Here is a 60,948-nt window from a genome sequence, read left to right on the forward strand (position 1 = left end):
TGTTTTTGTTTTTTTTTTGAGACAGAGTCTCTCGCTCTGTCGCCCAGGCTGGAGTGCAGTGGCGCGATCTCGGCTCACTGCAAGCTCCACCTCCCGGGTTCATGCCATTCTCCTGCCTCAGCCTCCCGAGTAGCTGGGATTACAGGCGCATGCCACCACGCCTGGCTAATTTTTTTTTTTTTTGTATTTTTGGTAGAGATGGGGTTTCACCATGCTGGCCAGGATGGTCTCAATCTTCTGACTTTGTGATCTGCCCGCCTCAGCCTCCCAAAGTGCTGGTATTACAGGCATGAGCCACCGTGCCCAGCTACTGGCCTGTTAATGTCTTTTTCAGATTAGTAATTGTTAGTATATTGAAATGGAGTTGATTTTTATGTTCATTTATCCTACAAGTTTGCTGAATTCATTTCTTAATCCAAATAGTGTGTGTTTGTAATCATTAGCATTTTCTACATGTAAGACCATGTCACAAGATCATATCAGCTGCAAATTAAGATAAATTTATTTCTTCCTTGCCAATTTGGATGCTTGTATTTCTTCTAGCCTAATTGCTCTGACTAGGTCTTCCAATACAATGTTGAATGGAGGTGGTGAAAAGCCCCCTGACAGGCCCCAGTGTGTGTTTTTTTTTTCCCTCCCTATGTCCATGTGTTCTCATTTTTCAGTTCCCGCTTATAAGTGAGAACATGTGGTGTTTGGTTTTCTGTTCCTGTGATAGTTTGCTGAGGATAATGGCTTCCAGATCCATCTATGTCCCTGCAAAGAACATGGTCTTCTTCCTTGTTATGGCTGCATAGTATTCCATGGTGTATATGTACCACATTTTCTTTATCCAGTCTATCATTGATAGGCATTTGTGTTGGTTCCATGTTCTTGCTATTGTGAATAGTGCTGCAGTGAACATATGTGTGCATATATCTCTATAATAGAATGATTTAGATTCCTTTGGGTATATACCCAGTAATGGGATTGCTGGGTCAAATGGTCAAATTGCATTTCTCTAATGATCAATGATGTTGAGCTTTTTTTCATATGTTTGTTGGGTACATAAATGTCTTGTTTTGAGAAGTGTCTGTTCATGTCCTTTGTCCACTTTTTGATGGAATTGTTTCTTTTTTTCTTGTAAATTTAAGTTCCTTGTAGATTCTGGATATTAGAGCTTTGTCTGATGGATAGATTGCAAAATTTTTCTCCCATTCTGTAGGTTTTCTGTTCACTCTGAAGATAGTTTCTTTTGCTGTGCAGAAGCTCTTTAGTTTAATGAGATCCCATTTGTCAGTCTTTCCTTTTTTGCAATTGCTTTTGACGTTTTTATCATGAAATCTTTGCCTGTGTCTATGTCCTGAATGGTATTGCCTAGATTTTCTTCTATGGTTTTTATTGTTTTGGGTTTTACATTTAAGTCTTTAATCCATCTTGAGTTAATTTTTGTATAAGGTGTAAGGAAGAGGTCTAGTTTCAATTTTCTGCATATGGCTAGTCAGTTCTCCTGGCATCATTTATTAAATAGGGAATCTTTTCCCCATTACTTGTTTTTGTCAGGTTTGTCAAAGATCAGATGGTTGTAGGTGTGTAGTGTTATATTGGAGTTCTTTATTCTGTTTCATTGGTCTATGTGTCTGTTTCTGTATCAGTACTTTGCTGTTTTGGTTACTGTAGCCTTGTAGTATAGTTAGAGGTCAAGTAGTGTGATGCTCCAGTTTTGTTCTTTTTGCTTAGAATTGTCTTGGCTATTCGGGCTCTTTTTTGCTTCCATATGAATTTTAAAATAGTTTTTTTTCTAATTCTATGAAGAATGTCAGTGGTAGTTTCATGGAAAAAGAATTTAATCTATAAATTACTTTGGGCACTATGGACATTTTCATAATATTGATTCATCCTATCCATGAGCATGGACTGTTTTTCCATTTGTTTGTGTCCTCTCTGATTTCTTTGAGCAGTAGTTTGTAGTTCTCCTTGAAGAGGTTCATCACTTCTCTTGTTAGTGTATTCCTAGATATTGTATGCTCTTTGTAGCAATTTTGAACAGGAGTTCATTCATAATTTGGCTCTCTGCTTGCCTGTTGTTGGTGTGTAGGAATGCTAGCGATTTTTGCACATTGATTTTGTATCCTGAGACTTTGCTGAAGTTGCTTATCAGCTTAAGAGGCTTTTGGGCTGAGATGACAGGGTTTTCTAGATATAGAATCATGTCATCTACAAACAAAAATAATTTGACTTCCTCCCTTCCTATTTGAATACACTTCATTTCTTTCTCTTGCCTGATTGCCTTGGCCAGAACATTCAATACTATGTTGAATAAGAGTAGTGAGACAGGGCATTCTTGTCTTCTGCTGGTTTTCAAGGGGAATGCTTCCAGCTTTTGCTCATTCAGTATGATATTGGCCGCAGGTTTGTCATATATGGCTCTTATTATATTGAGGTATGTTCTTTCAATACCTAGTTTATTAAGAGTTTTTAACAAAAAGTGATGTTGAATTTTATTGAAGGCTTTTTCTGCATTTATTCAATCATGTGCTTTTTGTCTTTGGTTTTGTTTATGTCATAAATTATATTTATTGATTTGCATGTGTTGAACCAACCTTGCATCCTGGGGATGAAGCCAACTTGATTGTTGTGGATAATCTTTTTGATGTGCTGCTGGATTCAGTTTGCCAGTATTTTATTGAGGATTTTTGCATTGATGTTCATCAGGGATATTGGCCTGAAATTTTCTTTTTTTGTTGTATCTCTGCCAGTTTTTGGTATCAGGATGATACTGGCTTCATAGAATGAATTAGGGAGAGTCCCTCCTTTTCAACTAGAATAGTTTCAGCAAAAATGGTAGCAGCTTCTCTTTGTACCTCTGGTAGAATTCAGCCATAAATCTGTCTGGTCCTGGACCTTTTTGGTTGGTAGGCTATTTATTTCTGCCTCAATTTCAGACTTGTTATTGGTCTATTAAGGGATTCAATTTCTTACTGGTTCAGTCTTGGAAGGATGTATGTGGCCAGGAATTTATCCGTTTCCTCTACATTACCTAGTTTATGTGCATAGAGGTGTTTATAATATTCTTTGATGGTTGTTTGTATTCCTGTGGGGTTAATGGTGATATCTCCTTTATCATTTCTGATTGTGTCTATCTGGTTCTCTTCTCTTCTTTATTAGTCTAGCTAGCAGTCTATCTATTTTATTAATTTTTTCAAAAAACCAGCTCCTGGATACATTGATTTTTTGAAGAGTTTCTCATGTCTCTATTTCCTTCAATTCCACTCTGATCTTGGTTATTTCCTGTCTTTTGCTAGCTTTGAGGTTTGTTTGCTCTTGGTTCTCTAGTTCTTTTAGTTTTGATGTTAGGTTGTTGATTTGAGATCTTTCTAGCTTTCTGATATGGGCATTTAGTGCTATAAATTTCCCTCTTAACACTGCTTTAGTTGCATCCCAGAGATTCTGGTACATTGTCTCTTTGTTCCTATTAGTTTCAAGAACTTCTTAATTTCTGCCTTAATTTCATTATTTACCCCAGAGTCGTTCAGTAGGTTGTTCAATTTCTATGTAGTTGTGTGGTTTTGAGTGAGTTTCTTAACCTTGAGTTCTAATTTGATTGTGCTGTGGTCTGAGAGACTGCTTGTTCTGATTTCAGTTATTTTGCATTTGCTGAGGAGTGTTTTAGTTATGATTATGTGATCAATTTTAGAGTAAGTGCCATGCCTGGTGATGAGAAGAATGTATATTCTGTTGTTTTTGAGTGAAGAGTTCTGTAGATATTAATCAGGGCCACTTGATTCAGAGCTAAGTTCAAGTCCGAATATCTTTGTTAATTTTCTGTCTCAATAATCTGTCTAATATTATCAGTGGGGTGTTAAAGTCTCCCACTATTATTATGTGGGAGTCTAAGTCTCTTTGAAGGTCTCTAAGAACTTGTTTTATGAATCTGGGTTCTCCTGTATTGGGTGCATATATATTTAGGATAGTTGGCTCTTGTTGAACTTTACCATTATGTAATGCCCTTCTTTTTCGATGTTTGTTGGTTTAAAGCCTGTTTTGTCAGAAACTAAGATTGTGAGCCCTGCTTTTTTCTGCTTTCAATTTGTTTCATAAATTTTCCTCCATCCCTTTATTTTGAGTCTATGTTTGTCTTTGCATGTGAGATTGACTCTTGAAGACAGTATACCAATGTGGCTTGATTCTTTATCCAGCTTGCCATTCTGTGTCTTTTAACTGGGGTACTTAGCCCATTTACATTTAAGGTTAATATTCTTATTTGTGAAATTGATCCTGTCGTCATGATGCTAACTGGTTATTTTGCAGACTTTTTTGTGTGGTTGTGTCATAGTTTCACTGGTCTGTGTACTTCAGTGTGCTTTTATAGTCGCTGGTACTGGTTTTTCCTTTCCATATTTAATGCTTCTTTCAGGAGCTCTTGCAAGGGAGGCCTGGTGGTGTATTCCCTCAGCATTAGCTTGCCTGAAAAGCATCTTATTTCTCCTTCATTTATGAAGCTTGATTTGGCTAGATATGAAATTCTGGGTTGGAAACTCCTTACAAATGTTTAATATTGGCCCCCAGTCTCTTCTGGCTTGTAGGGCTTCTGCTGAGAGCTCTGTTGTTAGTCTGATGGGCTTTGCTTTGTACATGACCTGGCCTTTCTCTCTGGCTGCCCTTAATATTTTTTCTTTCATTTCAACTTTGAATAATCTGATAATTATGTGTCTTGGGGTTGATCTTCGAATGGAGTATCTTACTGGGGTCCTCTGGATTTCCTGAATTTGAATAGTGGCCAGTCCTGCTAGGTCGGGAAAGTTCTCCTGGATGATATCCTGAAGTATGTTTTCCAACTTGTTTTTGTTCTCCCCATCTCTTTCGGGTACCCCATTCAGTTATAGATTTGGTCTTTTACATAATCCCATCTTTCTTGGAGGTTTTGTTTGTCCCTTTACATTTTTTCTCTATTCTTGACTGCCTGTCTTATTTCAGAAAGATAGTCTTCAAGTTCTGAGATTCTTTCCTCCACTTGCTCTATTCTGTTATTGATACTTGTGATTGCATTGTGAAGTTCTTGTGTTGTTTTTCAGCTCCATCGGTTTGGTTGTGTTCCTCTCTAAACTGGCTATTCTGGTTATCAGCTCCTGTAATGTTTTATCATGATTCTTAGCTTTTTTGTACTGGGTAAGAACACATTCCTTTAGCTTAGCAAAGTTTGTTATTACCCTCCTTCTGAAGCCTACTTCTGTTAATTCAGCCATCTCAGCCTTAGCCCAATTCTGTGCCCTTGCTGGAGAGGTGTTGTGGTCATTTGGAGGAGAAGAGGCACTCTGGCTTTTTGAGTTTTCAGCATTTTTATGTTGGTTCTTTCTCATCTTTGTGGACTAATCCACCTTTGATCTTTGAGGTTGCTGACCTGTGAATGGGGTTTTGTGGGGTCTTTTTTGTTGATGTTATTGTTGTTATTGCTTTCTGTTTGTTTGTTTGTTTGTTTGTAACAAGTGAAGACACTCAGGGCTGCTGAGGTTTGCAGGGGGTCCACTCCAGACCCTAGTTGCCTCGGTCCCTCCTGCACCTGGAGGTATCACCAGTGAAGGTGTCTCCCTTGGCTAGGGTTGGGGGCTCCCCTGGCTCTGTACTGCTCCTGGGTAGGCTGTTGCCCCATCCTGCTTTTCCTTACTCTCTGTGGGTTGAGCCAACTGCCTAGACAGTCCCACTGTGAGAACCTGGATACCTCAGTTGAAGGTGGAGAATTCACTCGCTGTTTCACGAGATCCATGGACCACAGCTGCTTCTAACGAGCCATCTTGCCCATTTCCCAGCCAACAAATTAAATTTAATAGAGTTTATTTGAGCAAAACGTGATTCAGGAATTAGTCAATACTCAGAACCAACAGGTTCAGAGAGCTCAGAAGTAAAGTTTGAAAATAACTGGATTGATTACAGTAAGGTGTGTGCCTCATTTAGACATGCTCTGATCTGCTGGCTGCCTGGAATTGGCTGAAGCTCAGTGCTTGTGACTGGCTGAGACCCAGCTATCTACATCAAAAAATACACTGCTAAATTGGGTTTTCGTTTATTTGCATACTAAGTTAGGTTGTAGTTTATTACACAGGAACTAAAAGTAGAAAGACAACATCGGGACAATGGTCTTCCACTTATTTCATTTAACAATTTCTCCCTTGTGGTCAGTCTCTCAATTTTGAGAGACTGACAAAAACTTTGGTATTGCAACCACTCTGTGACCATCATAATAGGCTTGTTTAGTCTCAGTATGGGATTCACAAGTCACAATGATAGATTCGTCATATGATCCCTGACATTCTTGCTGTTTTAATCACAGTGACACCATTTAACAAACAATGGATGGCTGCAAAACAACATTTAAGACACTTGAGAGGATACAGTACACAAGAAAGACTATTATGATGACTGTCAGGATGATAATACCAATAGACTGAAGTGTACTCCTTAATAGAAGCCCTACAAATGAAACTGATTAAAATTTACAAAAGAATCAAGTTCATGCAATTCAGGCAATTCATCAGTATTTGAGTTCAATTGGTCATATTCTTTGTTCAAGGTGTAATGGTGATTAAGGACCATAGTTCACTGTAGCATGGTCTGATTTAACGAGGATTCCATCTTTATCTTTAGCCTGGTAACACAAGTCATAGAAGGCTGGAGACCCACTCACTAGAAAAAAACATAAATATTAAAAAAAAAACGTTTAAAGTTAAGCTTGTCATCCACCATTTAGGATGCCCACAAGCAAACTATTAGCTTTTCCTATAAACACATCCTGTTTTCCTTTTTTTAGTGTATTTATTATCAGTGTCTTAAGAAACAGGGATATCAGCCACCTTTTAAATTTCTGTAGTAGCAAAATCAGGGGAAGAAAAATACAACATTCAGTTTTGTTTAGCACCATGTACAAGTGTGCAACAGAGTCAAAGAGGAGATGTAAAATTGTACCATGTCTCATTAAGTGCTTCTGTTGAACACATGCTATCATTCACCTTTTGGAGGGTAGCATCAACCTGTCTGAAGCCCTGGGATGTCTGGTTGACCACACAATTTAAGAATTTCACGAACATATAAATTAGTTTCAAATTCCATACAACTGGTAACCCGCAGCCAACAGGAATGAGCCGCTAGGTTCACCTCCACTGAAGAATCTTTCTTCAGTAAAAAGTAGCTCATCTTCATCTATTTAAAGGTAGCTAGGATATGGCTCACACCTGTAATCCCAGCACTTGGGGAGGCTGAGGTGGATGGATTCCTTGAGGTCAAGAGTTCAAGACCAGCCTGGCCAACATGGTGAAACCCCATCTCTGCCAAAAAATACATATATATACACACATATATATACATATACATATATATGTATATATGTATATATATGTGTATATATATATGTGTATATATACACATATATATATTAGCTGGGCATGTATATATGTATATTAGCTGGGCATGGTGTCACACACTGGCAATCCCAGCTACTCAGGAGGCTGAGGCAGAAGAATCACTTGAACTTGGGAGACAAAGGTTGCAGTGAGCCGAGATCATGCCACTGCACTCCAGCCTGGGTAACAGAGCGAGACTCTGTCTGAAAAAACAAACGAACAAACAAAAACAAAAACACAACAAAAATTAAGATAGCTTCTCTTTATCCATTTCAGTTGTTGACCAATTTAACCTCAGGATCAACTGTCCAACAATGGACATTCTCTCTTAAAATGCTCTGGCTTTCCACACTTGTAACATCCACTCATAGTCTTAGGAGATTTTCCCTGCATTTCCCTTCTTCCTTGGTGTTGAAGTCTATTATTGCTTTGTCTCCTCTGAGGGGGATCTTGATCTAATCTTTTTCTGACTACCTCTTCCGCAGTGGAAACCATGCTTTTTGCTTTCTATTTCTGCTTCTCTTCCTGTCTCCTTACAAAAACCTTCTGAGCTTCCCTCAGTAATTCCTCAATTGGTTTCTCATTCCATCCATCAATCTTTTGTAATTTTTTGTAATGTCAGGCCAGCTCTTAGTTACAAAGTTAATCTTCAAAAGGCCTTGCCCTGCTAGATAATCCAGATCTAGCCCGGAGTATTTTCTCATTTCTGAGCCACTGCAGGAGTGCAGAGGGAGTTTTCTCTTTTTCTTGTTAAATCTCAAATGCTTTTGAGACATTTTATGTCCTAGGAGTGGATTCTTTGATCCCCTGAATTATTATTTCCCTGAGGTGTTACATTTGGGCCCGGTCCCTGGGATCATTATTATCCCATTGGGATTGACATTTGGAAATTTTTGTTCAGCTGGCAACACTCCCTGCCCAGGAGGGTGTTGCCTCTCCCTGATGGTCATGGCTGCTCTCCTAATCATTCCCCTTTCTTCTCCCGTGAACAGGATATTCATGATAGACATCATTTCAGCCCAAGTGTAAAAGCTGGGTCCTAGGAATTGGTCCAGCTGGTCTGCTAAACCAAGGGGCTCTTCTAGGAGTGGCTTCATTTCCTTCTTGAAATTCCTAACTTCAGTACTTGCAAGAGGAGCGTTTACAAAGCCAATCTCTCCCTGTCCCATGGGAACTTCCCTAAGAGGGAACATGCTAGATGCCTGCTGTGTGGAAGGGATAGGGAAGTTCTCAATATCCCTCTTACACTCTTCTAATTCTTTTCTTAAATTTGGATAAGGATTTAAAGGAGCAGTTGGCTTGGCTCCCCCATGGTCTCTGGGTCTTTCTTCCTCTAACCCTCCTGCTGCCCCTTGATCTTCCTGTCCCCTTTTTTGTGAGACGTATGAAGGAGCAAGCATGATGGGGGGGTTTTCACTGGGTGAGGGCTCTTCACCAGGCTCTTTTTCTTCTTTTTTGAGGGAGATCATGGGAGCTAATTCCTTGATTCAGCAGAGAGTAACCTATCTCTTCTAGTGAGGATGAAATTTTATTATTCACACAGAGAATTAAAGCTTAGAACACCCAATCCTCATCTGAGCCAAACTTAGGCCAAAAGACAGAAGGCTTACGAATGGGGTCTTTGGGCCAGACAAAACAGCAATACTTTAACGTCTTTTCCTTTTTCTTGTCCCTGGTTTGAGGCTTGTTCCACCAAACCTGCAACAATCTCCCCAAAGGACTATCCAGGGGATGTCAGAGGGAGTCTCTTTGGCTCCCTCTTTCCTTTGGCTCCCAGGCCTAGAATTCCTGTCTCCCATTTTCTGCCAGTCTCTGGGTCTGAGTTTTCCCCTGTGTACTCAACCCCCCTTCCTGGAGGTTTCTTGCACACCCCGAGACCTCCAAAAATGCCCCATGACCAAGGCAGTACTTACAGTCCAATTTTCCTACCTTGGCTGGTGCATGAGTTTGCCTGGTTCCCACAGTGCCTGCTTTTCTCCCTGTGTTGCTTCTGCTGCCTCCTGAATAACAGTCTCTGGTTTGTCTACGGCTTCTGCAGGCAGCTGGGAGGCCCGGACAGAGCAGGCCACCTAAATCAGGTGGGACACATCTCCCCTCTCGGCCAAAGTCCCACTTCACACAGGCACATGGATCCCAGATGGGCCCCCAGGCTTGTGAGAAACATGCTCACCCGTCCAAACCCAAAGAATGGACTTAGAGGCCTGAAGAACAGCCAAAGGGAGACTTTTAATAACAGTCTTGCAAGATCAGGTGTCTGGTTGGCAGGCACAACCAGGGCAGTCACAACAGGTAATTTATCTCCTAGCACACAAGTCCCTCCCCTAGTTCCTCATTGGTTGAGTACTGTGGGGTTACAATCTTCCCAGACATTGCCTAAGTTTTATCATCCCCCTTATAAGATTATACCCCTGTCCCCTTCCCTGCTTAAGTTTCGATTTCCCAATAATGAAACTTTCTTCCCTTTTATGGGCTAACCCGTCCTCTACATTCTGTTCACTTCTCCTGACCTTCTAGGTGCATAAGCCATGTGGTCTGTTACATTTGCAGGCTGGCTGCCAGTGCTTAGATTTATCATGCTGAAAATGGACCATTTAAAATGTTTTCTCACAAGTCTTGCATGTACAAACATGGAAGGCAACATTCACATTCAGAAGCACAAAAAGCAAACAAACTGAAATCAACAATGCTTCATAGATTCAGTAGAGAATTGAGTTTACAGGGCAAATCACTGCCCGAAACTGGAAAGACAGAGAGGCACTTTCAGAGAATCATAACTTACTTGATCAGAAAACTATAATAAACCTCTGTGGGAAACAGTACAAGTGAAAGAAAATCTAAACTCTAATTAGTGAGTTGCTTAAGTTTGAGAGTTAAAATCTCCAGAGTACCCATTCTCAGGGGTCCTCACAAATGGATGAGTTCTTCTCCAGAAACACTCTCAACCCTGTCCTCATGAAGAGCACAGCATTGTCTCCTGCTTCTAGCAGGAGAAGAAAAGTAGCAATTTTCAAATATGTCCAGATAATTCTGTTCTTAAATGTCCAGCCTTCAAAAAAACAAACAAACAAAAAAAACCAACCACCTATTTCTCAAAAGCCAAACTAACTGAGATTTTACCAGAGCCAAACCTCTTGAGGCCGGGAGTGATGGCTCACGCCTGTAATCCCAGCACTTTGGGAGGCTGAGGCGGGTGGATCACCTGAGGTGAGGAGTTCGAGACCAGCCTGGCCAACATGGTGAAACCCCATCTCTACTAAAAATACAAAATTAGCCAGGCGTGGTGGCTCATGCCTGTACTCTCAGCTACTTGGGAGGCTGAGAAAGGAGAATTGCTTGAACCCGGGAGGTGGAGGTTGCAGCGAGCCAAGATCACGCCATTGCACTCCAGCCTGGGCAACAAGAACGAAACTCCGTCTCAAAAAAAAAAATCACAGGGATATTCTTAGAAACACTCATAATTTAAAACCTGACAGCAACTAAGATGAAAATGTGTTTACCAACACTGGAGTTACAAAATTAAGATACAAAAATCAATTCCACTTTTATACACTTGAAAAGAAATATCTAAAAATGAAATTAATTTTAAAAAGTCATTTATAACAGCATCCAAAGAATAAATACATAGGAGTACATTTAACAGAAGAAGTACAAAACATAGACTTGGAAAACTACATACCTTGTTGAAAGAAGCTAAAGCTGTAAGTTAATGGAAAACAATCCCATATTTATAGATCAGTAGGCTTAATATTATTAAGATGGCAATAACTCTTCAAAATAGCTACAGATTCAATACAATCCCTATCAGAATTCCAGGTGACTACCTTGTGAAATTTTAAAATTGATGCTGAAATTTACGTATGAAATTACAAAAAACTCAGAATATCCCAACAATCTTGAAAAAGAGCAAAGCAGAGGGACTCAAACTTCAATTTCAAAATGTGCATCAAATCAACAAAAAACAAGATAATGTAGTTAGTAAAGGCACAAGGAAAGTCATTTAGATAAATGACATACAATAGAAAGTCCAGAGAGAGTGACATCAGCAAAATGGCAGCGTGAGCTACTCCAAACACCTGTCACTGCACAGAAACATAAAAAAAACAAGCACAACTATCAACAACAACTTTGTCAATACTCTTGAAAACCATCAAAGGTTTACAGTGATCATGTGAATGCAGAATCAAGGAAAACAAAGAAAAATAGGAGAAAAGTAGCGTTTTTACTTGTCTTTGCCCAAACCCCTCCCTTTCTCAGGGCCAGTCTTAGGCAGCAGCTTGGGTTCCCTGTGCAAGAGTCTGGTTTCAGAGGGAGCAAAACAGATCTTATTTGCAAATTATTGCATTTGTATGTTACAATTTTTCTGTGTGCTGAAGAATTGAGAAAGCCCCTTGCCTGCCCAAGAAAAAACACATGTTCAGAAAAGACTAGAGAAGACTCTCATTTTCAGCACTGGTTGATCTCTAGGCTTAGTTCAGTGGGAAGGGAAGGCTGAAGCAGAGTTTTAAACAGCTGAAGTGTTAAAGAAATACCCACCACAGAACCATTTACACAAACCAGAAGGGGTAAGGCTTTTCTTTATTTCTTCTTCTTTTTTCTCATTCAAGGAGATATGTGTCAAAACACTACTGAACACAAGCAAAAAAAGGATCAGACTTTAGTGACTATATGCAAGTAATGCAGTCCCTGCAAAAATATTTTGGAAAAGTCACTTTAAAAAGTAGACAACTACATTCTTCAGCAAACAAGAATAGCAAATACTAGAGCAGAGGGAATAATTTCCTGAGTTATCCCATTAAAATATTTACATGTTCACTCTTCAACTACTAAAATTACAAAGCACATGAAGAAACAAGAAAATATGGCTGAGGAATGAAAAAAACTATTTGAGCTAAACCATCTCTGAAAAACCCCAGACAGAGTTACTAGACAAACACTTTAAGTCAATGTATTAAATCTTTAATATGTATATGCCTAAAATAGATCAAAATATATGAGGCAAAAACTTTTAAAACTTTTAAAAAATTAAATATTTACAATGATAGTGGCAGACACCAACACACCTCTATCAGTAATTGACAGATCAAGGAGGCAGAAAATTAGTAATAATATAGTTTAACTCCACAGCATCAATCAACTGGATTTAATTAGTGTTTACAGAATATTTTAACCAACAACAGCCAAGTACACATTCTCGTAGAAAATCAAAGAATATTCGCCAAAATAGACCACACTCTGAGCCATAAAACGTATCTTAACAAATGTAAAAGACTAGTTAACATATAAAGTATGCCCAAAAAACATATTAAAATTAAACTAGAAAGCAATAACAGAAACAGTTGTAAAGCCTTCAAATAACTATAGACAAAACAACAAAGTTCTAAATAACATAACAGTCAAAGAAAAATCTCTAGAGAAATTTAAATATTTTGAAGGAAATAAAAGTATATCATATGAAAATTTGTGGAATGCAGCACAAGCAGTGCATAGGGGGAAATTTAGTGCACTGAATGCATGTGCTTGAAAGGACGAAAGATCTAAAATCTAAAATCTAACCTCCTACGTTAGGAAACTAGAGAAAGAAAGTAAATCTAAATCAAGCACAGAAAATAACAATGGGAGAAGACATCAATGAAAATGCAAACAGGAAATCAATGGAGAAAATCAACATACAAAATGCTGGTTTTTCATAAACATTGATAAAATTAATAAGCCTATAGTGAGGCTAGAAAAATAGAAAAGCATAGAAATGACTAATTAGAAATAAAAGAGGGGCCATCACTACTAATCTCATGGACATCCAAAGGCCAGTTTCATAACCAGAAAGTTGATAACTTCGTTGAAAAAAACCAGTTCTTTGAAAGATGCAATCTCCCAAAAGCCACACGTGGAGAGATAAACAATATGACTAGGTCTATATGTATTAAAGAAATCGAATCAATAACTACTAATTGCTTACATAAGAAAAAGGTCCAGATGGTCTCACTGGTGAATTGTGCCAAACAGTAAAAAGAAAAACTGACACCAATAAGCCACAATCTCTTCCAAAAAATGGGAGTAGGGTAAATACTTTCTAAATTCACTCTATAAGGTCAACGTTACCCTACTACCAAACTACATGGGTACATTACAAAAAAAGAAAACTATAGACAAAGAAGTCTCATGATCATAGATGCAAAAATTCTCAACAAATACAAGCAAAGTGAATCTAAAGATGTATTAAAAAATTATACACCACAACCCACATGGGAATTATCACAGGTGGAAAAGGCTGATTCAAAATTTGAAAGTCAAGTAATATAAACCATCACATCAGAAAACCAAACAACAAAAATTATTATATTAATAGTTGTAGAAAAACCATCAGGCAAAACAGGGGAAACATATTGAAATTAAGGAAAAAGAAATTAAACTGTCCTTGCTTTCAGATGATATGATTGTCTATGTAGACGATTCCAAATAATGAAGAAAGAACTGCTGGAATTAGTAGAAGATGATAGAAAGGTTGTAGAATAAGAGGTTAATATGCAAAAGTCAACCATTTTCTGTATATTAATAAAGAACAATTGGATTTGAAATTACAAACACAACACCATTTTTATAGCACCAAGAAAAACAGAGAGAGAGAAATATATATATATATGATGAAGACCTTCATGACAAAAACTACAAGTTTCTAATGAAAAAAAATCAAAGAAGATTTATATAAATGGAGAGATGTTCCATGTCATGGAAAAGAAGCCTCAATATTAAGATACTGGTTTGCCCCAATTTGAATTATAGATTCAAAACAATCCCAATGAAACTCTTTAAAAGTTATGTAGTCAATAATGACAAATTGACCCTAAAAATTATATGGAAAGGCAAATGACCCAGAATGGTTAACAGAACAATGAAGAGTAAATTTCCAGTACTCACACTACATGATTTTAAGATTCATTATAAAGTTATAGTAATCAAGACAGTGTGGTATTTGGAAAAGAATAGACAAATTGGTCAATAGAACAGAATAGAAAACTCAGAAATAAACCCACAAAATACAGTCAACTGTTCTTTGACAAAGGAGTAAAGGAAATTTAATGAAAATGGTTTTTGTCAAGAAATATTGCTTGACACCTACACATCTATATGCAAAGAAATAAATGAGACAAAGACCTTGCAATTTTCACAAAGTTAGTTCAAAATGAATCAAAAACTTAAATGTGAAATGTAAAATTTGCAACTTCCAGGAGATAAGACAACAGAAACTAGGACACCTTGGGTTTGACAATAAGGTTTCAGATGCAACACCAAAAGCATGATTCATGAATGACAAAATTGATGAATTGGACTTTAATCTTGTTTTGCAAAAGATACTGTTAAGACAATGAAAAGACAAGCTGCTGAATGAAACGAAATAATTGCAAAAGACATAGTTGATAAAGAACTGTTAGTGAAAATATGTAAAGAAGTCTGAACAACCCAGATGCCAGTCACAAGCCCTGTGGGACCATCTACACTTCTGAGCTACTGCCTATAAATTGGCCCTGTTAAAAATCTAAGGAAAACTTTAAGACATACTCAGATGCTTTGCTAAATTGCAGCTGGAGAAAATGTCTTATCAGCAGACCTATCTTTATGTTACTTGCTTTCAGAATAAGAGGCTATTTCAGGCACAGCAGTTTTAGTCTGTGTTAAAATCATAAGCGGCCTAAAAATACCCAAAAATGATGAAAAGAATTTGCAGATATATGGGATACATTATATGTTTTCAAAGTCTCCTATGATGAAAAATAAATAATGTGTTGTTTGGCTTTGATTTCCTAAACTCATTCCTCAGCTATTTTCCTAAATATTCCATATCCTTCCAACATGCTTCTGCACTTTCTTGAGGGGTTATGCCAATGATAAGCAGTACCATATGGGCACAAATATCAAAAGAATTCTGCTTCTACAGCAGAAGTATAACTCTCCAGAACCTTGAAGACCCAGGGCAGTTGCACGAGTAGTATGGTCTACGGAGGTACACAGGCTTTGGAGTTACAGTTGATTCTGTATCCCAACCCAGCTGCTTAGCAGCTGTGGGGTTTTGGAAGTTTCTTGACTAGGAACACTTACATAAACCTCATCTGCAAGAAAAGGCATAATGATACTGATTGCAAAAATTCTTCATTCCTCCCTGTATACACGTCCTTTGCAAAGTGCTTTTATAGCTGCTCCCTTCAAGAGGCAAAATCTGTATTTCAAAATGTTTAGAGTCTTATTTGCTCTGGTCAACAGAAAACTGAACATATAACAGTGTGCTAGTTTGGGACCTAGGCTCAAAACTTGAGTGCTTTTGTTTTTCTTTCAGAATCCTGTTATCTCTATGATAATAAGCACACAACTTGCTGGGGGATGAGATACCACATGGAAAAGAACGAAGGTGCCCCAGTTGACAGGCAACTCACCCCTAGAAACAGCTGCAATCAGCATCTGACCACACATGTCTGAAGGATCCCAGCTGAGACCAAAAGAATTGGCCAGCTGAGTTTAGCTTAAATTGCTGACCAGCCGAATCATGAGCTAGTAAGTTTTGGTGGTTTGTTATGCATCACTAACTAACACACACACACACCCATTACAGACAGGATGTCAGAATTCAATGAGAGATTGATTACTAGTTACCTGTAAACAGTAGGCACCCTATAGGTATTGATTTTCTTTTCCCTTTATTTAAATTTGGATCTCTTGTTAGACGGTGGTGAGTTATGTAGAGATACATGTAGACATATGTACATGTGATTGGTGCATAAACTCACCCAGTCTCCCACACCATAGGAGGAAAAAGACAACCAATAGCCTGTTCATTAGGGCCAAGGCCAAATACCAATATCAGAAGTTTGTTTAATCTATTTTCTGTGTATCTAAACTTTGGAATTCAAAGCTGTGGAAGACCGGAAGACTTGGGGTTAGGTCCTCCTGGGGGCTCCATTGTTCTTTTTTTCACTGTCTGATTTTTGGAAGGAAGATGGACAGCAGGCAGGGCAGCAGTGGTCTACCTGTGGACATTCTCTTTTTGCAGCCCTTGCTCTCTCTAGGGCCCTGTCCCTTCAGCTTTTGGCCTGGGGAGAGATGTTGATAAGGAGGCACCGATCTTTCACTTCTGGAAGGAAATGAGGGTTCAGACCCTTCACCTCCCTCAGAGCTGCACGTCAGTGTGACAGCCACTGGCCATGTGTGCGTACTGAGGGCTTGGAATGTGGCTGAACCGAGACTTGCTGGGAAGGTGAAATACAGAGTGAGTTTCACAGATTGACTACCGAAAATTATATAGTTCATTAATATATTGATGAATATTAAGATATTAATCATACATTTAAATGATAATATTTTGAATATATTGGGTTAAATAAATTATTACAATCAGTTTCACCTGTTACTTTTAATGTTTAAAAGGTGGCTACTAGGAAATTTAAAATTCACACGTGGCTTACATTTTATTTCTTAAAAGATTGCCTCCTTTTTGAAATTTCAGGCTGGCTGATCAAACTACCAGAGGCCAGAAAGGTCATAAAATCTGAAATGTTAAAATCATTGCCATTATATTGTTTTCATTTGTGAATAACATATATATTATTTATAAATGGATATAACCTTACACAAAAGGTTAAATGAAAATACCCCCTGGGCTGGGCCAGGCCCAGCGCAAGCAGGAAGCCCTGCATGAAAAGGCTGCAGCCAAGAACCTGTCACTTTGTCGCCCTCAGCCCAGCGTCGGATCACATCCTCCGTCACTCAGGGACTGAGGGGGCGGGGCCTGGAGCCCTATCAGGGGCGCTGGCGTAAGAACCGTCCAATCAGGCGTGCAGCGGGACAGAAGGGCGCGGCTTCCGGGATCTGGCGGGGCCTTCGTCTCTCCTTCCAGCCTTAGCTGGGTCGTCTTCTGTGCTCGGCGTGCTCTGCTCGGGGAAGCTCAGGTGGCCGCCACGGCTTCTTGCCCTGTGACGTGCAGGTATCAGGAGATCCATAGCTAAGAAGCCTGGACACCCGGGAAGCTGGGAAATGGTGAGTATGTGGGCGGGGTCCCGAGGTGGGCAGGGGGCTGATGGAAACGGGCTGGAACTGGCTGTGGCGGCCCCAGGCCTCCCCACAGCTCCCTCCGGAGTCTGCAGACACGAGACCCCGCTGGACCCGCCCGGCCCTCAGCTTCCCTTGGCCTCAGGATGTGGGCTGGGCCGCCAGCCTCAGCCGGCGTCCGGTCCGCTTCTGTGCTCGACTTCCGCCCGGCCGGCCCCTCGCTGGCAGCTGTGCGGTGGCGACGGCAGGCGCCTGGGGGAGAGCCCCGACCCAGGAGGAGCCACTGCGTGCGAGGAGCTGTGGGCTGTGGGGTCCCAAGCCCTCCTTTCTCCTGGTAAAAATGAAAATGGAGTCAAGGTTTAAACGTTAAAGAGATTATTTGAGCAAAGAGCTGTTCATCAATGCAGAGTGCCCATTCATGGTTTGTGGGTGCTTGGAGCAAAGGCTTTTGTAAGGGGCATGAGGAAGCGAACCAAAATCAGAACTTGGTTACAGTTACAGTTGTGGAGTCGCCTCATTTGGACTGTCCAGGTGGAAATCTGGTTATGTAATGAGAGGTTAATTGGAGATTTGTGGTTGGTTCAGCCTGAATATCGTTTCCTCCTAAAGTAGTAATTTACAAAACATGTATTTGAGTTAGATTTTTTTCCTTAGGAACCGATGGTACTAGTGCTACTTCAGTCTAATTGACTGCTAGTTAATTATTTTAAACACTCCAGAGGGGGACTGGTTTTCCACTGCGTTTCCAAATGTGTAGCAAGCAGGGTCTCACATCCACCATCCTGTCCCCCCGGCCTATGTGTCCTTTATTGCTTTATTGTACATTTCACACACAGTATTTTCATCATTTTTTCACAGAGCATTGGATGGCACTTTTTTTAGACATCTGTTTTCTGTTTGTAAACGTTTTATGTGAGCAGAGAAGAATCCCCTGACACACTGCTTTAAAAAAAATTTTGTGTCTCTTTTATCTTCCCCAGGCACAGACACCTTATCGGAATGTCTTTGGTTTGAGGTTCTGCTTTGGAAATTTTACAAGGTCATGTGTCCTCAGCCACGCTCCAGTCTTTTTCTGTGCCTGGGTTTCATAATTGTCTGGGGGGTGACCCATCTCAAGGCATGTTTAGTGAACATTAGCACCTTGTTCCTTTCCTCTCAGAGGACAGCCTCAGTGATGGAGGTGGAGCCTCTTAAGGGAGCAGATGGATGCCCTGGGGCTGAGAGGAAGCTGGTTTTACCCTTCCTCTCAGCATTTACAAAGCTAACACCTTAGGACTTGATGATTGGCTTCACCCAACTCCAGCTTCTGTTCTTTGGAGACACATTGCTGGTCAGCCAGTTGGATGCTGATACTGAGAAGAAAAGACAGAAATGATTTCTGACATCTGGATTCTCTCAGACTTGTGAAGGGGAAAAAACTGTTCCAAAGGACAAGGAAAACCCACTCCAGTGAGGGGATGCAAGAATCTGCACAGTCATACCACTTGGGGCACCCAGTGGGGCACAGTGTGGTGGCTCCTGGGCAAGGGGGGAAGGTGGTCAGTGAGCAGGATGGAAACAGAGGAATGTCCCAAGTGATAGGATGGCCTGACTTGGCACTTGAGTCAGATTTGTCTGTGTTACAATCAGCGTTGCCACTTCCTGGGTTTTACACCTTGAAAAATTTTTTTCACTTATTTCAACCTTAGTTTTTTATTAACTGTCAATTGCATTTTAACAGTAGAGTTTCAAAGGTAAGAAAATGTTTAAGAGGTGGATTTCCGAAAAGACATTACATATGTAGTCAAATATTCATTTGTTAAAAATTCTGATTTACCTTTTTCTTCACTAGAGTGTAGTAAGTTTGTCAGGCCTGTTCTTTTTTAGGGGGTGATTTTAAACAGAATCCCAGGGCTTAGCTGTGGGAATGCTACCAGGGAAAGTAATAGGGAAAATCCTCTTCCAGTATGGCTATAGGAAATGAATACATTTCCACAAAAAAAGTAGTAGATTAATTGGTGAATTACATTGATTCATCAAAATATTAGTTCCTCTTTTTTGCAGGGTGGAGGACTTGTGGAGTTGATATCTCTGTTATCTAGATGTCTGAGTTTAATACTGAATTTTAGAAGATGGGACTTGGCATCTCCCAGATATGTTCATATGTGATTGTTTACTGAATGATTTGAATTACGGAAATAATGTGACATGTTTATTGTCTGAAACTGAGAGTTTTGCTTTTTCTATTGAGGTATACAATGTAAGTGACTTATAATTTTATTCTCTTAAATAAACACTGTGTTTGAGTGATTTTGCTGGATTCTTCAAACACTGAGCGTTTTCTCATTTACAACTAAGTGAATAACCCTGACTGGGAAATAGAAGGCGGAGCCCAGTGACTCTAAGCTAAGGCCGATCTTGAGCCTGTAAAAGAAGGTCATTGAAGGCCCAGTTAGTTCTTCCTGGAGAGCCTCCCCTGCAGGTGTCCCAGCCTGCACACCCCAGCATGAAAGGAGCACTTTATACTGAGAGGAGCTATAGAGCCCTGGAGAGCTGGGATCCACAGGCAGATGCCGTTGGGGTCAGAATGGAAGGAGTCTGGAGGCTCTTTCTGAGGATGGAATTGTTATTGTTCTGGGGCTGTTTCTAGACTTTGTCTAATAAAACAAATTCACATTTAGGTAAGAAGTTACTTACTTTTAAAGGAGTATTACAACAGAGGGAAAGCACCAACTGTGATATCTTCCAGGATCTCGAAGGTTAGGCAGACAAGGGCTTTCTTTCATTGGGAGGAACAAACCGGAGTAGAAAGGTGAGAGTGAGAGGACAAGATGCAGGGCTGGAAATCAGATCCTAGATTAGAGAAAGTTTGACTCCCATATCAGCCTGTTCTTAGGAGGGGCATAAATAGGAGTTGTGTGTTAGCTCGAGCAGAGGGTGGTACAAATTCATGAGCCTAGGAGAAGGAGAGAATCTTAAGCAGTTTGGTTAATAAGTATTTTGTTCTAACAACTGAAGACAAAATTGTTCAGCTGACTGTTTATAGAGGGAAAAAATGGGAATTTGAAAGTCTGTGCCTGGCTTTGTGATAGGTATAAGAAGGAGCTTCATCTAAGTTAGAGGGGTGTTGCTTTTTATTAAGCTGTTCTTGGAGAACACAGAGGTGAAGGATTTCATTAATCACAGCTATTTACCCGCTCCATCTTCCCCCACCACTTTCCATTGCCATATTCAGTTCTTCCATTTGACTGTTCCTGAGTTGTATCTTTTACAATAAACTGGTAAACATAAGTACAGTGCTTTGCTGAGTTCTGTGAATAGCTCTGTCAAATGATTGTACTTGAGGAGTGGGTGAGGGGAGTTTCTGATACATAGGCAGTAGCCCAGAAGTATTGTTGGGCCCCCGGGGACGTGTGACTGGCCCCTGCCGTGGGGACAGTGTTGTGGGACGGAGTCTTGAACCTGTGGGTCCTGTGCCAACTTTGGGTGGTGTCAGAATTGAGTTGTTGTACACCCTGTTGGTGATGGAGAATTGGTTGGTGTTCAGCGAACTCCACACATTTGGTGTCAGAAAAAAAAGACATCACAGCCTGTAATCCCAGCACTTTGGGAGGCCCAGGCGGGCAGATCATGAAGTCAGGAGATTGAGACCGTCCTGGCTAACACAGTGAAACCCGGTCTCTACTAAAAATACAAAAAACTAGCTGGGCATGGTGGCAGGTGCCTGTAGTCCCAGTTACTTGGGAGGCTGAGGCAGGAGAATGGTGTGAACCTGGGAGGTGGAGCTTGCAGTGAGCCCAGATCACGCCACTGCACTCCAGCCTGGGCGACAGAACAAGACTCCGTCTCAAAACAAACAAACAAACAAACAAAACACAAGAGATCACAGCAGCCTGGGCTGGAGGCATCTCAGGGTGTCCCAGCATTGGGAGGCTCTGTTCTCCTGCACACACACTGCACATTCTCCTGGGATTCCAGCTCTCCTCTCAGGATCAGACAGGACTGAGGACTTAGAAGCAAAGAGTTCTGAGGACAGACCCCCTCTTTACTCTGCTGCCACTACATGATTTTCACCCACTTGTAAACGTACCCACTAGGCACTGATGTGGCCATGTCCCTCCCAGAACAAGGCTTCACCCTCAGGAATCCCGTCACAGCACCTTTGCTTCTAGAGTTTCCCATAGAAAACCCACACAGGTGCCTGGAAGACTCCCGGCCTATCCCCACCCCCAGCAACCTGGTCCCTCCACGGTATGACCGTCATCTCATCTGCCTGCATGGATACAGGAATGAGCCGGAGCACAGCCCCACTTGGGCCAGTATCTGTAGGCACAAACCACTTCTTCACTAACCCTGCACTGAGTACTTAACGTGGGTACTTGATAGCACTTTTCTGTTTTTTCTTTCCCACAAACCCTCTTTGATACTCACAGTTTGTCCCAGGCCTCAAGTGCCTGAATCCAGACCTACTGGAATTCAGATATCCGTGAGTCCAAGATGATGGCCCTTGACTTGGCTGTGGAAGGTCATTGAAGGCCCGATTACTTCTTCCTGGGGAGCCTGGGCTGTGGCAGGTCATGGGGAGCCTGGTTAGTTCTTCCTGGGGAGCACCCCCGTGCAGGTGTCCTTACACCCCAAGCATGAAAGGAGCTCTTTATACTGAGAGCAACTAGAAATAAGAGGCTTAACTCCCTCACCAGAAAATAGGAGAATAAAGTTTGCTCTTCTCCCCTTTTTTAAAGCTTTTAATTACTTTATTTTATTTTTTGAGACACGGTTTCACTCTTTTCACTCAGGCTGGAGTGCAGTGGCACATTCATAGCTTACTACAGCCTCAAACTCCTAGGCTCAAGTGATCCTCCTTCCTCAACAGCGAGAAGTAAAGGAACACACCACACCACATTGCAGATTTTATTTTTTATCCTGTGTAGAGGTGAGATCTCACTTATGTTGCCCTGGATGGTCTCAAACTCCTGGCTTCGTGCTGTCCTCTTGCCTTGGCCTCCCAAGTGCTGGGATTACAGGCATGAGCCGCTGTGCCTGGCCAACATAGACATCTTAAGGCCCCAGTTTCAGAGTGGCACCCTTTGAGTTTTCCAAGTCCAGTGATCTGTTACAGTTGTGTGAGAAGCTCCTGGTATAAAAAGAGCCTGGTGGCCAAGGCGGGCAGATCACCTGAGATCGGGAGTTCAAGACCAGCCTGACCAACATGGAGAAACCGCATCTCTACTAAAAATACAAAATTAGCTGGGTGGTAGTGCATGCCTGTAATCCCAGCTACTCGGGAGGCTAAGGCAGGAGAATCGCTTGAACCCGGAAGGCAGAGGTTGTGGTGAGCCGAGATCGTGCCATTGCACTCCAGCCTGGACAACAAGAGTGAAACTCTGTCTCAAAAAAAAAAAAGAGCCTGGTGACAGAATCTGTAAATGTAAACAAGAACCTCAGCAGGGCGAGGTTAGGGCCACAAAATAGGCAGAGCCGGTCACAGTCACACCCACCTGTGAAGTGTGATATGGAAGCACTGTTGTCCTTTCTCTTACTCAAGATTTAGCTAACTAGGGACAGGTAATATCTCCTCTGGATTAAGAATCTGCCACTCCACCATGGCAGGTTTTTTTTTTTTTTTTTGAGACGGAATCTTACTTTGTCACCCAGGCTGGAGTGCAGTGGGGCGATCTCAGCTCATTGCAACCTCTGCCTCCTGAGTTAAAGCAATTCTGCTACCTCAGCCTCCCAAGTAACTGGGATTACAGGTGCCCGCCACCACGCCCAGCTAATTTTTTTGTATTTTAGTAGAGATGGGGTTTCACCATGTTGGCCAGGCTGGTCTCAAACTCCTGACCTCAGGTGACCTGCCCGCCTCAGCTTCCCAAAGTCCTGGGATTACAGGTATGGGCCACCGTGCCGGCCTGTTTTCTATTTTTGCCCCAAGAATCAGCCGGAATCTCTCTTGCCTAGATCACCATGGAGACATAAGCCCAGGGTCACTGAGGACCCTGTCGCAGGTACCTGGGAGTCTTTAAACATTAGTGCAGACTAAGGTCAGGCTGACAAGGTCTAAATCTGCTTCCAGTCTACGGCCATACCACTCTGAACATGCCCTATCTCATCTCATCTTGGAAGCTAAGCAGGGTCAGGCCTGGGAATACTGGATGCTGTAGGCTTTTTTCCTGTTTTTTTCCTTTAAAAATAAACAAACAAAGCTGCTTCCATCTCAGAGGAAGAGAAATGAGTCATGCATGTTTCTTCTTTCCCCCTCACAAAAGGAATCTCTTTGATTGATATCCAGATGGGACTGGCTCCCGTTTCCTGGTATTGGGTAAAAAAACAAGGAGGAGATCTCGAGACTCAAACTGATAAACCAGTTGCTTCCATTTCATATGGCCGTTACAAAAACAGATGACGCAGTCTTGGGTCCTTACCAACCAGGAACTTTCAGTCTAGAGCCAGTGGATAAATGGTTGAATTCGGCATCCTGTGGTCAGTAAAAGAAGGGAGGTATACAGGGGATTGTGGCTTCATTGGGGCCACTTCTCTTTTCTTGTTCTTTTGTGAGTTATGGTGTTGCCACCTGAAGGGCTATTTATGGACAAAAGAGTTGTTATTATCTTTAGTTCTAGTGCATTTTCCTTGCCAAGAATAAATATTTAGTTTCTAACATATTTGTCCTAGAAAGTTCTAAGGGTTTTGGTTAAATTGCTCGTTGCTGTATCTTATAAAATAGACAAGGAAGTGGCTAAAATTGGTTAAAATTACACAAACTCTGGGAGTCAAGTGTCTGTTGGACAGGCTTAGGAAAAACAGAACTGGTAGTACCCAGAGGCATAAAGATGAGAAGCTGGGGGTCTGCTTCTTGGCCCAGCTCTGCCAGATCAACCTGCTTCCCAGGCCTTATCCCACCCTGAAATCTCCCTCACAGAATTCATTAGAGGACATCAGAGTTGTTGCGTGGTGGTTCCTGTGATGTCTCCAGAGCAGGTGCTCACAATTTTCCCAAACCCAAAAGCAGATAAATGAGAACAAAGAACTGTGTAATTGTGGCCCTTTGTTTTTCACTGAAACCAGTGCTGCTAGAGACATCCCACCCAGCAACCTGTTGTTCATTCCTGCAGATCCAGTTGTTCTTCATTCCTGCAGATCCAGTAGTTCCTCCATGAGACAACGAAAAATCCCTCTCAACTACATTTAACCCCTTCTTTCTGTATCTCTCCCATCAGTCTGTATTTAGCTTTTATTCTATATATTTTCTTTCTAAAACTCAGTGATGGAGAAACAGAAAAAGAAAAGCTGCACCCTTCATGTAAACCCTGGGGATTATGGAACACTTAGTACCCACCTCTCGGAGTGTTAGAAGAATTACCTCACCTACTACTAGGTTTTCAGCGCTATCCTCTGTAACACACTTCTGAGCACATAGTATGTGTTCCGTAAACATTCATTAATGCCCGTGTCCATGCTGTTCTCCCAGTACAGACTTACTCAGACATTGCTGCCTTCTCTAGACTTCAGTAAACTTTAAAGGCTCAGCAGAGAATGCCATTTTTCAGGATGGCGATTGGTGGTCTTCACTTGCAATCAGAAGCATTTCTGGTTTTTGTTTGTTTTTTTGTTTTTGGAGACTGAGTTCCCTCTTGTTGCCCAGGATAGAGTGCAATGGTACAATCTCAGCTCACTGCAACCTCTGCCTCCCAGGTTCAAGCGATTCTCCTGCCTCAGCCTTCCCCAGTAGCTGGAATTACAGACATGCGCCACCACGCCCGGCTAATTTTGTATTTTTAGTAGAGACGGGGTTTCTCCCTGTTGGTCAGGCTGGTCTTGAACTCCCGACCTCAGATGATCCGCCCGCCTCGGCCTCCCAAAGTGCTGGGATTACAGGCGTGAGCCACCGCGCCCGGCCAAAGCATTTCTGTTGTGATACCGGTGTTGTGTATAGGTTTCTAAAATTTGGCATTTCAGAAATGCCAAAGCATTTCTGTTGTGATACCGGTGTTGGGTACAAGGGACTCTGTGCTGTATTTGCCTTCTCTAGCTGAGTGCTGCTAATAAGGAGTCCAGGGGGAACAGTATCAGAAGACTTGTTATAGAAGCCAATTTGCAGACCCCTTTCACACCTGCGGAAACACATTACTTAGAACGGGGCCTGGAATACCAAATCAGAATACCAAATTATTTATATGTACATTGAAGCCAGAGGGACAGTACTCAGCTATGTGGTTCACAGCCCAGGCTTGCAATTAGAATCAAATAGCCGGTTTGGAGAGCTGCCATCACACGTGCCCTCTCCAAAGATGCTGTCTGTCGTCTGGATGGAAGCACAATTGTTGTTTTAAGTAAGTGCCCCCAGCGATTCTAAGCTGAGATCAGAGTCAACCTTGAGGGCTCCCAGATACAGTCATGAGACTTGGGTTCCAAAAGGAGGTCAGAGGGCCTGCTCTTGGGTTTGATAGGGATAGGTCACCAAGGTCCATATTGCCTTTGCTGTACCACAAATTGCTGGAGTTCATGGCAGCGGTGATCACCCGAAGGCAGGACATTTTTGGTCTTTATGTGGTAGCTCATTTTTCCTGTCTCCTGTGACAAAAAATAGGGGAGTATTCCCTTTTCTGCACTGCAGGGCCTTCTGCCTGTAGGTGTGTGGTTGCAGGTGAAAGGGTTGTGCTGACACCTTTAAAGACATATTCTCAAATGCAGGTGTGATTTGTCCAGATAATCTCACCTGAGAAGGAATCCCAGAGAAGAAGGAAGAAGAGGAAGAAATGGCTGGTTCTCAGGTGAATGTGTCTGGGTTCAGGGGATGTGTCCTCTTTTCTTCTGGGATGTTATGTGTTTGGAACTTGCAAACCTTTATTTCTGTACTTCTGATGTACCTGCCTAATGTGTTTCTTCCCAACTACCTTCCCCCCTTCCCCTGCCCTTTTTCTTATGATTGATAAGGAGCTCTGTAAAATCCTTCCTCCTGTATACCAGAACCTTCTCTCCATTCTCTCCTTCCAGGCTTCTTATATGTCAGGACCAAATCTTACCATTAACATATGATGGGCAGTATTGAGATGGTCTGTGACCTATCAACATGGGAAAGTGTGGATCCCCAGGATTACCCTTGGGGATGGGGCTGAGTCTTGGGGTGTCAGTGAAGAAGGGGATCATGTACCGTTTAGATTTCATCCACATGCTCCATCATCTCTATGCAGAACAGAATTAAGAAAAGAGACATTTAAAGAGGATGGCATTTGTTGCCTGGAATAACTTAAAGTTCTGAAAAGAGAATAATTAGAAGACATTTGCTGTCTAGGATGCTAAAGAAACACTACTGAAATACCCTATTACAGATTAAAGAACCAGGGAAACAGCTATAGCTTGAACTTTGCATAAAACTGATGTTTCTGGCCAGGCACTGTGGCTCACACCTGTAATCCCAGCACTTTGGGAGGCTGAGGCGGGCGGATCACTTGAGGTCAGGAGTTCAAGACCAGCCTGGCTAACATGGTGAAACCCCATCTCTACTAAAAATACAAAAATTAACTGGGTGTGGTGGTGCACGCCTGTAATCCCAGCTATTTGGGAGGCTGAGGTGGGAGAATCACTCGAACCTGGGAAGCAGAGGCTGCAGTGAGCTGAGATTGCACCATTGCACTCCAGCCTGAGCGACAGAGCAAGACTGTCTCAAAAAAACAAAACAAAAAAGCATGTTTCTACATGATTAGATTCAGATTGTAATTTACTATTTTTGTGGCCAATAATATCAGAGCAGTGATACTGTGTCCTTGATGTCATGTGATCCTTGACATCCGTGATGTCAATTTATCCTGTTATAGTTGATCTTAATTTTATTTACTTGGTTAAGGTGCTCTCTGCCAGATTTTTGCACTATAGAGGTATTTTTTTCATTATTATTTAGTACCTTGGGGAGATTTACTGACTGATACATATAAGCCATCACATTTAATTAGGAAGTTCTTCTTTCTTTGTAGATTCTCCTTGCTTATAGCTTGCTTTGGAAAATGAAGGCTCTCATGTTTGTTTATTGGTTAGATAAACTGAAATAAACACAGGCTCTGCCACTTCCTGCATGTCTGAAAAAATATTTTCCTTGGCCCAGACACAGTGGCATCACTGTATGGCTCACTTAGAAATCCAGAAACTCAGGCTTCACCCTAGGCCTTCTGAATTAGAACCTGCATTTTAAGAAGATCTCTAGTTTATTGTGTACACATTAAAATTTGAGGGGTACCTTCTGATGAATCATGACTTCTACATTTACATGTACCAGCTTATCCTGTGTAATGTAAATAGAGCAGGAAAAAATGTATATGCCTGTGTTGATGCCCTTAATTTTATACTGTATTATTCACAAGAGTAGACTGTCTACCCTGGTTATGTGGAGCTTATGCCATCCTCTTTCTTCAGAATTAAAGAATATGTTAGAGAATATTTCTGTGTTTACAATTATTTGATCATTTCAGTCTCTTCTATAAGTAAGAACCAGTTCTCTCTGTCTCTCTTTGTGCCTGGAATCAAATTAAGAACTCTGCCCATGGCCACTTGATAAGTATGTGTTTTTTCTTTGCCAGGGACTGTTGATATTCAGGGATGTGGCCATAGAATTCTCTCCGGAGGAGTGGAGCTATCTGGACCCTGCTCAGCAGAATCTGTATAGGGACGTGATGTTAGAAAACTACAGAAACCTGGTCTCCCTGGGTGAGGATCGCTTCAATGCATAATTTGTATTTTACACTAAGGATTTTATTTCCTTCACTGTAGAATATTTTTGGGAATTTCTGCTTTGCATGAATGAGTTTCAGATTTCTGCTTTCAAGGAAAACTTGGGGATTTGTTAGTGTAGAACAAAATAATCTTGAAGGTATTTTATCTTGACATTAACCTTCCTTTCTTGAGGTGATGTGTGTACTCAGATTAGTGGTGGCAATTCCAGAAATTTAGTAGCATGAAACAGTGTTGCCCACACCCTGAAAAATCCAGTTACCACCACCAATTTTTGATTCAGTAGTATTAGGTAGTGAAGCTAGGGACTCACAAATTTAAAATACTTTCCAAATATTCTAAAGGTTCTGTCAGGAAACAGTATTTTGGGATTAATTTACTAGAGTCTTCTATTTCCTTATTTCTCTACTGAGCACAGTACTAGGTTGGTAATTAGAGAATCCAAGCAAGAGTCATGCTACTTCTTAAAAAATAAAACAGGTCCTTTTAATTTTTTTTTTTTAAATAGGTATTGCTGTCTCTAAGCCAGACCTGATCACCTGTCTAGAGCAAAGGAATGAGCCCTGGGATGTGAAGAAACATGAGACAGTAGCCAGACACCCAGGTAGGTGGAAGTAAACGAAGTGGATGATGCAGATGAGAGGTGCAAAGACAAGGCGGAAGCCAGACCTTAAAATGTGGTTTGAGAAGCTCTGCTCTAATGGAAATGGTTTCTGAGAAGCCTGAGTTTCTTTCCCTTGCTGTCACATAGGAACACCTTCTGTCCCATGCTCTGAATTTCTTTTAGGGCTCTACTTTCCCTTCAGTGATCTTTCTTCAAGATGACAGTGACAACCAAAGTCGTCTTCATAGCTTGGAACAGACCGTATTATCTGATTGTTATTCCATTGCTTTGGGGACACAGGAATATCTGTGTATTTTTGAGAAACTGTTTGTTAAGCTGTTTTTTAAGTTCCCTTTTTGCATTATGTCTAAGGTGTGTGAGAGCAGTGGGATTTGGCTCAGAATCCCAGGAACACCAGAACAGATGTTACATGTTTTCTGCTTTGTGATTTCCCATTCTATAGAGGTTTTAAATGTCATTCTATAGAAACTTATACTCAGTAATTTTATAAGAACACTAGACATCTCCCTAAATGTAAGAAACTGTTATTTTTTATTAAACATTTATTGTTTTAGTATAAACTGAGATTGGTAATTTAAACTCTGCCCCAAATTCTCAGCTGTAGTGTGGTTTAGTGTATCTATTCACTTCTGTATTAGTCGGTTTTCACACTGCTAACAAAGACGTACCTGAGACTGGGAAGAAAAAGAGGTTTAACTGGACTTAACTATTTCCGCATGGCTGGGGAGGCCTCAGAATCATGGCAGGAGGCTAAATACGTGGCAGCAGCAAGAGAAAATGAGGAAGAAGCAAAAGTAGAAACCCCTGAGAAAGCCATCAGATCCCATGAGACTTATTTACTATCATGAGAATAGCACAGGAAAGACCGGCCCCCATGATTCAATTACCTCCCCTGGGTCCCTCCCACAGCACGTGGGAATTCTGGGAGATATAATTTAAGTTGAGATTCGGGTGGGGGCGCAGCCAAACCATATCAGCTTCCTAGATTTCTTAAATATGCTGTGTATTTGGGTAGCTTAGAGCAGTGCTAAGCGTATATTTACCTTCCACTTGCTACCTTAGTTTATAATAACTATAATTTTATAATTTTGTTTGGTATGACTGGAACTGTTATTCATATATATGTTGGTGTGTATACATTTGTGTATATATGTACATGTGTGTAACGTGGATTTTTTTCACAGATAAAAATTGTGTAAGTATTGTGTACAATGTGATGACTTGATACAACCATCTTAGCAAATTTTAAGCATACAGAATGCTATTATGAACTACAGTCATAATGCTATATACTAGATCCCCAAAACGTATTTATCTTATAATGGAAAGTTGTACTCTTTGAACAACAGCTCCCAATTTTCCCTGCCTGCAGCCTCTGGCAATCATCTTTGTACTCTCTGCTTCTATGAGTTCAACCCTTTTTGATTCCCCTTATAAGAGAGATTATGCAGTATTTTTCTTTTTGTGCCTGGCTTATTTCACTTAGCATGTTCATCCATGTTGTTGAAATGGCAGGATTTTTTTCTTTTTTTTTCTTTTTTTTTTTTTTTGAGACGGAGTCTGGCTCTGTCACTCAGGCTGGAGTGCAGTGGCGCGATCTCGGCTCACTGCAAGCTCCACCTCCCAGGTTCACGCCATTCTCCTGCCTCAGCCTCCCAAGTAGCTGGGACTACAGGCGCCTGCCACTATGCCCAGCTAATTTTTTTTGTATTTTTAGTAGAGACGGAGTTTCACCATGTTAGCCAGGATGGTCTTGATCTCCTGACCTCATGATCCGCCCGCCTAGGCCTCCCAAAGTGCTGGGATTACAGGCGTGAGCCACCGCGCCTGGCCAGGATTTTATTATTTTTAATGGCTGAATAATATTCTAGAGTGTGTGTATGTGTGTGTACTTTCATTTTTAGTGTCTGCAAACGTTTAGGTTGTTTTCATATCTTGGCAATTGTGAAAAAATGCTGCGATGAACATGAGGGTACAGTTTTTTTTCTTTTGAGATAATTATTTTATTTCCTTTGGTTATTTATGCAGAAGTGGGATTGATGAATTATATGGTAGTTTTACTTTTTCATTTTTTAATTAAGAACCTCCATACTGGTTTTGCTAATGGCTCTATGAATTTACAACACAGCAACGATATATGGAATTTATTTTTCTTCACACCTTTGTCAATACTTGTACTGGCTTATTTCAGTTAACATAATATTCTCAAGCTTTATCCTTATCATACAATGTGACAATATCTCCTCCTTTAAGGCTGATAATATCAATTTTATGTATATGCCACATTATCTCGTTTGTAGTTTTTTTATTTGTATGAATTTAGGTTATAAATTAATTTTTTAAGTGGAGAGATTATGCAGTAGTGAAGTCAGGGCTTTTGTCCATCCCTTGAATAATACACATCTCTCTTCTTTTTGATATTCGCCATCCAAACAGGTGTGAAGTGATGTCTGATTGTGGTTTCGAGTTGCAGTTGTTTGATGACTGGTGATGTTGAGCACCTTTAAGGATACATTTTTAGGAACGTTACATGTATTCACACTGTTATGCAAAAGACTGCTAGAAATTTTACATCTTGCAAAACCAAAACTCAGTACTCCTTAAGTAAGAACTGCCCATTTTATTCTCTCTCCAGCCTTTGACAAACACCCTTCTACTTTCTATATGATCTTGGCTACTTAAGATATTATGTAGAAATAGAATCATACACTGTCACTGGTACTGGCTTATTTCGGTTAACATAATATTCTCAAGCTTTACCCTTATCATACAATGTAACAATATTTCCTTCTTTAAGGCTAAATAATATCAATTTATGTATATGCCACATTTATTTTTATCTATTGATCAGTTGGGGGACATCAGGGTTGATTCTGCATTTTGGCTTTTGTGAATAATATTGCAATATATCTTCTAGGTTCTGAGTTTGAGTATATACTCAGAAATGGGATTGCTGGATTATATGAAATTCCATTTTTAGTTTTTTGAGGAATCTCTATACTGTTTTTTAATAGTGGCTGTGTCATATTTTTTCATCAACAGTGCACACAGGTTTCCATTTCGCCACATTCTTGACAGATTAGTTTCTGTTGGTCTTTTTTTTTTTTTTCAGACAAGGTCTTGCTCTGTCACCCAGGTAGGAATGCAGTGGCACAATCTCGGCTCACTGCAACCTCTGCTTCCTGGGTTCAAGTGATTCTTGTGCCTCAGCCTCCCAAGTAGTTAGGATTACAGGCATGCACCACCATGCCTGGTTAATTTTTGTATTTTTAGTAGAGATGGGGTTTCACCATATTGGCCAGACTAGTCTCGAACTCCTGGCCTCATGTGATTCACCTGCCTCAGCCTCCCAAAGTGCTGAGATTACAGGCATGAGCCACTGTGCCCAGCCTCCATTCATTTTTAATAGTGGCCATTTTGATGGATGTGAGGTGATATCTCATTGTGATTTTGCTTTGCAGTTCTCTACAAATAGTGATTTTCAGCATTCTTTCAAGTGCCTGTTGGCCATTTGAGTATTATCTTTTAAAGAAAAGTCAGTTCAATCCTTTGTCTGTTTTTAAGTCAAATTATTATTTTTGGGGGGCTGAGTTTTAGGAGAGATACATTCTGTACAGTAACTCCTATCAAATATCTAATAGGTAAGTATTTTCACCCATTTCTAAGGTGGCATTTTCACTCCACTAATTGTTTCCTTTAATGTTCAGAAATTCTCAAGTTTGATGTAGTTCAGTTTTTTTGTTCTTTGTTGCTTATGCATTTGACATCATATCCAAGAAAACAGTGCAAAGACCAATGTCATGATCTTTTCCTCTATATTTTCTCCTGAGAGTTTTGTTATATTTTTATGTTTAAGCATTGAATCCTTTTAAAATATTGTTTGCATATAATGCAAAGGAAGGGTCCAACTTAATTTTTTTCATGTAGATACTCGGTTTTTAACATGATTTGTTGAAGAGACTCTCCTTTCCCTATTGTGTGGTCATAGCCACCTTGCAGAAGATCATTTGATTGTATACAAAAGGGTTTATATCTAGGTTCTCTCTTCTGTTTCATTATCTGATTATTAATATTTATCTTTTTATAGCATTGTGTAATATGTTTGAAACCAGGAAGTGTAAAGCCTCTTCTTATTCTTTTTATTTTATAGTTTTTGTTGTTGTTTTTTTGTTTGTTTGTTTTAATAATAGAGACAGGGTCCAATCTGGCTTCAAACTCCTGGCCTCAAGTGATCCTCTCATGTTTACCTCCCAAAGTGCTAGAATTACAAGCATAAGCCACCACACCCATCCTTTTCTTCTTTTGAAAGGGTGTTTGGCTAGTCATAGTTTCTAAACAAATTTTAGGATTTGGAAAATATTTCTGCAAAAAAAGTACCATTGGGATTTTGATAGAGATTACGTTGAATTTGTACATCACTGTTAGTACTGATATCTTTTTTTTTTTTTTTTTTTTTCTGAGACGGAGTCTTGCTCCGTCACCCAGGCTGGAGTGCAGTGGTGCGATCTCGGCTCACTGCAAGCTCTGCCTCCTGGGTTCATGCCATTCTCCTGCCTCAGTCTCCCGAGTAGCTGGGACTACAGGTGCCTGCTACCACACCCGGCTAATTTTTTTGTATTTTTAGTAGAGACGGGGTTTCACCATGTTAGCCAGGATGGTCTCGATCTCCTGACCTTGTGATCCGCCCACCTCAGCCTCCCAAAGTGCTGGTATTACAGGCATGAGCCACCGTGCCTGGCTGGTACTGATATCGTAACAAAAAAATCATCTGACCTTTGAGCAAGAATATGTTCCACAGTGTGTTTAATTTCTACATATTTTGGATTTGGTTAGAAAAAAATACATTGTTTGATTTCAGTCTTCTTAAATCTGGTAAGTTGTTATGTGTCCTAACAGAATGAATATGCAATTGAGAATATTGTGTATTCTGCTTTTTTTCCTGGCGAATTCTGTACATGTCTGTTAGGTCTAATTAGTCTATAATCCTTAAATTTTCTGTTTTTTTATTGATCTTCTATGTGATTTTTCTATTCATTATTGAAAGTGGAATCTTGAAGTCTACAATTGTGTTGCTGTGTATTTCTTAGCTCATTTCTGTCAATATTTGCTTCATATATGTGGCAGTAAATATTGCTCCATATACACACACACACACATATATACACACATACTATATATACATATATATGTATGTGTGTGTGTGGAGTGTGTGTATATAAAACTGTTAAAGATTTTTGGTAAATGGGCCTGTTTTACCATTATATCAATCTTTGTCTTGTGTGACAGTTTTTAATTTAAAATGTATCTTGTATAATATAATTGTGGCCACACCACCCGATTGTGGTTACTATTTTCATGGAATATATTTTTTTCATTCTTTACTTTCAGCCTATTTGACTCCTTTAGAGCTACAGTTGAGTCTGTTGTATAAAGCATATTTTAGAATCTTGTTTGTTCTTAATCCATTCAGGCATTTTCTTTTCATTAAGGAATTTAATCCATTTATATTTAAAGTAATTCCTAAAGGAAATGGCAGTACTATTACCGTCTTGTTTGTAATTGTTTTCTGTTCCTTGTAGATATGTCGTCCCTCATTTCCTTTCTCACCTCTCTCACTGCCTTCCTTTTTGTTTTGTTGACTGTGTAGTGACATGCTCTGATTCTTTGCTCATTTTCTTTTGCATTACTTCTATAAGTACTTTCTTTGTGATCACCTTGAGAGACAGTTCATAAAACTTCTTAAAGTTCCAATAATCTATCTCATAGCTTCCCTACAATTGAGTATAAGAAGTATTTTTCTTTATATCCCCCAATTTGATATTAATGTCAAAAATCATATCATTTTATATTGTGCATTTATTAATAGATTTATGGAGATTTATGTTGTTTTTCACATTCTACAGAGTTTTTGGTTTTATGTAACATTAGACAAGTCTATATCTGTGTATATATTTACCTTTAACAGCTTTATATTTTCATATGAATTTATGATGTTGTCCAGCATCATTTTATTGTTCAACATAATGGACTGCTTTTATCATTTCTTGTAGGACCGTACTAGCAGCAGCAAACATTCTCAGCTTTTATCTTGGAAGTCTATTTTTCACTTATTTTTGAAAGTAAATTTTTTTTAGATCAAGTATCCTTAGTAATATTTTGGTTTTATCTCATCGAAAGTTTAGAAGTTCTCAGCCCTCCCCCCTTTTTTTAAAAATAACTTACCACTTTTCACCTATATCTTCTAAGTCTCTTTTTATGAATATGTTGGTCTACTGAATGGTTTCCATCAAGTCCAATATTCCATCTTCATGTTTTTCCATTTTTTAAATTTTGCTTCCACAACTCAATATCTATAAATGATATGTCTTCAATTTGCTGATGTTTTTTCTGCCTCATTAAGTCTGCTGTTTTCGCTCTTTAGTTAATTTTTCAACACAGTGTATTTTCCAGCTCAACAATTTTAGTTGGGTTTTTTTTTTTTTCTGAGGCAGAGTCTTGCTCTGTTGCCCAGGCTGGAGTGCAGTGGAGTGATCTTGGCTCACTGCAACCTCCACATCCCAGGTTCAAGCAATTCTCCTGCTTCAGCCTCCCAAGTAGCTGAGATTACAGGTGCCCGCCATTACGCCCGGCTAATTTTTTGTATTTTTAGTAGAGACGGGGTGTCACCATGTTGGCCAGGCTGGTGGTCTCGATCTCCTGACCTTGTGATTCACCTGCCTCAGCCTCCCAAAGTGCTTGGATTACAGGCGTGAGCCACCACACCAAGCTTAGTTGGGTTCTTTTTTATAGGTTTTTTCTTTTTTTAAATCTCTTTGTTGATGTATTATTTTCCTCATGCATGGTTTTCTGTTTTGTTTTTTTTTTTTATAAACAGGGTTTCACTCTGTCATCCAGGCTGGTGGTGTGTAGCAGTATGATCATAGCTCACTGTAGCTTCAAACTCCTGAGCTCAAGTGATCCTTCCACCTCAGCCTTCTAAGTGGCTGAGACTATAGGCATATACCACCATGCCTGGCTAATTTAAAAAAAAAAAAAATTGTAGAGACAGTCTCACCGTGTTACTCAAGCTGGTCTTGAACTCGGTCTCAAGCAGTTCTCCCACCTTAGCCTTCCAAAATGCTGGAATTCCAGGTGTGAGCCTCTGTACATAGCCAGGATTTATTTTTAAATGAACAATAAGGAGAGTATTTTACTTTATGTAAACCATATTGCTCTTGTCACCATGCCCAACCTGATTTTGTACAGTTACCTATATGTGTTCTGCTTTTGGTCATTGGACATGTTTAACATGATTACTTTAAATTCTTTGTCCAAAAAATGCAAAAACCTCCCTTTTTTAAGGGTCAGTTTCTAGAGATTTGTTTCTTCAAGTAGGGCAGGTTTCCTGTTTTCTCTGTGTGGCCTGTGATCACATACACAAAAATAAAATTCTATAGTACTAGAATGATGGTATATGAAACAGCTGTGCTCTGGTAATCTCATAGAAGCATGCTTATAGATGACACATTGCTTTTCCCTTTCTGTTTTTGAGATTCTCATTTGTAATTTTTTGAAACTGCTTATAATGTATCTTGTTATGGGTCTGTTTGTGTTTATCTTATTTTATTTTATTTTATTTTTATTTATTTACTTATTATTATTATTATTATACTTTAGGTTTTATGGTACATGTGCGCAATGTGCAGATTAGTTACATATGTATACATGTGCCATGCTGGTGCGCTGCACCCACCAACTCGTCATCTAGCATTAGGTATATCTCCCAATGCTATCCCTCCCCCTTCCCCCCACCCTACAACAGTCCCCAAAGTGTGATGTTCCCCTTCCGGTGTCCATGTGTTCTCATTGTTCAATTCCCACCTATGAGTGAGAATCTGTGGTGTTTGGTTTTTTGTTCTTGCGATAGTTTACTGAGAATGATGATTTCCAATTTCATCCATGTCCCTACAAAGGACATGAACTCATCATTTTTTATGGCTGCATAGTATTCCATGGTGTATATGTGCCACATTTTCTTAATCCAGTCTATCATTGTTGGACATTTGGGTTGGTTCCAAGTCTTTGCTATTGTGAATAATGCCGCAATAAACATACGTGTGCATGTGTCTTTATAGCAGCATGATTTATAGTCCTTTGGGTATATACCCAGTAATGGGATGGCTGGGTTGAATGGAATTTCTAGTTCTAGATCCCTGAGGAATCGCCACACTGACTTCCACAAGGGTTGAACTAGTTTACAGTCCCACCAACAGTGTAAAAGTGTTCCTGTTTCTCCACATCCTCTCCAGCACCTGTTGTTTCCTGACTTTTTAATGATTGCCATTCTAACTGGTGTGAGATGGTACCTCATTGTGGTTTTGATTTGCATTTCTCTGATGGCCAGTGATGGTGAGCATTTTTTCATGTGTTTTTTGGCTGCATCAATGTCTTCTTTTGAGAAGTGTCTGTTCATTTCCTTCGCCCACTTTTTGATGGGGTGGTTTGTTTTTTTCTTGTAAATTTGTTGGAGTTCATTGTAGATTCTGGATATTAGCCCTTTGTCAGATGAGTAGGTTGCAAAAATTTTCTCCCATTTTGTAAGTTGCCTGTTCACTCTGATGGTAGTTTCCTTTGCTGTGCAGAAGCTCTTTAGTTTAATTAGATCCCATTTGTCAATTTTGGCTTTTGTTGCCATTGCTTTTGGTGTTTTAGACATGAAGTCCTTGCCCATGCCTATGTCCTGAATGGTAGTGCCTAGGTTTTCTTCTAGGGTTTTTATGGTTTTAGGTCTAACGTTTAAGTCTTTAATTCATCTTGAATTGATTTTTGTATAAGGTGTAAGGAAGGGATCCAGTTTCAGCTTTCTACATATGGCTAGCCAGTTTTCCCAGCACCATTTATTAAATAGGGAATCCTTTCCCCATTTCTTGTTTTTCTCAGGTTTGTCAAAGATCAGATAGTTGTAGATATGTGGCATTATTTCTGACGGCTCTGTTCTGTTCCATTGATCTATATCTCTGTTTTGGTACCAGTACCATGCTGTTTTGGTTACTGTAGCCTTGTAGTATAGTTTGAAGTCAGGTAGTGTGATGCCTCCAGCTTTGTTCTTTTGGCTTAGGATTGACTTGGTGATGCAGGCTCTTTTTTGGTTCCATATGAACTTTAAAGTAGTTTTTTCCAATTCTGTGAAGAAAGTCATTGGTAGCTTGATGGGGATGGCATTGAATCTGTAAATTACCTTGGACAAGTATGGCCATTTTCACGATATTGATTCTTCCTGCCCATGAGCATGGAATGTTCTTCCATTTGTTTGTATCCTCTTTTATTTCCTTGAGCAGTGGTTTGCAGTTCTCCTTGAAGAGGTCCTTCACATCCCTTGTAAGTTGGATTCCTAGGTATTTTATTCTCTTTGAAGCAATTGTGAATGGGAGTTCACTCATGATTTGGCTCTCTGTTTGTCTGTTATTGATGTATAAGAATGCTTGTGATTTTTGTACATTGATTTTGTATCCTGAGACTTTGCTGAAGTTGCTTATCAGCTTAAGGAGATTTTGGGCTGAGACAATGGGGTTTTCTAGATATACAATCATGTCATCTGCAAACAGGGACAATTTGACTTCCTCTTTTCCTAATTGAATACCCTTTATTTCCTTCTCCTGCCTAATTGCCCTGGCCAGAACTTCCAACACTATGTTGAACAGAAGTGGTGAGAGAGGGCATCCCTGTCTTGTGCCAGTTTTCAAAGGGAATGCTTCCAGTTTTTGCCCATTCAGTATGATATTGGCTGTGGGTTTGTTATAGATAGCTCTGATTATTTAAGATACATCCTATCAATACCTAATTTATTGAGAGTTTTTATCATGAAGGATTGTTGAATTTTGTCAAAGGCCTTTTCTGCATCTATTGAGATAATCATGTGGTTTTTGTCTTTGGTTCTGTTTATATGCTGGATTACATTTATTGATTTGTGTATATTGAACCAGCCTTGCATCCCAGGGATGAAGCCCACTTGATCATGGTGGATAAGGTTTTTGATGTGCTGCTGGATTCTGTTTGCCAGTATTTTATTGAGGATTTTTCCATCAATGTTCATCAAGGATATTGGTCTAAAATTCTCTTTTTTTTGTTGTGTCTCTGCCGGGCTTTGGTATCAGGATGATGCTGGCCTCATAAAATGAGTTAGGGAGGATTCCTTCTTTTTCTATTGATTGGAATAGTTTCAGAAGGAATGGTATCAGCTCCTCCTTGTACCTCTGGTAGAATTCGGCTGTGAACCCATCTGGTCCTGGACTTTTTTTGGTTGGTAAGCTATTGATTATTGCCACAATTTCAGCTCCTGTTATTGGTCTATTCAGGGATTCAACTTCTTCCTGGTTTAGTCTTGGGAGGGTGTATGTGTTGAGGAATTTATCCATTTCTTCTAGATTTTCTAGTTTATTTGCATAGAGGTGTTTGTAATATTCTCTGATGGTAGTTTGTATTTCTGTGGGATCAGTGGTGATATCCCCTTTATCATTTTTTATTGCATCTATTTGATTCTTCTCTCTTTTTTTCTTTATTAATCTTGCTAGCAGTCTATCAATTTTGTTGATCCTTTCAAAAAACCAGCTCCTGGATTCATTAATTTTTTGAAGGGTTTTTTGTGTCTCTATTTCCTTCAGTTCTGCTTTGATTTTAGTTATTTCTTGCCTTCTGCTAGCTTTTGAATGTGTTTGCTCTTGCTTTTCTAGTTCTTTTAATTGTGATGTTAGGGTGTCAGTTTTGGATCTTTCCTGCTTTCTCTTGTGGGCATTTAGTGCTATAAATTTCCCTCTGCACACTGCTTTGAATGCATCCCAGAGATTCTGGTATGTTGTGTCTTGGTTCTCGTTGGTTTCAAAGAACATCTTTATTTCTGCCTTCATTTCGTTATGTACCCAGTAGTCATTCAGGAGCAGGTTGTTCAGTTTCCATGTAGTTGAGCGGTTTTGAGTGAGATTCTTAATCCTGAGTTCTAGCTTGATTGCACTGTGATCTGAGAGATAGTTTGTTATAATTTCTGTTCTTTTATATTTATTGAGGAGAGCTTTACTTCCAAGTATGTGGTCAATTTTGGAATAGGTGTGGTGTGGTGCTGAAAAAAATGTATATTCTGTTGATTTGGGGTGGAGAGTTCTGTAGATGTCTATTAGGTCCGCTTGGTGCAGAGCTGAGTTCAATTCCTGGGTATCCTTGTTGACTTTCTGTCTCGTTGATCTGTCTAATGTTGACAATGGGGTGTTAAAGTCTCCCATTATTAATGTGTGGGAGTCTAAGTCTCTTTGTAGGTCACTCAGGACTTGCTTTATGAATCTGGGTGCTCCTGTATTGGGTGCATATATATTTAGGACAGTTAGCTCTTCTTGTTGAATTAATCCCTTTACCATTATGTAATGGCCTTCTTTGTCTCTTTTGATCTTTGTTGGTTTAAAGTCTGTTTCATCAGAGACTAGGATTGCAACCCCTGCCTTTTTTTGTTTTCCATTTGCTTGGTAGATCTTCCTCCATCCTTTTATTTTGAGCCTATGTGTGTCTGCACGTGAGATGGGTTTCCTGAATACAGCACACTGATGGGTCTTGAGTCTTTATCCAATTTGCCAGTCTGTGTCTTTTAATTGGAGCATTTAGTCCATTTACATTTAAAGTTAATATTGTTATGTGTGAATTTGATCCTGTCATTATGATGTTAGCTGGTTATTTTGCTCGTTAGTTGATGCAGTCTCTTCCTAGTCTCGATGGTCTTTACATTTTGGCATGATTTTGCAGCGGCTGGTACCAGTTGTGCCTTTCCATGTTTAGCGCTTCCTTCAGGAGCTCTTTTAGGGCAGGCCTGGTGGTGACAAAATCTCTCAGCATTTGCTTGTCTGTAAAGTATTTTATTTCTCCTTCACTTATGAAGCTTAGTCTGGCTGGATATGAAATTCTGGGTTGAAAATTCTTTTCTTTAAGAATGTTGAATATTGGCCCCCACTCTCTTCTGGCTTGTAGGGTTTCTGCTGAGAGATCCGCTGTTATTCTGATGGGCTTCCCTTTGATGGTAACCCGACCTTTCTCTCTGGCTGCCCTTAACATTTTTTCCTTCATGTCAACTTTGGTGAATCTGACAATTATGTGTCTTGGAGTTGCTCTTCTCGAGGAGTATCTTTGTGGCGTTCTCTGTATTTCCTGAATCTGAATGTTGGCCTGCCTTGCTAGATTGGGGAAGTTCTCCTGGATAATATCCTGCAGAGTGTTTTCCAACATGTTTCCATTCTCCCCGTCACTTTCAGGTACACCAATCAGACGTAGATTTGGTCTTTTCACATAGTCCCACATTTCTTGGAGGCTTTGCTCGTTTCTTTTTATTCTTTTTTCTCTAAACTTCCCTTCTCGCTTCATTTCATTCATTTCATCTTCCAGGGCTGACACCCTTTCTTCCATTTGATCGCATCGGCTCCTGAGGCTTCTGCATTCTTCACGTAGTTCTCGAGCCTTGGTTTTCAGCTCCATCAGCTCCTTTAAGCACTTCTCTGTATTGGTTATTCTAGTTATACATTCTTCTAAATTTTTTTCAAAGTTTTCAACCTCTTTGCCTTTGGTTTGAATATCCTCCCGTAGCTCAGAGTAATTTGATCGTCTGAAGCCTTCTTCTCTCAGCTCGTCAAAGTCATTCTCTGTCCAGCTTTGTTCTGTTGCTGGTGAGGAACTGCATTCCTTTGGAGGAGGAGAGGTACTCTGCTTTTTAGAGTTTCCAGTTTTTCTGCTCTGTTTTTTTCCCATCTTTGTGGTTTTATCTACTTTTGGTCTTTGATGATGGTGATGTACAGATGGGTTTTTGGTGTGGATGTCCTTTCTGTTTGTTAGTTTTCCTTCTAACAGACAGGACCTTCAGCTGCAGGTCTGTTGGAGTACCTGGCCGGCCGTGTGAGGTGTCAGTCTGCCCCTGCTGGGGGGTGCCTCCCAGTTAGGCTGCTCGGGGGTCAGGGGTTGGGGACCCACTTGAGGAGGCAGTCTCCCCGTTCTCAGATCTCCAGTTGCGTGCTGGGAGAACCACTGCTCTCCTCAAAGCTGTCAGACAGGGACATTTAAGTCTGCAGAGGTTACTGCTGTCTTTTTGTTTGTCTGTGCCCTGCCCCCAGAGGTGGAGCCTACAGAGGCAGGCAGGCCTCCTTGAGCTGTGGTGGGTTCCACCCAGTTCAAGCTTCCCGCTGCTTTGTTTACCTAAGCGAGCCTGGGCAATGGCGGGCGCCCCTCTCCCAGCCTCGCTGCCGACTTGCTGTTTGATCTCAGACTGCTGTGCTAGCAATCAGCGAGACTCCGTGGGCGTAGGACCCTCTGAGCCAGGTGCGGGCTATAATCTCCTGGGGCACCGTTTCCTAAGCCCGTCGGAAAAGCACAGTATTTGGGTGGGAGTGGCCCGATTTTCCAGGTGCCGTCTGTCACCCCTGGAAAGGGAACTCCCTGACCCCTTGCGCTTCCCGAGTGAGGCAATGCCTCGCCCCTGCTTCGGCTGGTGCACGGTGCTCTCACCCACTGACCTGCGCCCACTGTCTGGCACTCCCTAGTGAGATGAACCTGGTACCTCAGATGGAAATGCAGAAATCACCCATGTTCTGCGTCGCTCACGCTGGGAGCTGTAGACCGGAGCTGTTCCTATTCGGCCATCTTGGCTCCTCCCCCCGTTTATCTTATTTTAAATGTGTTGAGCTTCTTAATTTTTTTTTACATTTGAGAATTTGTCAGGGTTTTTGTTTTATTCTTCAGCCCAACAATTTCTATTTCTTTTTATACTTTTCTCATTTTCTTAATTTCATGTGTGTTTTCCTGTTTTACTATTGGGCATTATTCAAATGATTATCTCAAATTTTTCAGGTAACTTTTACATCTCTATTTCTTTAGGGTTGATTTCTGGGTATTTATTTTTTTATTTATTTATTTTTTGATTGAGCCGTGTTACCCTAATGTATATGTTGCAATCTTTGGTTGAGATTTGGGCACTAAAAGCCACCTGTCAAAATCTTTATAAAATGGCCTTGTCCTGGGTGGTCTGACACCAAGTGACTTGGGCTAGGGTTTCCATGAGCCTCTCAAACCTATTCTCAGGATGTATGTTCTCTGGAATTTTGTGTTTAATTTCCAGTTAAAGAGGTTTACTCTTGTTTCTTCTCTCTTTCTTCTCTAATCAATTATTTGCTAAATCTGTTGCCTGTCTGTGGTACTGCAGCCTCTCTGCTGCTATAACAATTATTTACCTTTGGTCTGAGCAGAACCAACCTTTAATTCGAAGGGAGACAGAAACTAGTCTTTGGAAATTATGTGCCACTACTATCTCTATTGAAGGAGAAGCTAGGAGTTGGGAGTTTATTCCTGAAGTCATTATGCTGTACTGAGGAGAAGAAAGAGTTGTGGTGGGTAAATGTAACAAGCTTTTCTTCCCCTTGTCTATGGCTTTTAATATGGTTTCTAGAGTTCTCACAAAGGCATTTTGTTCAGTATATTTTTGTTATATTATATTCATCAAAAAATCGGGGCCTGTAGTATTTTATTATGCTATCTCGCTAGTGTGTTGGGTATAATTTCATATATTAGCTTTTTAAATTATATTCACCTAAGTCCAGTAAGTTGGATAATACGTTATTTTAATTTTTTTCAGCTGTTTCTTCTCATTTCACCCAAGACTTCTTGCCAGAGCATGGTATAAAAGATTCATTTCAAAAAGTGATACTGAGAAGATATGGAAACTGTGGCATTGAGAATTTACACTTAAAGAAAGATTGGGAAAGTGTGGGTGAATCTAAGGTGCAGAAAGAATGTTATAATGGACTTAACCAACCTTTATCAACTACCCATACCAAAATATTTCACTTTAATAAATGTGTGAAAGTCTTTAGTAAATCATCAAATCTAAATAGACATAAGATAAGACATACTGGAGAGATATCTTCCAACTGTAAAGAATGTGACAATTCCTTTTACATATCCTCAATTCTAACTCCACTTCAGAGAATCCACACTGCAGAGAAATCCTACAAGTGTAAACAATGTGGGAAAGCCTTTAAGCACTGCTCATGCTTTCTTGAACATAAGACAATTCATAATGAAGAGAAACATTACAAATGTAAAGAATGTGGAAAAGTCTTTAAATCCTTCACAAGCCTTTCTAATCACATTATAATTCATACTGGAGAGAAACTCTATAAATGTGAAGAATGTGGCAAAGCTTTTAACCACAGTTCAAACCATGCCAAACATAAGAAAATTCACACTGGACAGAAACCCCATAAATGTGAAGAATGTGGCAAAGCCTTTAACTGGTTCTCATACCTAACTCTACATAAAAGAATTCATACTGGAGAGAAACCCTACAAATGTGATGAATGTGGCAAAGCCTTTAACCAGTGTTCAAACCTCACTAAACATAAGAGAATTCATACTGGAGAGAAACCCTACAAATGTGAAGAATGTGGCAAAGCTTTTAACCGGTGCTCACACCTTACTGAACATAAAAGAATTCATACTGGAGAGAAGCCCTATAAATGTGAAGAATGTGGTAAAGTCTTTATATCTTGTTCAAGCCTTTCAAACCATAAGAGAATTCATACAAGAGAGAAATGCTACAAATCTGAAGAATGTGGCAAAACCTTTAACCACTGCTCAGACCTTAATGTACCTGAGAAAATTCATACCTGAGAAAAATCCTACAAATGTAAAAAATGTGGCAAAGCCTTTAATACCTGCTCATGTCTTACTCAGGACCAGAGTTCATATTGAACTAAAGAATTACAAATATAATGACTGTCAAAACACCTTTCACAGAAAAAAATAATTTTACCACAGATTAATTTGTTCATTAATGGAACTTTAATTCTGTTTTTTTTTTTTTTTTTGGTCTACATAAATCTGTCCTTATGCCAGTACTATATTGTTTAATTACTGTAACATTGTAGTAAGAATTTATGTCAGGAGTGTAAGTTACTGAATTTTGTTATTATTTTTCAGAATTCTTGTGTGTTTGATTTTCTTTACATGTTTATATGGATTTTAGGAAGAGCTTGTCAATTTATATTAAAGAAAAGCAACATTGGAATTTGCATTGAATCTGTAGATAAATCTGTTGGGTATTTTGATCTTGATATTCAGTATTGTTATATTTGAATATTGAGTATATCTCAGTTTATTCAGCTCTTTGATTTCCTTCAGCATTTTAAATAATTTTCAGTGTATAGTATGTGCAGTTATTTTGTTAAGTTCGTTTCTAATTTTTTTTTCTAGGATACTATTAATGAAATTTTAATTTAATTCTTATTTTGTTTATTCCTATAATATAAAAGTACTGTCTAACCTTGTATGTTGATCTTGTGGAATTGATGAACTTTATTAGCTCAAGTAGGTTTATATTTATTTATTATTTTATTTTATTTTATTTCGAGAGAGAGTCTCGCTCTGTCACCAAGGCTGGAGTGCAGTGGCCAGATCTCGGCTCACTGCAAGCTCTGCCTCCTGAGTTCATGCCATTCTCCTGCCTCAGCCTCCTGAGTAGCTGGGACTACAGGCGCCTGCCACCATGCTCGGCTAATTTTTTGTATTTTTATTAGAGACAGGGTTTCACCATATTAGCCAGGATGGTCTCGATCTCCTGACCTTGTGATCCGCCCGCCTCAGCCTCCCAAAGTGCTGGGATTACAGGCATGAGCCACCACACCCAGCCTCAAGTAGGTTTTTAATGAATTTCTTATACTTTTAAAATACAACATTATGGCAATAAAAGACTATTCCACTTTTTTTCTAATCTGGAGAATTGTATTGATTTTTCTAGTATAATTTTCTGGCTCATACCTCCAGTACAATGGTGAATAGTGGTAAAAGTAGAAATTCTCGTCCTGTTTTCAAACTAGCAGATAAAGCCCCTAGTCATTCACCATTAAGTATATTACCTTTTGGTGTGGAGTTTTTCATCTTGGCTCACTGCAGCTTCAACCTCTTAAGCTCAAGTGATCCTCCCACCTTAATTAACTGCCTGAGTAGTTGGGACAACAGGCATACACCACCATGCCCAGATAATTTTTTTAAAAAAATATTTTGTAAAGATAGGGTCTCCCTATATTGTCCAGAATGGTCTTGAACTCCTGGCTTTATGCAGTCTTTCCACCTCAGCCTCCCAAAGTTCTGGGTTACAGGTGTGAGCCACTGCGCCTGGCCAATTTTGGTTTTTCATAGAGGCCTTTTAGCAGGTCTCAGAAGTTTTCTTCTAATAGTTTTCTTGGTGTTCTATCATTCATAGGTGTTGAATTTATCAAACTTTTTCTATTTAAATTATTACATTTTTACTTTATTCAAGTAATATTGTATCATATTAAACCAACATTGCATTGTGAAAATACCCTGCTTAGTCATGGTATGTAATCATTCTTATACCTTTTTGTATTCTTTTTTTTTAATATTTCTGAGAATTTCTGTGTCTAAATAGGATGTTATTTCATAGTCATCTTGTGATTCTTTTGTCTCATTTGGGTATTATGGTATTACTGGCTAATAGATGGATTAAGAAATGTTACCTCTTCTACTGCTTGAAGTTTTTGTAAGAAATTGATGTTTTTCATTAAGTGTTGATGAAATGTACAACTTAAGCAGTTTATAACAGCTATTCTATCTAAAAAGATTTAATTTTTTTGTTATATGGATATAAGTATATTCTATTATATATAATGAAACAATTCATAGGATGTTCTTTCAGTTTACTTTTGTAATCCATTTCTATCAGTATTTTTTATTTCATAGTATGTCATGAACAATATTTTGGGCACTTGACATGGAATAATTTGAAAAAATAGAGAATGAGTCCTGTACTACAATCAATAAATAACTCAAAATTTTCTCCATTTTTAGGATGAAGAATATGAATATAGTTCTGTTACATAATATTTGTGTTTACTGTGTGAGACAAATGAGTTACTGAATGTAAAAATAATTAGTAAAACTGCCCTTTGATTTTGGAATGTATGAAGCAGGCAAATGGCCTACCTTCTATTTTTATCAATATTTAGATAAGACAGAAAAATAAATTTTAATAAGATATACAGAATAATCTTGCATTTGAAGAATGCTATGAAAAAAGATAGTTTGGAGGAGTAGTTAGTATTTGGCTCATATAATGTGTTAGGTACTATTCTAAGCCATTAAACATTTTTGTATGCTTACTACCTAAGAGTTTAAAGTGAAGAAATCAAAGATTCATTGAAAAAGAAAAATTAAATTTTAAAAAAATTGTATTTTTAATTGAAAAATAATAGTTGTATATATCTGTCTACAGTGTAATATTTTGATATATGTTTATATTGTAAAATTATTAAATCAAGTTAATGTCTATAACCTTATATAGTTTTTGTGGTGAAAACATTGAAAATAGTCTTTATAGCAGTTTTGAAATACACATTATTTATTATAGTCACCATTCTGTGCAATTGATCACTAAATCTTATTTCTCCTAATTGAAACTTGGTACACTTTGAAGAACATTTCCCCTCTTTTTATTCACCCCATCTCCTAGCCTCTGTCACATTTTCATTCATATTAGGTAACATTAAGATCATTATGGAAATTAGCTTTTGGTGTCCCACAACTAAATGAACATAAAAAATGTTAACTTTGTTAGGAAGTTATACTAATTAGGCATAGGAATAAATGGCAGCTATTTTTGCCAGTAAACAAAGGATGCCCATTATTTTCAAATATTAGATATAAGTATTTTAGGTGGTAAAGTTTTAGGCCTAAAATACGTTATTGAATTTATTACCCCAGAAACCCAGCAGGTCATATTTTCTGAACATTGTAAATAACAATAGAAATTATTGACTAAAATGTTACCAGCAAGTACTATCTCACCACATGAAAACTGCACTGAAATTTTTTAATTTGTGGTTCAAATGGAAGACTCAAACAGATTCTTTTCATGGATTCATGGAAGTGCTAATGAGGAAGCATGGTGATTGAAGCCAAAAATCTGAATTCAGGTAAATAATTCTGCCAATATTTTCTTTTTTTCTTTTTTTTTTTTTTTTTTTTGAGACAGAGTCTTGCTCTGTCGCCCAGGCTGGAGTGCAGTGGCGCGATCTCCGCTCACTGCAAGCTCCTCCTCCTGGGTTCACGCCATTCTCCTGCCTCAGCCTCCCAAGTAGCTGGGACTACAGGTGCCCGCCACCATGCCCGGCTAATTTTTTGTATTTTTAGTAGAGGCAGGGTTTCACCATACTAGCCGGGATGGTCTCGATCTCCTGACCTCGTGATTTTTCCGCCTCAGCCTCCCAAAGTTCTGGGAATACAGGCGTGAGCCACTGCGCCCAGCCAATTCTGCCAATATTTTCTCAGTGGTGTAGAAAATCAGTAGTTTTGGCCATATATAGGTACTGTTCTCTGAAGTAGAGTACGTTTATTTCAGAAATTAGTGCAAAATGTAAAATCAGTTCCCTAGTATTAAACTCTACAAATTATTATTACTTTACAGTATGTTGAGGAACGGATATGTTCTAAATAAAGTAACTTGAGATTTCTTGTCTGTTATGAAAAAAAATTGTGTAAAATGTGTTTCATGTGTACACTGTTGACATTTGTGCTTGTTGGAAAACTACTATAGATTCTACACATTTTAAATGTAGAAAGGTAAAATTCTCAGAAAGTTACAAGAATTTTAAACGACTGTATATTGTTGAAAGTGAAAGTGAAATATGATAATTTTCCAACTAGAGAAGCAAACCACAGAAACCATTTAGGAAAATAATCAACTGAGAAGTAAGTGCTTCTCTTAGATATGGGTGATCAGAGTTGACAAATCCATGTGGGTAGCCCAACTTGCCATAAAGGAAATTTAAAAAACAAAGACATAAACTGCAGATGTCTCAAATGTAGTATCTCCCATAAGTGAAAAGAAAATTAAAACTTATGTTACACACGGTTATAGGACTTATTTTTTAAATGTTTAAGTCAACACAATGAGAAAAATAGGAAAAAAAAACTGTTAAAGAGCAAAAGACTACAAGCTTGACAAGCCATATTTGAAAAAGAGCCAAATACAAACAGCTGGAAATAGAATCAACCTACTTAATACACAACATACGGGTGAAATATTAAATTAGTCTCAGCTGATGAGATTAGTGAACCGAAATACTGAGCATGATTAATGTAGTTAAAACAGTAAAAAGAGAAAACACCCGCCGACCCCAGCAGAAGGGACTAAGGCCTGGCCCCTGGCCCCCCCAGAGCCCCAGCCTCTAAGGCAGTCTCCAAGGCTTTGGAAGTAGCTTCTGAAGATGAGTTGGTGGGTGAATTCCTGCAGGACCACAGTGTACACCTTGTATCCCCTGCCCCTCAGACCTTCAAGATGGATGAACTCCTGGCTGAGATGCAGCAGATTGAACAGTCAAACTTCCTCCAGGCTCCCCAGAGAGCCCCTGGTGTGGTCGACTTGGCCTTGTCTGAGAACTGGGCCCAGACTGTCTTGCAGCTGGAGATGCTGTGGATGTAATTCAGGATTATAATGAGATAGACTGGTCCCAATCATTCATTTCTGAAGTTACAAACCCCTTGGCCGTTTCCCCCACCCTCTGGGCTGAGGAATATTTGGAGCAATCGGGAGAAGCTGTGGTTGGGACAGCCTAAGAAAGCAGCAGCCACCGATCGTTGGACGACGAATGTCATCCTGAGGAGGATCTGCAGCACATGACCAGTGACTTTGTGGCCAAAGGAGATGACCCCAAATTGGCTAATTCTGAGTGTACATCAGATGCCTGGGTTGACCATTCACAAGACCAGTAAACACAGCTGCCGTTGATAGGGAGTCTAAACGCGCCAAGTCAGCTGCAGAGTTGCAGACAGAGTTGGAGGAGATGGCAAAACGGGATGCTGACACTCACCCCTGGCTTTCTGGCTATGATGACCTCGCATCAGCTTCCTATGATAAGGGGTACCAGTTGGAGGAGGAGAACCCCCTGCGTGATCACCCTCAGCCTTTCAAAGAAGGGCTGCAGTGACTTCAGGAGAGGGCCCTCCCAAATGCTGTGCTGCTTTTTGAGGCAGCTATGCAGCAGGATCCTAAGCACATGGAAGCTTGGCTGTATCTGGGTACCTCCCAGGCAGAGAATGAACAAGAACTGTGAGCCATCAGAGCATTGCAGAGGTGTCTGGAGCTAAAGCCAGATAACCAACAGCACTGATGGCGCCGGCTGCAAGCTTTACCAATGAGCCCCTGCGGTGACAGGCCTGTGAAACCCTGCCACACACCAGCCTGTGCCTATCTGGTGACACCTGTTGAAGAAGGGGCTGGCGGGGCAGCAGTGGGCGCCAGCAAGTGTATGTTGGGATCTCTGATGTCTGATTCCCTGTTTCTTGAAATGAAAGAGCTCTTCCTAGCAACTGTGCAACTGGACCCTACATCCACTGACCCCGAGGTGCAGTGTGGCTTGCACATCCTTTTCAACCTGAGTGGAGAGTCCGACGAGGCCACGAACTGCTTCACAGCTACCCTCAGTGTTCGTCCCAATGACTATTTGCTGTGGAATGAAAACCAGAGTGAAGAAGCAGTAACTGCATACCGCCAGGCCCTTGAGCTCCAGCCTGGCTATATCCAGTCCCGCTATAACCTGGGCATCAGCTGCATCAACCTTGGGGCTCACCGGGAGGCTGCGGAGCACTTTCTGGAGGCCCTGAACGTGTGGAAGAAAAGCCGGGGCCCTCGGGGTGAAGGAGTGCCATGTCGGAGAACACTTGGAGCACCTAACGTTTCACATTGTCTGTGTTAGGCCAGAGCGATGCCTGTGGGGCGGCTGATGCCTGGGATCTGTCCACCCTCCTAACCATGTTTGGCCTGCCCCAGTGACAGTGGGATGGGCTGCCCTGTGGTGTCCGCCTAGATGGGTCCCCACTCTGGATGTGATGTGAGTCCCTCTCCCCAATTGCACCTACCAAGCTGATGGGCTGATGACCATCAGCGGTAAGGCCTTTCAGAAGCTGCCTCAAGATAGGGGTGGGTAGTCCGTGTTCCAGTTCCTAGATAGTCGTAGGAAAACAAGGCTTGTTTTCTCTGAGTCCCTTAGTAATTCAAGGGCTGCACATCCAGCTACAGAGCTCTCTGTTTATCATGCCCGTTCTTGAGGATGCTTTTTGGGTAGGACCCAATGATCTAGGCTAACTGTTGTCATCAGCTGCCATTTCTGATAGGGTCTACCACATTTGCCATGTCTGTCCTTTCCCCCACTGTTACTGGGAATTGGTAATAGTTCAGTGCAAGTAGGAGGTTCATCTGCTGTGCGCCTCTAATGACAGGAAGTTCATCTGCTGTGCACCTCTAATGACAGGAGTTTCATCTGCTGTGCACCTCTAATGACAGGAAGTTCATCTGCTGTGCGCCTCTAATGACAGGAGGTTCATCTGCTGTGCGCCTCTAATGACAGGAGGTTCATCTGCTGTGAGCCTCTAATGACAGGAGGTTCATCTGCTGTGCGCCGCTAATGACAGGAGGTTCATCTGCTGTGCACCTCTAATGATAGGAGGTTCATCTGCTGTGCACCTCCAATGATAGCAGGTTCATCTGCGCCTCCAATGATGACTGCCTGGGATGGGATGTTAGGAGTTGGCCTGGTGGATTGAATTGTTTATTTGGCTCTGCAGAGCTGAGTTTTGGTAGGGGTGCTCATAGTTCCGTCATTCTTGGACCTCTCCTGGCTGAGCTCCGATTCCCTGTGAGCACGATACTGATGCAAAAATGCTGTGTCATCATATCAGCAGTCCTCAGGAGCTGCCAGGGCCAACAGTTACAGAGTGAGTGTGGGGTGGGAGGAAGGTTCACTTGTGAAATGAGGCTGGGTGAGAGCAGGGAGGGACTAGATCAGATGAGATCAAGAGCTCTGTTCTGGGGCCTTGGTGGGAGAACAGAGCAAGTGGGAAGTGGGTGTGATGAGTACAGCAATCCCTCCTCCTCTTAGAGGTATCTGTGAATAGGAATTGGGCTAACTCTTCTAGTAGGTTGGTTCAGAGGTTGCAATCTTGCCAAATTTCTAGCAAAGAGCAGGTTCAGTGTTACCATAAGCCTTGGCTGTACCTCTTGAAATGTTTCTAGGGGACAGCACTGGAAAATCCCCTTCCCCCATATTGTCTCCAGAAGGTGAAAATTGAGGGAAGATGAGGGAGCAGCTTGGATTCTTCTCAGTTGTCCCTTGCATGGGGAGATACACTAACCCCCAGAAATGACTGCTAAGCCTCTTGCCTTGTCTTCAGTGGCTAATGATCAGATATATATATATATATACATATACATATATATATATATTTTTAACTACCATGGTCCCAAGATTCCATTCTGAAATTTATTTTTCTTCTTGTGAATATGTGTAAATGATTTACAAATAAGACTAAAATATTTGTTTAAAAAAAAAAAAAATGAAAAGAAAAGAAAACAGCCAGGCCCGGTGGCTCATACCTGTAATCCCAGAACTTTTGGAGGCTGAGGTGGGCAGATCATGAGGTCAGGAGATCAAGACCAGCCTGGCCATCATAGTGAAACCCTGTCTCTACTAAAAATACAAAAAATTAGCTGGGTATGGTGATAGGCACCTGTAATCCCAGCTACTCCAGAGGCTGAGGCAGAAGAATCGCTTGAACCTGTGAGGCGGAGGTTGTAGTGAGCCAAGATGGCACCATTATACTCCAGCCCAGGCAACACTCCGAGACTCCATCTCAAAAAAAGAAAAACATAAAACAAATACATATATCTATGAAGACTAGAATGCTAGAATGAGAAGGAATAGGACAAATCTCTTTTTTTATGGGATATATTAAAAGAATTTGAGGCTGGGCGCAGTGGCTCACGCCTGTAATCCCAGCACTTTGAGAGGCCAAGGCGGGCGGATCACCTGAGGTCGGGAGTTCGAGACCAGCCTGATCAACATGAAGAAACCCCGTCTCTACTAAAACATACAAAATTAGCCAGGTGTGGTGGCGCATGCCTGTAATCCCAGCTACTCGGGAGGCTGAGGCAGAATTGCTTGAACCCGGGAGGTGGAGGTCGCGGTGAGCCAAGATTGCGCCACTGTACTCCAGCTTGGGCAACGAGCAAAACTCCATCTCCAAAAAAAACAAAAAAAATTCGAATAATGCCTTTAAGAGTTGGTGGTTTGTAAGTTTCTAAACTGAAAACCAGACATAAATCCTTGAATTCAGAAAGGCAGTGTGTCAAAAAGTGAAAAAAAAAATTATTTAAAAGAAATAAGCTGGATAACACCAAAGAGAAGAAAAATACTCAAAATCAGTGTGAGAAAGAGGTAAGTGGTAAAGATGAGAGCAAAATTTCTACAGCTTTTATAAAACCCAAAACATAAATAGGGATGGAGCTAAGAGAAAGTATTTATTAAACCTAGAAGTAGATACTAGGCTAAAATACCTTTAACAAAAAAGGGTAAATTAAAATATATTTTTAAAACCCTGAGTGATTTGTTTACCAATAGGAGCTTTTTAAAAGTGTACTTCAAGAAGAAAAAATAATATTTCATGTATAAGATTAAAAATGAAAGTGTGGCTGGACACGGTGGCTCACACTTGTAATCCCAGCACTTTGGGAGGCCAAGGTGGGTGGATCACGAGGTCAGGAGATGGAGACCAGCCTGGCCAACATAGTGAAACCCGTCTCTACTAAAAATACAAAAATTAGCCAGGCGTGGTGGTGCGTGCTTGTAATCCCAGCTACTCGGGAGGCTGAAGTAGGAGAATCGCTTGAACCCAGGAGGCGGAGGTTGCAGTGAGCCGAGATCATGCCGCTGCACTCCAGCCCGGGCAACAGAGCGAGACTCCATCTCAAAATAAAAGAAAGTCTAAGAGACTTGATTTGGAAATATCAAACCCTGATGGACATTGAACTAAAGAAATTAGACTTTGGCAGCATCAAGCAACTATTTAGATATAATGACATTGCTATTTAATTCATTGCATTTAAGTCAGTTAACAAATCCTGTGCTATTTGCATAGTTTAACTGGTGGCAGAAAAATCTATTTCTCTTCAGAAGATTTTTGTCCCAGTACAACCTTGTTAAAAATGGGTGGCACTTTGATAGAATATTTTTTAGAATATTGATGATTCTTCTGTCAGGACTGATTTGTACCAAAGGACAGACAGTGGCACAGAGAGTGACCACAGGCATCACAGGCATCTGGACATCCGGGATGACTGGGCCATGAACCCACCACATGGTTAAGGAGGATGAAGTAATAATGTCCACTGAGTACGTGACCACAGAGCAACTCACCAGAAGACACAGGCTGGTCTGCGTGGCCCTTTTCTCTGGGGAGGCTCTTGGGGAGCGGCTGATGTTGCAAAGCCTCCAGTATCACCTCTCATGCCTGAACAAGAGAATGACCGTGTACGTACTGGAGAGCAGCATGATTCCTACAAAGAAAATATTCTGAAATTACATTAGAATAAAAATCAGTCCCCTGAAGATGGAGCTCGTTGGAGAAAGTGAGCAGAAGTCACTGACACTCGGTAAATTGAATTGGTCTGGGTCACATTGAAATAAGCTACAGTGCAGATGATCGTGCTACTACTGGAAGATAATTTATGTTTTTAAGTCTCACCTACCACAAGATGCTAGGGCTGATGGTGATGGCCTGGAGCATGCTCAGGAGGCAGGTGGTGGTGATGGCCAGACCCCTCATCACCCTGTTCATGGAGAATAATGCTTGACATTTGAAGTTCTTCCAAAAATTCAGTGACTCAAACACCGTCTAAAGAGAAAAAAATCCACTACAGTGGGGTGCATCATTGACTGAACAAAAGTCAAGTGACAGGTGATCAGGTCTGTGTGCTTCAGCCTGTGATCCAGGAGTGTGAAGATGAAGAAGAAAAGGAGAAAGGTGTTGACTGGGACTGCAATGTCAGCTTGAAAATAGAAAGTATTTTTTAGTAATTACATAAGCCAAAATTGTGTTCTTAATAATGAACTTTATGTATTTTTCACATTTTACCTTTTTTTCTTTTTCAAGACAGGGTCTTGCTCTGTCACCCAGGCTGAAGTGCATTCTGGGCCCCCTGGGCTCAAGTGGCCGCCTGCCTCCGTCTCCCAAACAGCTAGGATTCCAGGTGCAGCTAATTGTTAAAAAATTTGTAGTGGGGATGGAGTCTCGCTATGCTGCCAGGCTTGTCTTGAACTCTTGGCCTAAAGTGATTCTCCTGCCTTGGCCTCTCAAAGCACTAGAATTACAGGTGTGAGCTACTTCACCTGGCCAGAAATTGGCTTTGTACATCAGAAAAACCCGAAAAAACTCACTTCATCATTATTAATTCTGCATTAGTCAAAATTATCACAAATCACTTTTATTGTTTTATCCTCTTAATCTTGATAAGCTCTATCTCATATAAATTCTTGATAATCCAGCCTCTGCATCATTTTCTACACCAATTAATATGTGAAATACCAACACATTCACGGTCTTCCCCTTATGAGATGCACACTATCTATTCCTGGGTATAGATACCCATGGTACCTGGGCATCCCTCTTTAGAAATCGTATCTTTGTTCTGCATTCTTATTTTATATTTAGCACATTGATGCTACAAATATATAAAATTACCCAATCATATGTGCACAGTGGAACTGAATAAAATTTATGCTAATAGGGAAAGAATCACCAAAACAGTTGAAAAAATAATATCTAGTTGTCTTTCTGACATGCCGACCTTTCAACGCTTTTAATTCTTCGTCTCTCACATTTTGAACCTTTGTGATTAGACATTTGAACCTACCATAGTAATTTAGGATAGTATCCTTATTTTTCACCAACAAATTAGCAATTTTGATCCCATGTGCAACTTCTCATACCCATTGCCATGGAATGTATATTTGCTGTATCTGAGAATTAGAACATGGACACCTTTGGAGGGCATTATTGTGCTTACCAAACCCTATTAGCTGTATCACATAAAAATAGCTCTGGCTCTCTTACAGTTTAGTTTCCATCTCAAAAATAAATTATCTACATCTCAACAGAGGATCCCCAATGTCCAGCTCTGAATTGTCAAGAGAATAACACTAGTTGTAATCACTTTGTGACAACCATAAAGTTGCATCAAAATGATCAAATGTTGATCCTTTTCTTGAGATTCCACTTAATACAGAGATCTCCTCTTTTGCTTTGAAAACTTATTTCTCCAATAGTAAAGGTAATTTCCCTCTAGTTTTATTAGGATATCTGTAATATCAGAACACCTGGCATAATTTCACTGAGCAATTTTGAAATTACTCTCTAATGTTATGGCCAAGGTGCAGGCATAATTGTTTTATCAAATTAATCCAGTGATTAGAACAAGTCAACTTAATGATACAAAAAATTAGAAAACCATTCCACACCGCTCAGTTTTTTTCTGAGATGACAGCTGTCCAATTATATTTTAAAGGTCACTTATCACAATACCATCCCAGGTATGGAGCTATAGGTGATAGATTAGCTAGATGTAGATATCTCCATGCAGAAATGGTGACAATTAGTATTTTTGGCTCTTACTCAGAAATTAACAGCTAAGGTAGAAAATTTCTCTAAAACAACCTCATATGTATGAGCTAATCATTTCAACCTCATATGTTGAAATGATTGTTAATACATCTTCAAAATCTTAGTAAAGGAACACACTTCCAGAACCAAACAACTGACAGTTCCATGAACATGCACCTTAACCCTCAGCACAACTTGGTTTTGCTGTCATGATAAAACCAGGAAAAGAGCCAGGACATCGTTGATTTAAGGGCTTAATGGTCTCTCTTTTGGGGATTATAGCTCCAGTAAAAGAATACTTGGACATGGACTATTAATATATGTGCAATTATTTATAAACTACATGTCCATATAAATTTGTTAATAAAACACATGGAAGCCGTATAACAGAAAGAGATAAAATAGGAAATCTGATGTTTTATTCTCTTACCCTAAGATAGATTTAGCTCATCCCATGTATTTCACACCCTTCTCTCTACAAATAAGGATCACATGCTGAAAAATACTTTATCTGCTGAATCATCAGATGGAGTCTCTCTCCAACAAGTCTCTTGAGGTCACTGGTGTTGAGACTACACAAGAAAGGATCACAATACTGTGGATTAGAATTGACAGCTAAAGTATATTATTTTCATTATTCCTTTTGGAAATTTATCTCTCAGAATCTAACTACTGACCATTGTCAAAGACATATTTGTGCACTCAAAAGTCATTTGTCGTTTATTTAAATTTTAAAGTTAATTTTCTGTCCTATTTTTTACTTGATGAATCTGGCAACTTCACTATGAATCACAGGATTTACCATAATATGGTACTGACCTGGGAGAAACAATATAGAAGAACATAATCAGAGAGCTTTTCTGTAGGTGGGTCAGAGTGCAAAGGACTGTTGGGTCCTACCTGATACATTAAAAACTGATCAATCTAAATGCATATCTCAGCCCTCACTATGAGAAGTGACAGCCATGGGTGGCTGGGGCTGAGGGTGAAGCTCCCGAGCCCTCTCAGGAAACAGATAATGCAGATCGATCAAGTTCATCCTCATGTTGGCTTTCACCTCAGACTATTCTAAATATTGTAAGTCCCAGGTATTTACGTAATTATGAATAATGATGGGAAAAATTTATCATTAAATGAACAAGAAACGAAAGACTGATTATAAAGTCTGTGAGCTTAATCGACACCGCTGAAGAAAAGAGGAGTGTACTGGAATGAAAAAGCCATTTACACAAATCCACAAGCAATTTTACATGCAATTAATGTGTTCTTTGAAAAAAAAAAGGTTTGCTGAGACCTCTCTCCTCAACTATATTACAATATATAATTTGTATTGTTGTTTATGATAGATGGTGTCATTTTATAAATGACTGTACAGTGATCATTGTGGTCATTTAAGAATATAATCTTTATGATAAAAGTATCCCGTGTTTTGTTTTATTAATAAAAATGTCATTGTTATTATACACAAGTAACAGCCAGCATTTTAAAACCTATGACTGGTCATTGATAACATAAAATTATTATGAGAATTTCACGTTAAAGTCAAAGAGGAGATGGCTAATGCATGCTGGGCTTAATACGTAGGTGATGGGTTGATAGGTGCGTGGGCCCAGACTCCCCTTTTCTCTGGAGAAAAGCCTTTTCTCTGTCTGGAGAAGCCAGACAGTGGGAGCAAGCACTTCCGAGGCTGTGGGGGTGGGGGAACCTTCCTGAGCTCTCCAGAGTACAGAGATGCCTGGGTCTGCCTCTGTGGCAGCTGTGCCCAGGAGGATGGGCCTCCTGCCTGCTCCAGCTCCCAAGAGCACAGGGATGCCCAGCTCACCTATGGGTCAACCCCCAAGAACATTTATAATTTCTCTAGAATGGCATAACCCTTCTGAAAGCTGACGGGGACCTTGGGAATCTTCTTTCAGAGGGTCCTGGGTCAGGGATGTTGGCCTGGCTGTGAGACAGACAACCTCCTACCCTCCCTGTACCTCCTGGGCCAAGACGTGGAAGCCTCACCAGGATGCACTGCCACTGGCAACAGGCCAAGAACGGGGTCCGCTTGGGAGGCGCAAGTGGTTCGGGGGTCCCAGGAGAATTTAGAACTTCCTGCAGACAGATGCCTCTTTTTCCTCATTTTTGGTCCAACTGATATACTGGATAGTGAGATAAACCTTACATTTTAATTTTTATGTATTTTTTCATTATATGCAAAATGTATATTTAAACAGACACTGGATTTGAAGGGAAAAGTATTTGAGATTCATTCTTTTCTTTCAAGTGTCATTTAGTCCTATATACATAGGTTATATATATATATAGTGTATATATATAGCATATATAGTATGCTCTATATATATATATACTATGTATATATATAGTGCTATATATATATACTATGTATATATATAGTGCTATATATATATACTATGTATATATATAGTGCTATATATATATACTATGTATATATATAGTCCTATATATATATACACAGTGTCCTATATACATACACAGTGTCCTATATACACACACACACAGTGCGTGTATATATACACACACAGAGTGCGTATATGTATATATATATACACACAGTGTGTATATATATAGTGTGTGTATATATAGCATATATATAGTAATATATAGTATATATGTAGTATATATAGTATATATGTATATATATATACACATACATATGTATATACACATATATAGTAATATATATGTTATATGCTATATATATAGGACTATATATAGGACTGTCTCTATATATATATACACACACACATATATATAGTCCTATATACATAGTCCTATATACATAGTCGTATATATATAGGACTATTTCATAGTCCTATATACAGATTTGCCCTATGTGTAACGACTATGTAGATAAAAAAGTTATGAAATTGTTTTTGGTTTTATAATGCTATATTAAAAACATTGAAATTCACCAGCTGAACAATCTATGCAAGGGTATTATGGTTTTTTGTTATTGTTGTTTAAGTCCTGAAATACAGAGATAAGAGCTGAGTGAGTAGCCACTGGTGGAGAAACAGTCTTCACAGGGCCAGTATTTTTCTGCCCCGTCTCATTTGGCTGCTGATCAACACATGTCATTTAGTACAAACAAGCAAACAAAAACAGCAATATGCTTGTGTGCCCACCCCAGATGCTTTATGTGCAATAATGAAATGAGGAAGGGGAAGATAAGAGAATGGAGAAAAGGATACTGTACCAGTCAGAACATGGAGTCAGAACGTGGTGTCAGAATGTGATGAAATCACATTGTGGTTTTCTACATGAGAATGTCTGCTGGAGCTGTAGGAAGAAGTCCTGGGTGAAGGAGCAGGTGTGTTCTTAGAAGACCCTCCTGTCTGCTGCTGGAACACATCACCTGTTTATTCGTCCACCATTTCCCGCTTTGCAGGTGTGTCAGTTTCACTGAGTGACCATCCGTAAAATCCAAATCTGATTTGCCTCATGGCCAAACCCTGCCATTCACCATAGGCTTCCACTCTTTCATTCAGTGATGTGTACTTCTTCCCCTTCAACTGCGCCCCAGAACCATCCTACCCTCCACCTTCAAATTCACAGAATTGTTGTTCTGTCTTGACTCAAACTTTTTTCCTGCCACAGCAGAGCACTGAAAGTCTCTTAAGTTACAGCTTCACAACAGAAGTCTAAAGTCTGCACAGAACTAGCAAATCTGCAGCCGTAGGAGCAGCAGAATGACCAGGCAGCGAGCTTTATTCCATGTTTTCATCCCCATTCCTACAATAGCAGTGGCAGCAGCAACAACTGCTACTACTTCTAATTGTGGTAAAAATACTTAGAATAATAATGCATAATAACAATTGTAGTCGACATTTTTGGTTTATATATGATTATTTGTAATGTTCTACAATTTACCTTTAGTAATATACACAAAACTTTTGTCATAAACATCAGGACCCTAAAACACCACACCTGATGAATGAATCTCACCTATGGACCTAAGGTCTTCACCTGCTGGTGCAGGCCCTCTCACCACTCCATCTCCAAACAGAGGATCTGGTCCACCTTCTGAGTCAATATAGTAGCCCTAACACTCACATGATCTATTTGAGGTCTTGGAAAACAACCTTTCCTTGTTAAAAATCAAAGGATGGGCTGGGCACGGTGGCTCACGCCTGTAATCCCATCACTTTGGGAGGCCAAGGCGGGCTGATCACGAGGTCAGGAGATGGAGACCATCCTGGCTAATAGGATGAAACCCCATCTCTACTAAAAATACAAAAAAATTAGCCGGGCGTGGTGGTGGGCACCTGTAGTCCCAGCTACTTGGGAGGCTGAGGCAGGAGAACGGCGTGAACCCGGGAGGCGGAGCTTGCAGTGAGCCAAGATGGCACCACTGCACTCCAGCCTGGATGACACGGCGAGACTCCATCTCAAAAAAAAAAAAAAAAAAAAAAAAAAAATCAAAGGATAGCTTCAAATTGTATTCAGCTGTTTCGTTAAATTGCAGCAGGAAGAAATTTTTCTCAGCAGGTCTATTTTTATGTCACTTGCTTTCAGCGTAAGAGGTTATTTCAGACACAGAGGTTTGATTTAGTCTTTGTTGAAAATCATAAATAGCCTACAAACAACAAAAAGGGATGAATAGGATTTGCGTTCATGTGGAGTGCATCATCTGTGCTTTTAAATTTATCCTATGAAAAGAAATAAAAAATATATAATATCGAACAT

The 60,948-nt window shown here is 40.1% G+C and overlaps 1 protein-coding gene and 2 pseudogenes across 5 annotated transcripts; 2 read left to right on the plus strand and 1 right to left on the minus strand.

Annotated features, from left to right (window-relative positions):
- Positions 1 to 17,200: 17,200 nt before the first annotated feature.
- On the plus strand, positions 17,201 to 44,801 carry LOC100432935 (zinc finger protein 682-like). 5 transcript variants are annotated; one of them, XM_009244995.4, is made up of 5 exons: positions 17,202 to 17,396; positions 26,061 to 26,158; positions 27,959 to 28,085; positions 28,618 to 28,713; positions 43,364 to 44,801. In XM_009244995.4, exons 2-5 carry the CDS (start codon positions 26,144 to 26,146, stop codon positions 44,398 to 44,400), a joined length of 1,275 nt encoding a protein of 424 aa, XP_009243270.1. In that variant the 5' UTR covers positions 17,202 to 17,396; positions 26,061 to 26,143; the 3' UTR covers positions 44,401 to 44,801. The 5 variants fall into 5 exon arrangements, with proteins under 5 accessions (XP_063580349.1, XP_009243270.1, XP_024095538.1 ...); XM_024239770.3 differs by having other exon boundaries at positions 26,094 to 26,158; XM_063724279.1 differs by lacking the exon at positions 43,364 to 44,801 and having other exon boundaries at positions 17,201 to 17,396; positions 28,618 to 28,742.
- A 4,069-nt stretch (positions 44,802 to 48,870) lies between these two features.
- On the plus strand, positions 48,871 to 57,658 carry LOC129058121 (peroxisomal targeting signal 1 receptor-like; annotated as a pseudogene).
- Positions 53,688 to 54,662, minus strand: PONPYGV1R-PS1802 (vomeronasal 1 receptor ponPygV1R-ps1802 pseudogene; annotated as a pseudogene).
- Positions 57,659 to 60,948: the final 3,290 nt, after the last annotated feature.

This window comes from Pongo abelii, chromosome 1, assembly GCF_028885655.2.
Source record: "Pongo abelii isolate AG06213 chromosome 1, NHGRI_mPonAbe1-v2.0_pri, whole genome shotgun sequence".
NCBI lineage: Eukaryota > Metazoa > Chordata > Mammalia > Primates > Hominidae > Pongo > Pongo abelii.

Bases quoted from the DNA above. Each gene is read 5' to 3' on its own strand.
- LOC100432935 (XM_009244995.4), top strand. The intron at 28,086-28,617 runs GTGAGGATCGCT...TTTTTTAAATAG, and splicing joins CAGAAACCTGGTCTCCCTGG to GTATTGCTGTCTCTAAGCCA. The intron at 28,714-43,363 runs GTAGGTGGAAGT...AATTTTTTTCAG, and splicing joins GACAGTAGCCAGACACCCAG to CTGTTTCTTCTCATTTCACC.